General features: G+C 46.2%; 4 protein-coding genes, 1 non-coding gene and 2 pseudogenes across 5 annotated transcripts; 2 read left to right on the top strand and 5 right to left on the bottom strand.

The window, feature by feature from the left end:
* LOC136517822 (uncharacterized) overlaps positions 1-2,833 on the bottom strand; it is a 4,198-nt pseudogene extending 1,365 nt beyond the window's left edge.
* An 18,687-nt stretch (positions 2,834-21,520) lies between these two features.
* On the bottom strand, positions 21,521-23,150 carry LOC136517762 (annexin D4-like). The gene is given in 4 exon segments (XM_066511405.1): positions 21,521-22,315; positions 22,401-22,775; positions 22,777-22,805; positions 22,901-23,150. Coding segments are annotated over 4 exon segments (972 nt in total). The 5' UTR covers positions 22,941-23,150; the 3' UTR covers positions 21,521-21,787.
* A 2,891-nt stretch (positions 23,151-26,041) lies between these two features.
* On the top strand, positions 26,042-26,114 carry TRNAR-CCU (transfer RNA arginine (anticodon CCU)). Its single transcript has one exon. It is a non-coding gene; the product is annotated as a tRNA-Arg (tRNA).
* A 1,013-nt stretch (positions 26,115-27,127) lies between these two features.
* Positions 27,128-29,102, top strand: LOC136517434 (annexin-like protein RJ4; annotated as a pseudogene).
* Positions 29,103-29,134: 32 nt separating this feature from the next.
* LOC136517436 (mitochondrial fission 1 protein A-like) lies at positions 29,135-32,111 on the bottom strand. Its single transcript, XM_066510993.1, has 5 exons — positions 31,909-32,111; positions 31,073-31,202; positions 30,811-30,932; positions 29,560-29,623; positions 29,135-29,398 (listed from the first exon to the last, which is right to left on the bottom strand). Exons 1-5 carry the CDS (start codon positions 31,999-32,001, stop codon positions 29,316-29,318), a joined length of 492 nt encoding a protein of 163 aa, XP_066367090.1. The 5' UTR covers positions 32,002-32,111; the 3' UTR covers positions 29,135-29,315.
* Positions 32,112-35,661: 3,550 nt separating this feature from the next.
* LOC136518011 (adhesin AWP1-like) lies at positions 35,662-37,279 on the bottom strand. Its single transcript, XM_066511663.1, has one exon. The coding sequence runs from the start codon at positions 36,736-36,738 to the stop codon at positions 36,121-36,123; it is 618 nt and encodes a 205-aa protein (XP_066367760.1). The 5' UTR covers positions 36,739-37,279; the 3' UTR covers positions 35,662-36,120.
* A 21,839-nt stretch (positions 37,280-59,118) lies between these two features.
* On the bottom strand, positions 59,119-61,598 carry LOC136518629 (ABC transporter G family member 23-like). Its single transcript, XM_066512304.1, has one exon. It carries the CDS (start codon positions 61,437-61,439, stop codon positions 59,340-59,342), a length of 2,100 nt encoding a protein of 699 aa, XP_066368401.1. The 5' UTR covers positions 61,440-61,598; the 3' UTR covers positions 59,119-59,339.
* Between the last annotated feature and the right edge of the window lie 10,149 nt (positions 61,599-71,747).

The raw sequence follows: 71,747 nt of genomic DNA, 5'->3' as shown, positions 1-71,747 counted from the left end.
GCAATTCTAAAGAATATAAAGTTTGGTTGGTTGTGTTTATTAAATATTGTGAAATTTGGTTAACTAAATTAGCATAAGCAAAGAGGCTCAGTTGTAGATTTAAACTAAACCTAGACCTCATCAAACTAAAAATTTCGAAACCACTATTTAAGCAACAGAGCAAACAAACTAAAAACAGCAACTCCTTGGATTCAAGCAACAATCAAACAGATCTGCAGAATCAAAACCTAGACTAAAAGCTATTAGTAGTAAGCATAGAACTTCTTTTTGTTTGGAAAACCCAAATCTAAGGAACAAAACTGCTATGTAAAAGCAAAGTATTAACAGGTTCGTAAACACAAAACAAAGACATTAAAAGCATTTTGTTTGTTCAAAATATAACACAGCCTACCAAAGCCACTGCAAGGTACATTAACATATCAAATGTAGGTATCCTTCTAATAGGTGCCTAGAAAATACATTAGATCATTGGATGACATATTGGCTCCTACTACACAAAGATCTGTCACCACATTTATGTAGCCAGTAGATCATAACCATCAGAATGAAGGGAATATGCCAGCGCCTTCCACTGCAGTCTGCAACCAGTTTACACACCCAGGACACAAACACATAAAAAATTGATCTCTATTTGATCAAGGAACTTCACATAAACAAGTGACATGAACATGTAAGCCAAGGAATGTCTCAGCAAGAAATCAACGAGGAACACTGGCATCAAGAACAAGGAGTTGGCATAGATGGGGCCCCATGCTTGTCGTGGAGTTCTACAGGATGTGAAGTTTCAATTGTAGTATTCCTTTGTGTTAACACTCAGGTTTAGTATCTAGACACATAAGGTATAATATATAACCCATAAAAGGCTCAATTGCACAAGTGCAAGTTGCAACAAAGCCTGAAGTACATGAAACTCAAAATTTGTGAAGTTAAGTTGACAACTGAGAAATGAAATAACCAAAGCAGTTCCTTAAATTCACAACAACAACAACAACAACAACAACAACATAGCCTTTCAGTCCCAAGCAAGTTGGGGTAGGCTAAGTTCCTTAAATTCACACATAATAACAATTATTACCAGCAATTCAAAAGGAAGTCAATGTGGAGTGTCGAATAATACTGCGATGTCCAACACAAACTTCTAATTTGGTACCTAAGTATATAGAACTTATTGAGAAATTAGTTTGTACCAAATATAGGTATATACCACATCCTACAGCTACCGGAGGGAGCACAATTCACCAAACTGATGACCATCAAGCTTTCTACAACTATGTGCTAATTTCCATGTTCTAAAATTTTGTGAGTGAGAGTAATAACTGTATAACAAATCCAAAAAGAAAAGGACATGCTCCCTCTACTTCTACAAGATGCTATGACAAAATATGCATGCATCAGAGCATACAGACAATCATAAAGAAGAATAATTAAAGGAGCATTTGATCAAGCAAAACTTCTTATAAACGAAGGTATGGAAATCACCAGAAAGTCAGTTTCTTGGAGTGAGGAACTCAGGCGGCCAGGACAAGGTGTAGGCATAGATAGGGTCTCCATGCTCCTTGCCATCTTTCGTCACCAAGCGCTCCAGCTTGCCGGTGTCCAGATGGAACGAGTAGCGCCCATATCCCTATGTACTGATGAACACCTTTCCGGTGCAAGCGTAGTCCATGTCGCTGAGCCAGGTGCAAATCATCCGCATCATTTTGTCCTTGGGTAGCTCCGGCACGGTGTCGAGCAGTTTGGTCATGCAAATCTCCCTCTCCAGCAACCACCCCCTGTCGCTCCACCTGGCCTCTCCACGCACCCAGGTCTCTGCAGCTCTTCGTGCACGATCGATGCCATGCACAGACGGCCGTCCTCCGGCGTCTCTCCGATGCGGTACTTTTTGAAGTGATCTCCCAGGACGGCAGGTACGGGCATGAACGAGAAGTCCAGCGTGCAAGGATCCAGCTGGAGTAAGCGGCTGGAGTTGCAGATGTGCCAGTGGATGTTCCCCCAGCGGCTTGCACGCAGCGGGCCTCGAACCACCACGGGTCGAAGTCCACGACGATCCCCTCGGCCCTCGGCAACGCGCGCCAGGTGAAGTTGCCTTCGCGGACGGACGCGACCCAGGCGCGCGGGAGGTCGCCGTCGACGGTGAGACAGACGGCGTCGGAGGTGAGCCTGCTAGGGTGCGCGCGCGCGAGAACGGCGACGCCGATGACGCACCTGTCGCGGCGCCAGCGATCGTTAGGCTCAGGCAGCGCGTCGCACGGTGGCGGCGGGAGCAGGACGCGGCGGCGCGACGCCGGGTCGACGGCGAGGATGCGGGGCAGGAGCGACTTGGGGCGCGAATGGAGGAGGAGGAGGACGAGGCCGAGGTGGACGTCCTGGATGGAGAGGCTGCTGGCAGCGCCCGAGGTGAGGTCGAGGGAGAGGTGCGGGGAGGAGGCGTCGAGCGGGAGAAAGACGGCGGGGTGGTGGGTCTTGTCCGACGTCGGCATGGGGGGCGGCTTGGAGGGGCCCTTGGGGTGGAAGAAGTAGCCGAGGAGGGGCGGGTGGCGGCGCGGCGCCAGCGGTGGCAGGCGAGCGCCGCGCGGAGGAGGTTGGCGGGGGTGAGGTGGAGGAGGATGGCCTGGAGGTCGAGGTCCGTGAGGTCGGCGACCGTCGTCGTCGTCTTCACCATCGCCACCGGCGCAGGCTCCAACGCCGGGGGGCGAGGGAAAGCGGCAGCGGAGGACGCTAGGGTTTGGTCCTCGCGGCCTCTGCAGCTGCTTTGGGGCGCCATGAGTGATGAGACGAGATACCGAGGGTCCGACCGAGACGAGGCAAAGTAGGAGTGGAGAAGCAGCGACAGAACGACAGCTGGAGGTCACTCACACCGGCTGACCGGCCGCGCTCTTTCCGTATGTTGGCTTCAGGCTTTCAGGGGTCCAGAGCCTACCAGGCTTTTTGAATTTTGATTGACCGAGAGCCCAGACAGAACCAGGAGGCTTCTCCCTAACGACGATCTCATAAAAACTGTACTTCGAAAATATGCTAAATTATTTGGTTTTGCAAATATTACTTCCTCGGCCCGGGCAAGAATACAACTTTAAGGTCTAGTTTTTGTCCAACAAAAAATGCTATTCTAGCCATTTTACAGGTGTGCAAGGTGGGTTCTATTGTACCACCCATTCCTATTCATTAAGGAGCCTTTTACCTATGTGCCATTATAAAAAATTGAAATTACATGTGTACCATTGAAATTTTCAAAAGTTCTTCTGTACCCTTGCACGAAATTTCTTTTCCTTACATGCCACTTTCGTCTATTTTGCCGGTAACAACAGCTAACGGCCAACCGAAAAGACGATTTTGCCCTCAGTGGTAGAATGCATCAAAATTTTGATTTTCCCCTTGTGCCACTGTAACCGTCTGTGTTGCAAAAAAACTTCACTTTTTTCTCTATACCACTATAAAAAATTCACTGTAATAACTTGTATATGTGCACATAAAAATTCTAATAAATACAGTAAATTTGCGATACATCCAAAAAAATTGACAATTGCGACAGCCAAAATAAGTATTTAAATTAAGTACATTCAGACATAAAAGAGGCCCAAATTTATCATCGATATGCATTTTTCATTTTAGCAAAACTAGATTTCCATTTTTCAACAAAACTGGATTTTCCATTTTAGCATTTTTCTACGCTTTGCTATGGATTTTCTAAATTTCAGCCGATTATTATATGTAATAAATAAAAGAAAAAGAAAAACCAGAAACATGCACTTTGCACTAGGCACCGTGGACCTTTCACTAATCAACCCGTAGTCAACTAGCATTGTTCACACCTGTTCATACGAGTCACGAGTTTCGCATCTGGACCCAGCTAAAGTTTCTATTTCTTTTCCCACTCCCTCTTTCTTTCCGTCTTGGAAGCAACTGCACATCAGAAATAAAGAATTATTACACTCCCCCCCTGATTTGAAAATTTAACGTCTAGGTGCAATAGAAGAGGAACCTTTTGAAGCAGTTGGAGCTTGCCTGATGCAGCAACAAGTGAAAGAAAATCATCTTCTGGTCTGCTCGGTTGGCATCCTGCGGGCGCTGCGCCTCACCACGGACCTTAAAACACAGAGACAGACGCATCAAGTTTCAACGCTCCCGGGAGCTCTGTTCAAACGGATCAAAAATTCAAAGCATAAAGCTGTAAACACAGAAACCTTGAGGAAGAAAGAAGTGCAGGGAAATTTGGGTATCGAAGAAAACCGGGGCCATGGAACACTTGGCAGAAATCTACAGCTTGGGGGGTCAAAATTCCGGATCAGATGCACTTGCTTTTGCCGATTTTAATTAAAAAATATTGTATACTATAGTACAAAATTCCGTGAGAAACTATGGGCTCCAACAACATTTGGCCGCAGTAAAAAGAGCGCAGAAAAAGACGAGCGGAATTAATTAAGAGCCACCAGAAGATGATTTTCTTTCACTTGTTGCTGCATCAGGCAAGCTCCAACGGCTTCAAAAGGTTCCTCTTCTATTGCACCTAGACGTTAAATTTTCAAATCAGGGGGGAGAGGGGGGAGTGTAATAATTCTTTATTTCTGATGTGCAGTTGCTTCCTAAGACTGAAAGAAAGAGGGAGTGGGAAAAGAAATAGAAACCTTAGCTGGGTCCAGATGCGAAACTCGTGACTCGTATGAACAGGTGTGAACAATGCTAGTTGACTATGGGTTGATTAGTGAAAGGTCCACGGTGCCTAGTGCAAAGTGCATGTTTCTGGTTTTTCTTTTTCTTTTATTTATTACATATAATAATCGGCTGAAATTTAGAAAATCCATAGCAAAGCGTAGAAAAATGCTAAAATGGAAAAAATCCAGTTTTGTTGAAAAATGGAAATCTAGTTTTGCTAAAATGAAAAATGCATATCGATGATAAATTTGGACCTCTTTTATGTCTGAATGTACTTAATTTAAATACTTATTTTGGCTGTCGCAATTGTCAAATTTTTGGATGTATCGCAAATTTACTGTATTTATTAGAATTTTTATGTGCACATATACAAGTTATTACAGTGAATTTTTTATAGTGGTATAGAGGAAAAAGTGAAGTTTTTTTTCAACACAGACGGTTACAGTGGCACCAGGGGAAAAATCAAAATTTTGATGCATTCTACCACTAAGGGCAAAATCGTCTTTTCGGTTGGCCGTTAGCTGTTGTTACCGGCAAAATAGACGGAAGTGGCATGTAGGGAAAAAGAAATTTCGTGCAAGGGTACATGAGAACTTTTGAAAATTTCAATGGTACACAGGTAATTTCAATCTTTTATAATGGCACACAGGTAAAAGGCTCTTCATTAAGCCGGGGTAAAATACCCGATACTCATTTCTCGAACCCGAAATACTCGAACCCGTATCCAAAATACCCGAACCCGCATTACCCGATCTAGAATTCGAATACTGATTCTTATTACGCGATATTATTTCGGGTAATACCTTGCGGTACCCGAAGTCCTGAGTCCCCACTCGCCAGACACCAGAGGCGCGCCCGAGCCCAACAGCCAACAGGCCAACATCCTCGGATCCCCAGCAGCCCGCAACCGCGACCCCACTCCCTCACCCTGTCTCGCTCCCTCAATCCCTCATCCTGTCTCAGACTCTCCCGAAAACCTAGCCGCCGCCTCCAGGTTCCATCGCTCCAGTCCACCGAAGTAGCGTCGGCGTGGGGTCGTCAAGGAATCGCGCCGCCCATGGACGGCGCCCTCACCCCACGTGTCTGCTGTAACAGAACCGACCAATTATACGAAATTAAGTAAGAAAATCATCCGCCAGAGTAGACGATTTAGCAAACTTAAGCCCGTATAACCCGGTAGTCCGTGAAATCACGAAGGATTTCAAACCAACTTCCATTCCAGCCAAGATCGTAATAAGTTTAGCGGTCACCATCACATATTATATAAAAGTTCGCATTCTCAGATACATCAGAGTTTCAACATAGTTATTACAAAACCAGTTCGAATAAAAGTAGCGGAAGTCATTTGTTCAAACCACACACACTCACGCGGAGTTCAAATATAGTGCCAGCGAATGATCATCTCCAACAAAAGCATCAGACGAGACGTAAGGAATGACCATGCACATGGTCCTAAGCATCACCCATCGCAGGATAAAGGCAGTTGATACAGTAGCCGTAATACATCTGCCCATCTGCAACAAGTGGGAATAAAACCCTGAGTACGAGAAGGTACTCAGCTAGACTTACCCGACATAACCGAAAATAAATGACACCAAGGATTATGAAGGGCTTTATAGTAGGGTAGCTGACTCATTTGCAAAAGAAGCATTTTTAGCCTTTCAAGAACCTTCCTAAAAGTATTATTGTCAATTTAATTATTATTAACCTGTCGACTAGATTTGCACCTATACTAGAGTAAACATGTGATTAAGCAGATAATGATAACCAATGATCATTAAACAACTTCCAAACTGTCATATTCATTATAACTATCCAAGTGTTCCATAAACATTTACTACGATGAAGTAACTCAAGTAAAGTGCTCACTATCCAGGAGCGATGGCGATTCGAATCGATTCCTAACCAGCTGGTGATTTATTTCTTACACAAACCTCACTCACCCGCTAAAGTGAGATATTGATCACCGAGTCAACTTTCTAGGAATCTCGAGTTTGCCAGGAACCACATGTACCCGGGGGCGACCGACTGCACTTTGGTCTTATCATCCTGCCCCCGTGTCCTACCACACCTGCTCCGGCACAGTGCGTTGCGGGCAATCTACTCGGCCCGAAAAATCTCCCAGCTTCGCGGTCGGAAGGTACTTTATCCGGCCAGCTAAATGTAAGGCATACGTTCAACATGACTCGAGGCCCAACAACGGTCGGTCCTTAATCGACACAGACGGAAACACTACAGTCCAAAACTCTGCAAGTCTCCGTCCGGTCTCAACTTCATTTAACACTTAGTTATACCATGACTTCATAGTCATCCAAGCAGATCTAGGTAACCACCTATAGCTCGCAGGTGACAGGAAATCACCCGACTTCTACCGGTCTAAGCCAGCTAAGCATTGACTCGCCTGTGGATACCAGGGTAACAAGGATATAGTATAACAAAGGTAAACAAGGTATAATGCAGCAACGGTTGCAAACAACTCCTGAACGTAATGCATCAATTAAAGTAAAGCATTTAATTAAATAATTGCAAACCGGGAGAAAAATGCTCCGGGGCTTGCCTCTCTCGAAGGAGCTCGGACGGTGATCGGGGCACTCCGGAAGTTCCTCAACGTCCTCCTCGTCGGCTTCGGGCACTTCCTGCGGCTCCACCTCGAACTGCTCCTTGGGCTCCTCGGGTATGACGACTGGGTTCTCGGTTTGCGATCCTGTATGATGCAATGTGCGTAAGTGCTTATGCAATCGGTGCATCGGATGAGATGATTACAATGGATATGTTGGAATGCAAGGTAGTCAACATCATCCAAGAAATATACTACAAGCACATGTCATCTACTGCATTCTCTTCTACTCCTAATATGCTAAATCAACACATCTTATTAATTGCTTCAAAGATACACCAAAGCTTTACTAATTTCTTAATCACACAAAAAGCAACACTTAATTAAACCTTACTTAATAATAGGTTTGAATAGCAACCTCTACTTTATTGCTTAGAAAATTCTTAGAAAATTACCATAGCACAGTACTACCCTAAGTAGTCTACTATCAGATTTTCATGGTATTTGAATGAGTGGATTAGCCTACACAAAAATAACAAGCTATGGCATGATTATGAACATGAAAATACTTTGTACTGTGAAAAGTGTCAAACAACAGAGTTAGCATTTTTCCTATGATCTTCATAGCATACAATCACTGTACAAAAATTATCACATGCCTATTTTATACAAATTTTGCTCTCTAGCAAAAATAACAAAAATCAACCATTAAAGGTACTTGAACTACACCTCAAAATTTTCCCACAGCTCATGCATGAAACATATTTTTCCTAGGAAGTACATTACATAAGAAGATTAACAAATTTGGAATCATATTTTTCTGAAGCCTATAGATTTTTCTACACATTTTTCAAATTATCAGCAATATACATGATTAAATAAAGTTCTACAGAAAAGTATCTCAAAAATGACATGCAATAATTTTCCCAAGTAGATCTGGTGATAAGGAACCTAGCAAAATTTGTTTCAACAAATTTGGAGCCAAAATGAGTACACAAACATTTTCCAAAGTTTTTAACAAAAATCTGAAAAAAACATCTTTTAAATCCTTTTAAAAGTCAGCCGACAAAAATACTGGGTGCACCCGGTGCTGTGCACCCAGATCCGATCCAGGGCGCTGATGAGCGGGCCCCCACGGTCAACGGCCCCCACCTATCGGTCAGACCGAGACAGGGGCGGCGCTGACCAGCCAGCTCTCGCCGACGGCGAGCTAGCCAACGGTGTGGTCACCACCAGTAGCTCACCCGCGACGAGGCAAACACGGTGCACCAAGAGAAGGCACAGGAGGAGCTCGGGATAGGGCTTGACGGCGCGCATGGCAGAGCGGCGGCGCTGCTCCTGACGGCCGGCCATCTCCGGCCGGGAAGGGGCGCGAAAGGTGGTGCGGGAGCTTCACCGAGCTCGTGCGGTGGTCGTGCGCGCGAAAAGGTAGCTAGAAGAAGGACGGAGGGTGAGTTCCACGGAGCGGAGTGCTCCGGTGAGCTCGGCCACAACTCCGGCGAGAGATTCCCAGGGAGAGGGAGCTTCTCACGGCTTACCGAGGCGAGCACAAGGTGCACGATGATGAGTCAGAGATGCGGGCGAGATGGAGGGTTCAATGGCGAGCTAGGACGGCCGGGCGAGCGAGCTCCGACGAGGCGTGGCGCGCGGTGGCTATGGCGGGCGCGCGGTGAGAGGCAGAGAGGCAGCATGGGAGAGAAGTGAGGAGCACTAGAATGCGGTGGGCGCGTGGGGATTCAAGTCATGGCCAGCAGTGCCAGGACGGCCGCGGCGCGTGGCCGCGCGGTCAGGAGCCCGGCGACGGGTGGCGCCACGCGGCGGTCGGCTTCTACCAGCATCAGGACGCAGGCGTGCGAGTGCGGGCGAGTGGGAGGCGCGGCGTGGGCCTGGGCCGGCGAGGCGGTTGCTGGGCCAGGGCGAAGCGCTGCGGGAGCAAAGGCACGGCGCGGAGGCAGGCCGGGCCGCCTGTGCGGCTGGGCCGAAAGCGAGGCGGCGGCCCGCGAATGAGAAAAACCCTTTTTCATTTATATTTTCAAGAAATTTTTAAATGCCAGCTTTCAAATATTATTTTGAGCAAGAAAATGACATCTTTTGAAAATGTACCAAAAATGAAAGTTGCTTAGAATTAAATCCTCTACAACTTTGCTTTTAAGACCAAAGCCAAATTCTTTCTAGATTTTGAATTGTAAATTCAAAGTCCAAGTTTAACTCAAAATCCTAATTTTTGGGAATTTATTTTTGAAGCCAATTTTCGAATTAATTTGAATACAACCTTGCTCCAAAAATTTGAACTAAACAATCCTAGATGATTTACAATAGTAGCCAACCATGTTTTACTAACCTAGCAAGCAAAATCAGGGCAAAATAAGTCTAACAAAGGTATGCAACATTCAGGTTTCACAACGTGTTTCAAATGTTTCGAAGCAGTGTTTCAATTGTTATTTACATGATTAGGCATGTGTGATTAGAATGCTTGATGATGCATGATATGCATGATTTGCAGTGACTAAATGCAGGCATAACACTGGGGTGTTACAGCCCTCCCCCCTTATAAAAATCTCGTCCCGAGATTTGGGTTACGAACCATTTGTTATAAAAATCTTCATAAGCTTTTTGTAGATACTCTCCCGTTTCCCAAGTTGCATCTCCCTCATCATGATGATCCCATTGTATCTTGTATGTTTTCACCACACTATTATGAGTAGAATGTTCCTTAGTGTCTAACACCTGGACTGGTTGCTCACGATACACCAAATCTGATTTGAGTTGGATACCTCGAGGTTCTATTCTTTCCTCCGGAACACGCAAACATTTCTTGAGATGTGATACATGGAAAACTGGGAAAACGGTACTCATTGTCTCAGGTAACTCTAACTTGTAGGCTACCGGACCTCTTTGTTCCAAGATCTTGTATGGTCCTACGAATCTCGCGGCAAGCTTTCTTCGGACTCCAAACCTTTTCTTCTTCATTGGCGTGACTTTCAGATAAACATAGTCACCAACTTCAAACACAAGGGGTCTCCTTCTTTTGTCTGCATAGCTTTTCTGACATGATTGGGCAGCTTTCATATTCTGCTGAATAATATGAACTTTCTTCTCGGCTTCTTCTACAAAGTCAATGCCATAATACCTTCTATCACCAGGCTCGACCCAATTTAATGGTGTTCTACATTTTCTGCCATATAAAGCTTCGAAGGGAGCCATCTTGATGCTTTCTTGATAACTATTATTATAAGAAAACTCAGCTAACGGTAACCATGACTACCATGATCCCTTAGAAGACAATACACAGGCTCTTAACATATCCTCCAAAACAGCATTCACTCGTTCAGTCTGACCATCTGTCTGAGGATGATAAGCGGTACTGCGAATCAAACTAGTTCCTAAGCCTTTGTGTAAATGTTCCCAAAAGTGAGCTGTGAACTGTGAGCCTCTATCAGATACTATGGTCTTTGGTATACCATGCAACCTCACAATTTCTGTGATATACTTCTTGGCATATTGAGGTGGTCTATAATCTGTTTTGACAGGCAAGAAATGAGCGGTCTTGGTAAGACGATCCACAATTACCCAAATCGAATCATGTCCTTTTTAAGTAGTGGGCAAACCCATGATAAAATTCATACTTATATCGTCCCACTTCCAACTAGGGACTAATAAGGGTTGCAACATACCGGTAGGTTTCATGTGAATGGCTTTCACTCGACAATAGGTGTCACATCTGACAACATATGCTGTAATTTCTTTCTTCATTTTGGTCCACCAATAATGAGATCTTAGTTCTTGATACATCTTACTACTTCCGGGATGGATAGATAGCTTAGAAAGGTGAGCTTCATCCATGAGTTTATTCCTAAGCTCTTGATCCTTGGGAACCACAAGATGGTCGTCAAACCACAACACACCCTGTTCATCCACTTTAAAGTGTTGAGACGACTTTTCTTTTATTTTCTCTTTGATGTGGAATATTCCCTTGTCGGTTTTCTGGCCTTCTATTATCTTACTCTCCAAAGAGCAACTAATCTGAATACTATGTAACACAGCAGGATGCATTAGATCGAACCCATCTTCAAGTAATGGCTGCACATTCAAGTAGTGTGACTTTCTGCTTAAAGCATCTGCCACTACATTGGCTTTTCCAGGATGATATTGCACATTCAAGTTGTAATCCTTGATCAATTCCAACCATCTGCGCTGTCTCATGTTTAGCTCTGGTTGGGTAAAGATGTACTTAAGACTCTTGTGATCCGTGAAAATATTGCACACATTACCAAGTAGGTAATGTGTCCAAATTTTTAGGGCGTGCACAACTGCAGCAAGTTCAAGATCATGTGTTGGATAGTTGACCTTGTGCTTTCTCAATTGACGTGATGCATAAGCAATGACTCTCCTTTCTTGCATAAGAACACAGCCCAATCCAGTCTTCGATGCGTCGCAAAACACATCAAATGGTTTCTCGATATCTGGTTGTGCTAGAACAGGAGCAGTGGTCAACAGTTTCCGCAAAGTGTGGAAAGCTACTTCACACTCTTCTGTCCACACAAACTTGTGATCCTTCTATAGGAGACTCGTCATCGGTTTGGCAATCTTCGAGAAATCTGGTATAAAGCGACGGTAATAACCGGCTAATCCTAAGAAACTCCTAATCTCAGGAACTGTGGTCGGTGCTTTCCAATTCATAACTTCTTGCACCTTACTTGGATCGACTAAAACTCCATTCTCTGACAGAATGTGACCAAGGAAAGGAACTTCCTTCAACCAGAATTCGCATTTGCTAAACTTAGCATATAGTTGATGGTCCCTAAGTCTGGTCAAGACAGTTCTCAGATGCTCTTCATGATCTTTCTCATTCTCGGAGTACACCAGAATGTCATCGATGAACACTACCACAAACTTATCCAATTCTGGCATGAAAACTATACTCATCAAAAACATAAAGTATGCAGGAGCATTTGTCAAGCCAAAGGACATGACAAGATACTCATACAACCCGTATCTGGTGGAAAATGCAGTTTTTGGTATATCCTGTGGCCTAATCTTGATCTGATGATAACCGGATCTCAAATCTATTTTTGAGAACACCTTGGCCTTGGATAATTGGTTAAACAGAACATCAATATGAGGCAAGGGATACTTATTCTTTATGGTCACAGCATTGAGTGGCCTATAATCTACGCACATTCTCAACGTGCCCTCTTTCTTCTTTTTCATAAACAAAGCGGGACATCCCCATTCAGACTTGCTTGGCCGAATAAACCCCTTTTTTGATAAATCTTCTAATTGCTTCTTCAGCTCAGCTAACTCATTTGGAGGCATCCGATAGGGTCTCCTTGAAATTGGAGCTGTTCCAGGGACTAACTCAATTCCAAACTCAATCTCCCTATCCGGCGGAAGACCAGGTAGCTCATCCGGGAATACATCCGGAAATTCACACACTACCAGAATCTGATGAATAGGAATGACTGTTGTAGCACATGTAACACTTATAAGGTCTGTTCTTCGAGGCAATGGTACTTGGAAAGTACCTTCACCTAGGGGATCCTTAAGGGTAAGTACTCGACTTCTAGTATCTATGACTGCTCCCCAATCCTTCATCCAATTCATCCCTATAATGACATCCAAAACTAATCCAGGCATAACTATCAAGTTCACTCGGAACTTCCTGCTACCTAATTCAAGGGTTGCCCCTCGAACCATCCCGTTGGTCAAAACATCAGCCCCTGCTGAACTTATACGGTAACCATAACCCAATTCTGTGCATAGTTGTTCATGTTTCTGTACAAATGCTTGATTCATAAAAGAATGCGATGATCCAGAATCAAATAGAACAACTGTAGGGTTTTCGTTGATAAGAAACTTACCAGCAGTGACGGGCTCTCCCTTCGGAATTTCATCCACTATCGTACTATGCACTCTAGCATTATAAGTCTGCTGCTTCTTCTTGGGCGGATATGGACAAAACCTCGAGAAATGGCCGGGTTGATCACAGTTATAGCAGGGTCCTCTCACTGTCTCGGCAGATCCCACAGCTCCCTTGGAACTGCCTTGTGCCGTAGTTGCGGCTGCTTTGTTGGGCTATACTGCCATCTTGTACGGCTTCTGAGGTCCACGGAAATTCTGACTTCTTTGCTGAGGTGGCCGAAACCTAGCGCCAGGTGCCGATGGGCGATATGGAGGACGACCTCCCATAGGTGCTCTAGCTTGGGACGGACCACCTTCAAAGGCTCTCTTGCGTGTCTTGGCTTCATTCCTCTCCTGAACCAACTGTCCAATCATGCGGTCTACATTGTTGTTGGCTTGAGTCAACGTATGCACTCGCTGCATAGCTCTATCACCTCTCTCAACCGCCTGATCTCACTGTAAGTTCATATCAGCCAGCTGCTCCTGCAAGCTAGCTATAGCACGTGCCTGTCTCTTCTTCTACTTTCTCCCCTTGAGCTTATCCTGACCACGCAAGCCAGTCAAAGTCCAGTAGGTACTCTCGAGACCCTCATACGCTCTGATGGCGGCGAACATAGCACTCATTGCCTGGTTGTCGCTAGCCTGTCCCTCAGCTGGACCTCTGACCAATGCACTTCCCTAAGGCTGAACCCAAATGGCATCACGAGGATCATCCCTAGGAAAAGTGCCAGCTAGAGCTGCTGCAAGCTCACTGGGAAATCTGCTCATAATGTCCCTGATGACACGAAAGGCTGCTCCCTCTGCACCCTCAGCTGGAGTGCGACCCTCAAACTCCAAATGCCATCCATCCCAATATGGAGCATCACCGAGAGCAGGAACCGTGATCTCCACCACCGCGAGTCCATCCTCTGCTAACTGGCTCTCATTCCAAGAGTACACCGGCTCTTGACCCTCTGGGTACCCCACATCATGGAGCACTCTCCAAAGCAAAGTCGGCATGCCAAACTCGCTCAAGAAGGTGTCCATGGTGCGGTGCTCCCTCAGGGCCAACGGACGTCGAGGTGCTCTTCCTCCGGTGGACTTACAGGCGGTCTGCTTCGTGCGGGCCATCTGTAGCAAAAGTTCTTTCATTACCCCGGGGAAACATATTTTAGGTGATACAACTTTTATCAAAAGGAGATAATCAATTTATAAGGGGAGGAATGCATGACATGAATGAAATGCATAAGTAATATGATGTATGTACGTGCCGTACGTTCTCACAAACTTATGAAATAAATAAGTTCTAACGACGAATTCGGTGGCATACAAACGATCTCTCAAATACGTAGCTAATACGTTCTACACGATAGCGTTGTTATGTACCTGCATAAGATTCATTTCAGCCCAATTCCCAATGAATGCATAAAAGCAGTAAAGTTTTATCTACACGCTCTACACGAATCCCCAGATACGTGTACAACGGTAGTAACTACCCGAACCATCGTCCTATTGACGGCATCGCCTCAACAGACGGAAGACCCATACATGAGATACCGTTGTAAAACATGCGTAGAACATGTAATTACTCCAGCATCATATAAGCATTCACCCTAGATCGGCGGTGTATCCGATCATGCTCTCACAACTCACACTTACCGAGGCGTAGAGGCAAATGATCCATACATTACCACTCAAACAAGTGGCACTCATACAATAGCACGCCGTATGAGCGACGAAAGAAATATGATGCAAGAACCCCAGTCAGTACTTAATTAAGCCACCTAAAGTCCTTAACTGGGCATAAAGGATATGACCACTGGCACACTTTATAGTTTGGAAATCACGTTTTTCAAATGCCTTTTTTGTTTTAAATACACTTGTGAACAGTAACACGCTAAACCATGCTCTGATGCCAGCTGTAACAGAACCGACCAATTATACGAAATTAAGTAAGAAAATCATCCGCCAGAGCAGACGATTTAGCAAACTTAAGCCCGTATAACCCGGTAGTCCGTGAAATCATGAAGGATTTCAAACCAACTTCCATTCCAGCCAAGATCGTAATAAGTTTGCCAAGAACCACATGTACCCGGGGGCCGACCGACTGCACTTTGGTCTTATCATCTCGCCCCCGTGTCCTACCACACCTGCTCCGGCACAGTGCGTTACAGGCAATCTACTTGGCCCGAAAAATCTCCTAGCTTCGCGGTCGGAAGGTACTTTATCCGGCCAGCTAAATGTAAGGCATGTGTTCAACATGACTCGAGGCCCAACAACGGTCGGTCCTTAATCGACACAGACGGAAACACTACAGTCCAAAACTCTGCAAGTCTCCGTCCGGTCTCAACTTCATTTAACACTTAGTTATACCATGACTTCATAGTCATCCAAGCAGATCCAGGTAACCACCTATAGCTCGCAGGTGACAGGAAATCACCCGACTTCTACCGGTCTAAGCCAGCTAAGCATTGACTCGCCTGTGGATACCAGGGTAACAAGGATATAGTATAACAAAGGTAAACAAGGTATAATGCAGCAACGGTTGCAAACAACTCCTGAATGTAATGCATCAATTAAAGTAAAGCATTTAATTAAATAATTGCAAACCGGGAGAAAAATGCTCCAGGGCTTGCCTCTCTCGAAGGAGCTCGGACAGTGATCGGGGCACTCCAGAAGTTCCTCAACGTCCTCCTCGTCGGCTTCGGGCACTTCCTGCGGCTGCACCTCGAACTGCTCCTCGGGCTCCTCGGGTATGACGACTGGGTTCTCGGTTTGCGATCCTATATGATACAATGTGCGTAAGTGCTTATGCAATCGGTGCATCGGATGAGATGATTACAATGGATATGTTGGAATGCAAGGTAGTCAACATCATCCAAGAAATATACTACAAGCACATGTCATCTACTGCATTCTCTTCTACTCCTAATATGCTAAATCAACACATCTTATTAATTGCTTCAAAGATACACCAAAGCTTTACTAATTTCTTAATCACACAAAAAGCAACACTTAATTAAACCTTACTTAATAATAGGTTTGAATAGCAACCTCTATTTTTATTGCTTAGAAAATTCTTAGAAAATTACCATAGCACAGTACTACCCTAAGTAGTCTACTATCAGATTTTCATGGTATTTGAATGAGTGGATTAGCCTACACAAAAATAACAAGCTATGGCATGATTATGAACATGAAAATACTTTGTACTGTGAAAAGTGTCAAACAACAGAGTTAGCATTTTTCCTATGATCTTCATAGCATACAATCACTGTACAAAAATTATCACATGCCTGTTTTATACAAATTTTGCTCTCTAGCAAAAATAATAAAAATCAGTCATTAAAGGTACTTGAACTACACCTCAAAATTTTCCCATAGCTCATGCATGAAACATATTTTTCCTAGGAAGTACATTACATAAGAAGATTAACAAACTTGGAATCATATTTTTCTGAAGCCTATAGATTTTTCTACACATTTTTCAAATTATCAGCAATATACATGATTAAATAAAGTTCTACAGAAAAGTATCTCAAAAATGACATGCAATAATTTTCCCAAGTAGATCTGGTGATAAGGAACCTAGCAAAATTTATTTCAACAAATTTGGAGCCAAAATGAGTACACAAACATTTTCCAAAGTTTTTAACAAAAATCTGAAAAAAGCATCTTTTAAATCCTTTTAAAAGTCAGCCGACAAAAATACTGGGTGCACCCGGTGCTGTGCACCCAGATCCGATCCAGGGCGCTGACGAGCGGGCCCCCACGGTCAACGGCCCCCACCTGTCGGTCAGACCGAGACAGGGGCGGCGCTGACCGGCCAGCTCTCGTCGACGGCGAGCTAGCCGGCGGTGTGGTCACCACCAGTAGCTCACCCGCGACGAGGCAAACACGGTGCACCAAGAGAAGGCACAGGAGGAGCTCGGGATAGGGCTCGACGGCGCGCATGGCGGAGCAGCGGCGCTGCTCCCGACGGTCGGCCATCTCCGGCCGAGAAGGGGCGCGAAAGGTGGTGCGGGAGCTTCACCGAGCTCGTGCGGTGGTCGTGCACGCGAAAAGGTAGCTAGAAGAAGGACGGAGGGCGAGGTCCACGGAGCGGAGCGCTCCGGTGAGCTCGGCCACAACTCCGGCGAGAGATTCCTAGGGAGAGGGAGCTTCTCACGGCTTACCGAGGCGAGCACGAGGTGCACGATGATGAGTCAGAGATGCGGGCGACATGGAGGGTTCAATGGCGAGCTAGGACGGCCGGGCGAGCGAGCTCCAGCGAGGCGCGGCGCGCGGTGGCTATGGCGGGCGCGCGGTGAGAGGCAGAGAGGCAGCGCGGGAGAGGAGAAGTGAGGAGCGCTGGAATGCGGTGGGCGCGTGGGGATTCAAGTCATGGCCAGCAGTGCCAGGATGGCCACGGCGCGTGGCCGCGCGGTCAGGAGCCCGGCGACGGGTGGCGCCACGCGGCGGTCGGCTTCTACCGGCGTCAGGACGCAGGCGCGCGAGTGCGGGCGAGCGGGAGGCGCGGCGTGGGCCTGGGCCGGCGAGGCGGTTGCTAGGCCAGGGCGAAGCGCTGCGGGAGCAAAGGCGCGGCGCGGAGGCAGGCCGGGCCGCCTGTGCGGCTGGGCTGAAAGCGAGGCGGCGGCCCGCGAATGAGAAAAACCCTTTTTCATTTATATTTTCAAGAAATTTTTAAATGCCAGCTTTCAAATATTATTTTGAGCAAGAAAATGACATCTTTTGAAAATGTACCAAAAATGAAAGTTGCTTAGAATTAAATCCTCTACAACTTTGCTTTTAAGTCCAAAGCCAAATTCTTTCTAGATTTTGAATTGTAAATTCAAAGTCCATGTTTAACTCAAAATCCTAATTTTTGGGAATTTATTTTTGAAGCCAATTTTCGAATTAATTTGAATACAACCTTGCTCCAAAAATTTGAACTAAACAATTCTAGATGATTTACAATAGTAGCCAACCATGTTTTACTAACCTAGCAAGCAAAATCAGGGCAAAACAAGTCTAACAAAGGTATGCAACATTCAGGTTTCACAACGTGTTTCAAATGTTTTGAAGCAGTGTTTCAATTGTTATTTACATGATTAGGCATGTGTGATTAGAATGCTTGATGATGCATGATATGCATGATTTGCAGTGACTAAATGCAGGCATAACACCGGGGTGTTACATCTGCCGCCCTCTGCCCCTCTCTCACTTCGTCTTCGACGAGCGCTAGGTGGTCAGACCACCGCGCGCCGCCCTCTGCCCCTCTCTCACTCCGTCTCCGACGCGCGGGCGCCCGCCGAGAGTGGCCAGCCGCACCCGCCGAGAGCGACCTCCTGCCGCCCCATGCGGCCGAGCCCCGCCCGATGCCTCGACACATGAGAAAGCTACGTGTGCTTCTGCGTCCCCAGCGTCTGAATCTCGAGTAGATTGGGTATACCCGAACCTGAACCCGAAATATCGGGTAGTGTTTTTTCGGGTTGAATATCGGGTATCGATTCCTATTACCCGAATTTCAGAATACCCGAACTACTCGATCCGAAAATTTCAGCTTACCTGAATGCCTAGGCTTACTATTCATGGTACTATTCTACCTTGGCCCTGTTCTGCAGCACTGCTTCGGCAGTATTTTTTAGGTTTTTTCTCACAACAAATTAGCATAAGCCAAATTTCAGTGAAACGAACGGTTGAAGTGCACGTAGTGAATCAGTGAGGACAAGATGACAGTTAGAAGGGTATGTGTATTTTAACATCCACACTAAATTTACATTGGGTTCCAGCAGTTGCATCCTGGGAGTATTTAGTTTTCTCAAAAGTTATAGTCTATTATACTCAGTACCAATTGCTCCACCTATTCATTTAACTTTGCAAAAATATTGCGGAGCCGAGCACTCGAGGTTGTTTCATTGGACATTTTCACCAAAAATAGACAGAGGAGCAATAATAGACTTTGGTTAGTCACAGTTGTTCACTTGTGTCCACGTTCCCTGTTTTTTCACCTAACTGACTGAAAATCTTGTAAGAACTTAGCTACGTGTTATTGCAGAGGCCGAAAACTTTTTCCATTATCTAAAATACTTAGCTATGCTCGGTTTATCGTGTATCTGACAGTGCCTTAACTCTTACTAAATCCGTTCCAAAATATAAGATGTTTTGACTTTTCTAGATACATTGCTTTTACTATGTATCTAGATATATTATGTGCATAGCAAATGCAATGTATCTAGAAAAAACAAAACGTCTTATAATTTAGAACGGAGGGAGTACTAAATTAAATGTTTACTGGGAAAAAACTGGTGAAAAATACCTGAAACTGAATGGACTTATCTAAATGTAACAAAAATGAACAGGTACATAAATGTGCAGCAGACAATAAATAGATTGGTTTGAGAGAAAAAAAAAACCCTAAAAGGAGATAGGAACCCTACTGAATGGACTGAATTTGAATATAAAAGGATTGGTTTTTTTTATTTTAGCGTTGAATGTGAATGGACTGAATCTGTCTGGAAAAGAAGGCTCGGTAGGAAAATCTGGTTAAAAACAGCTGCGTAGAAAAATGGCAAGGACAACAACATCACCGGAGGGAAATCAGATCAGACAGAGATATTTGGGGGCGATTCAGATGTGAAGAGCAAACATGCTTTGACTGAGAACGAGACACATAAACTGGGATGAGAATGAGATTGAGATGTTCTTAGACAATGGAATAATCACTCCACCATGACAGGAATGAGCTTACGAAACAAACTGGCTCCAAACTCAATTCCGAAAATAAAAGAACATCTATAGAACGTGAAAAAACATATTGCCGCATTTTTCCAACTTGCAGCAAGCCTCTAACACCGCATTCTCCAATAGGATGAGATTGAGATGTAGATCAACAAAAACTTGGTAGTCGTCGGCCTCCAGTGCAAGAAGAAAGGGTTGGGGAAGGGGAAGCCAGAAGGCAGTGTCGGGTGGGTCTACGAGGGTGCGGGTAGCAAGGAGAGAGAAAAAACGGCTTCACTAGCGTCTGAACGTCTGGACGAACGCGCGCGTCCGGATGCCCACACAGCCCGCTCCAGTTCGCCATCGCCCCTCCCTCGTTCGGATTTGCCCCGCCCTACGCGCACACTCCACCCCTGTATCTGCGCCCACCAGTTATTGCCCGGACTCACTCTTCTCTCTCCGCGCGGGCGGCACTCGAGAGTCGGGACCCGGTGTGCCCCCGACCGGAGCACCCATTTGCCCGCCCCCAGCGCCCCCGTATGCACCCCTTTGGCGCGCCGAGCACACCGTCCTCCTGCCCCCCGGCTCGCCCCCAGCCAAACAACATAAAACACTTGCAACATGAAAAAAATTAAATGCAACATCATTCTGAAAACAGATGAAACACTTGTACATGCACTTGCAACATGTGTGTGAAACATATGAAACATAAAAAAAATAGCACTTGCAGCTTGCAACATGAAACCACTTGCTACAACATAAGACTGAAACAACTGAAATATTTTAGAACATACTGTTGCAACATATGCGTGAAAAATATGCAACATCCATATCAAAAAACGATTGCAACATATGTTTAGAAACAGATGAAACATTTTGAACAAACGCTTGCAACATGCATCTGAAAACACTTGCAACATCCCCTGATCTACGTTTGCAACATCAAAATGGAACAATTGCAACATACATCTGAAACGTCTGAAACAATTGAAACATACATATGCAACATAGGGGAGAGGAAGGCCGGGGCCGGTCGATTCCAGCACCGGGGTCGGAGCCGACAGGGAGCGGCGATGCGCGACCGCCACCGCCACTAGTAGCGGGCTTGGCTCGGCCGAGCGGGCGCACTAGCACCAGCACCACAAGCACCGGGCTTGGCTCGGCCGGGCGGGCGACGCGCGCGACGGATGGAGCGAGCACCACCAGCACCAGTGCGTGCGACAGGAGGGGCGAGAAGCGCTCGCGATGGGGCGAGCGAGCGCGCGCCGATGGGGCGTGCAGCAGCGAGGCAGAGTGGCATCCACATTCAGGACGGGGCGGACGGAGTGGCAGCGGCACGGCGATATGGTGGAGTGGAGGGAGCGGAAGGGATAAGAAGGTTGTTTCTTTTTTGTTAGAACGGTTAGGGGCGAGGGCGAGTGGATGAGCGGTCGTTAGACTGCGTTGCGGTCCACCCTCAGCGACCGGGCGGGAGGATACCCTGTACCCAGCGTTACCGGGAAAAAAAGGAGCGTTGCAATTGCAAATCCCACACGCCGGCACTCAAGGAATGCGGGGCAACAGGATACATAGTGTGTATGGGAATCGGGAAAGGCAAGGAAATCAGACGTGAGTTGACCAGCCCGAATCACAAAGCAAATCCGGGCGGATGAGATAGTATATGGGGCCAAATTATTGCCACAATTGTCCATTAGGAATTTCTTCAGAGACACCACAACACGGAATGGAGTCAATGCCTCATCGAGTGGAAACTGCAATTTTTGTTTTTTTTTCCCGCGAACGTGCGGTAATAAAGAAACTCTTGCACATCTTATTGGACCTGATGACTCATCAGCTGCAAATGTTACAGTCCCGCTCGACAACAGAACAAAGTTCGTTGGTACACAATGCACAGACGACACCACGAAGACGAAACAAAACACACCACACGCACACATGAAGGGAGGGAAAAAAATTGCTCCATCGAGCTCAGCAGCAGGCAGCAGCTAGCGCTCACATTGATCATTTGCCGGCGCCCAAGGAGAGCAGCGCGTCCCTGTAGTGCCCGTGCGCCTTGGCCGCGATGGCGTCCTCCAGCTTGGCCCCGAACTGCTGGTGGTAGGCGGCTCTGATGTCGTCCATGTCGTGGTCCGACCGCGTCACGGCCACCCTCGTCAGGGCCTCCTTCGCGTGGTGGTCCGCGCCGTCCCTCAGCGCGCCCTCGATCACCTGGCTGAAGTACTTGGCCGGCGCGGCGAGGCACAGCACGGTCTCCAGCAGGGTCTCCTCCCCGCTGCTCTGGCTCAGGTCCTCCTCCACGTGCCTGCCGTGCATCTCCTTGTAGTACTTGAAGGTCTCCACGAGGTGGGGCTTGCTCCTGGTGGTCAGGATCCGGACCACCTCGTCGTTCTCCACCAGCTTCTTCCCGGAGCCGCCGCCGGCATCCGCGCTCTTCACGGCGGCGCCCAGCGCCTTGGCCTCCGCCTTCGCCACCTCCTCGTTCACCCGCGGACCCTCGTACCGGTATGCGGTCACCAGCCCGACCAGCAGCTGCACGCATGCAAACATTGAGCTTTGTTACCCGAGCATCATCATCAGAAGCGGCGGTGCTCATCAGTCAGTCATCAGTGCTCACGCTGCAGTAGGGCTTGTCCCTGGCGCGGTACGCGACGTCCTCCTCGAGGGAGTGGTGGAAGAGCGCCTGGTACGCCCGGCGCGCGCCCAGCAGCTCGTCGGCGGACCGCGTGCAGGCCACCTCCACGACGATGGCGGCCGGGTGCTGCTGGTGGAGGACGTGGTGCGCCAGCCGGGCGTCGCGCTCCCACGGGTGCATCGCCCACAGCACCATCAGGTTCTTGAACCGCGCGAACTCGGCGGTCAGGTGCAGCATGTACTCCTCCTCGCACCGGTCGATCTCGCCGTGGCTCTTGAAGAAGCCCGGGAAGCCCTTGCGGAACCCGGACCGCTTCTCGGGCTGCTTGCGCCACCGCGCCAGCGCCGACACCATCGTCGGCCTCATCCACGCCGAGCCCGCCAAGGCCTTCACACACAAATAACAAATTCATTCTGAGAAACGACGGCGACAAAAGGAAAGGAAAGGATCATCCAAGTATTTTTCAGTTCAGTGATGCCAACCTGAGAAGGCCCTGTTCAGCTGCTGAACTTCGTCGGCCATTGCCTGAATCTCCAACAAAACCGGAGCAGAGGAGACGATGAGTGATGAGGAACAGAGGATTGCTGTGTGCTCTGGTTTGGTTCTCGAGTTCTTGTGGATGATCTTTATACTGCAATGCAAATCGTGTGTTTTCGAAGACAATTATACAAGGGCAATGCTGGCAATTCGATATGTCTGCTTTCACATATACGTATATAATCTCTGCAGCCAATTATGAAAGGGCCGTCAATAGTTTACACATGTGTAGGTATGTGCTTAAGCGTTAATCTAGCTCTAGTGTGTCCCCGTTGAAAATGAAAAGGGGCAGAAAAAATAAACTAATTGACAGCAAGGGCGGAGCTAGAGCTAATTTGAGGGGGGTGTGCTTGCCTTGTGGACGAGTAAACTTTTTATCACGAATATAGTGAAAAATTGAACATTATCACTGTTTTTTTGTTTTTCAATTCTCTGTATAGATCCGCCCATGATTGACAGCTCAAGGACTGATCGACGGGTTGGTGTGCGCCATCCAAATCGTCGTGCAACACGGGGAGCCGTTGGGGAGGTGTGACTGTGCGAGATGAGGACTGCAATAATGCACAGACAGTATAGCTGATCTCCATTGTTTATTACAGGCTCAGGAAGTCACCGACTCACAGTCTTGCTGAATTCTTAAGGTTTAGCAAAGTTTTAGCACAAAAATTACTGCATTTATCTTCAAACGCTCCAGCTTGCCGCTTGGAATTATAAGGTTTGGTGTTTGCTACTCCATGATGATTTTAGTGCGCTGCCCCTATAAAATGTTTTATATCAACAACATGTATCGTCCACCTAACATTTTCAGCTAAGTAATGCTAAGAGAATTCAATATACGATAAAGTTAAATATAAGGTAAAGATAAGCAATAGCAAGAAGAAATGCGTTAAATGAAAAAACCTGTAGCAGATCTAAACCACATGAAAGGCCCCATCTACCTAATCATGAATATGCAGGAGCACATCACATGAGCAGGCCAGGTATGTCTCCAAACACTCTGAAATTGTACAAATCATTGGTGAGAAATATCTCTCACTTTCAGTTTTAGGTGTTCAGTCCCATCGTTATCATGGTCCATTGCATGCAATTGTTTTGATCCTTATGTCACCATTCTAATCGATTGGGAACATTAGGATATCTGATGCACTGGATAACTCTACTTCCTATCTCATTTTGAATACAAATAGAGCTCCCTTCTATGAAGAAGCCGGAACTATTTTAAAAGGAAGGATATATATAATAAGTTGGCTGATTTTAAAAACTACAGGAGATTTTATGTGGACTGAACCCTGACATGAGAAATTATGATCCAAGTATTACTTTATTTTCGTCAAAGAATGAGCAAAGGCTAATAAATTGCTAATGCAAGCAGTACAGACCACAGTCCAGCTTGTCATCCTTATCATCGCCAACAGCTAGCATGGCAGCAGCATTACTTATTGCCATCTAATCATGGTTGGTTTGCGTCGCGTTCACGTAGTTAGGGCATATGCTCCTCAAATATGATCACAGGATGTGTTGTTTTGCGAAGAAATTTGAGAAGAGCCGCGAAACAACTCCTGTTTGTAGCGTCTGTTACAAGGTAAATGACCAGCAACAGCAACTCCATTGTGCCTTGTGCGGTGCCTTGTTGTCTCTGGCTCATTGAAGCCAAATCATGCAGCAGATTTTATCAATGCCGTATCACAAATCGCCATTCCATGTCAGCAATAATGGCTATGCTGGCCTGTGCTACAAGATTTAGATGAAAAGGAATTTCAGAGAAACAAAATCATGCCCACAGCCTGTTTATGTGGTCTTGATCGCTCACATTATTATTACTGACGTGTTTGAAAGCAAAGGTGTGAAAAGAGACACTCTTGTCAGAAGCTTCTAGCATGCTCATCAGAACTACAAAGACCACATTTCGCCAACGTGAGAAACATGCAGTACTGTCACGAATAAGCAAGCACCCATCGTCACGTACAATAACTGGGGCCAACAATGTCTCCCCTTCAAATGATCAAATCGTGGGCAAATGAGTTCATTAGCCATCGAGGTTGGGTAGGTCACCCTCTCAAATCTCAATCATGGAGGAGGGCAATGGCCGCACGGGGAAGGACTATACGATTTGTGACATGCGAACGAACAGATCACCACCAATAATTTCAGAGAAAAAAAAAGAAAAAAAACTGAGCTGTTGATCTGTTTGCACAAGAAAACATTGGCCATTAGCCACATAGCTTGGCTTGTGCATTTTGCTAATGACTAGTGGTTGCCTAGTTGCCCGCTTATCAGTTTGCTGTGTGTTGGCGACCAGATTATTCAACTCTGTCTGCAACTTTTTGAGTTGAAAACCATTAGCCAGATGCTTGTGATCCGCAAGAACATTATAATATTTTGGAGATGGTGAGCAGATGGTCTATTGTCAACTCCAGTATCGCCAACTGTATCAGTATGATTGATAATTTTTTTTAATATGGTTTCTCAAACACTTGTGTGAGAACTATTGGAGAAAACAAGACAGATGAAGCTGTCTAATTGCTTTGGCGCTAAGATTTTGGTTGTTGCGTTGCATGCGGTCCCTATTGAAAAAGAACTTTGAAAGTGACTCAAGTGACAGGGAAAGAGGACTAATAAACAAGTGTGTGCGTTTCACATGCAGAGCAAAAAATATGATGTGCTGAAGGAGCAGCGGTGTGAAACATGCAAGCCAGCGGACAGATGTTGGAAATGGTTATTAATATTGTTTGTTCTCTAGCCCATGATATTCCTTCTTGTATTCCATAAGCTAAAAGGTTAAATGCATATCTTTACACGATGAGCTTTCCTCCGCTTTTATTGAAATCCTGTTTTACCTTTTAAGTCCCTTTAATTTTGATGACAAAACCTTATGGGCTAAGCAACGATCTAGGTTTTCGAAGTTTTCACCATTTCCCTTTTGTTATTAGACATCATTTTCTGCATTCCCTGTCCTGCTTAGCAAGGAAGGTAAGTTTTCTTTTCTCTCTGAGCAGACAAATAGTTTATTAGTAGACTCTACTCAAACAACACACCTTTTGCTCAGTGCAAATGTATAACAAACTGTCAGACCTCGCTCAAACAAGGCGCCTGTAGCTCAGTGGATAGAGCGTCTGTTTCCTAAGCAGAAGGCCGTAGGTTCGACCCCTACCTGGCGCGTTTCCTTGCAGTTCAAACATCCAACGGTTGACATTTTGATGCAGCTAGTTTGTATTTTTTTTTCTCGCGTTATAAAATTTTGATGCGTTTATTTTTACCTTTTTTTTAAATTTTCCTTGCAGTTCAAAGATCCAATGGTTGAAATTTTGATGCAGCTAGTTTGTATTTTTTTTTCTCTCGTTATAAAATTCTGATGCAGTTCAAACAGCCAATGGTTGCTGGATTATTATTCTAATATGGTTCAATAGCCTTATAAGATTTGGGAGCAGGCCTGGCTCAGGAGGGGGTGAAAGGTGGCTTCGGATTAAAAAACTGAGCTAAAAAAAACAAGGTGAAAATTAATTGGCTTTTAGAGCAGGGCAAGAACACCATTCTCCAAAACAAAGGTGGGCCTAAAATTTGAAGAACATGTATTCAACTTAATTTTTTAACATGTATAATTGGTTGTACTTTTAAAACACTACTGATCAGCAAAATAATGGGAATTTGATGAATCCCTGCTTTAGACCTTGTTTGATTAATGATGAATAAATGAATTAAAGAAAAATAAAAAAATATGATACTTACCCTTGACCATATCCTAATCATCTCGAATTTCACTGATGGTTTATTAAGTATGTTTGACTTGATAAAGTTTGCTTAAATTTAAAATATTACAAACTTTAGTTATAAAATTCTTTTAAAATGTTGTCTGAATATTTAATATCAAAATGGAGGTTGAATTCATAGAACGTCCAAAAACATAGGTGTAAATTCACATGAGAAAACTAGTCTTTTTTAGTTGAACTTACCATGCCAACTCCTCTAAATCAAATAGCGGTAAACTATGCCTTGGCTTTGAAAAAGTAGGGGCACTAAAAATTTGATGCAGTTCGTTTATCTATTTTTAATTCTGTTTGGGTTATAAAATTCGGATGCAGTTCAAACAACCAACGGTTGGTGGATTATTATATTCTAATATGGTCAAATAGGATTGAGCAAGTGTGAATAACATGTCCGGCAACGACAAGCTTTATTATAGTTATAGGCATACATATTTGATATTAGCAAAAATAATTACTATAACTGCAAACCCCTAAAAACATCCCTGGACTGAGCTGTACGGGTACACAGCGAGCCCCACTAGCCAAGGCTGTCGATCTCAATTTGGATCACATTATTCTCGTAGTAGCAATTAGCCTAAAAATGAATCGAAACAACATCATCGTCAACCACGTCAGGGAACACACACCATGAAAAATTGGCAGAGCTCAATCCTAGGTGGTGGAGCTTTGGGGGTCTCTGGGCGTGTGCCATGTGTTGCTGGTGCTGCTGCCTGGAGTGTATCCAAAACATCCCTCCCCTCAACCTCCTCTTCATCCACTTCTCCGACCCAAGCTCTCCCAGGTGAAGCAGGAGTAGCACCTGCCTCCATGGCCTCCATCTCGGTCCCTTCCGCAACCGAAGACGCCGAGAACATTAGGAAAGCAGTGCAAGGTATTTCGAGCTGTAAACAGTGAATTGTGCAATGCTGTATCGTCTCCCTTGTTTTGTTGCTGTTTCGAGAAATTGGAATTGGAATGTTCTAGTCTTTGAGAATTGGGAGGTTACTGTTGATTCCCTGATCAAGAACAGTGCTGCCTCCTGACATGGAAAATAATAATCCTCTCATGGACTCACTCAACTTGGGACAGGATGGGGCACGGACGAGAAGGCGCTGATCGAGATACTGGGCCACCGGACGGCGGCGCAGCGCGCGGAGATTCGCCGTGGCCTACGAGGGCCTCTACAACGAATCCCTCCTCGACAGGCTCCACTCCGAGCTCTCCGGCGACTTCCGGGTAATTCCAAGGTTTCGTGCGTCGATCGATTCCGATAGCTTGGATTGCCGACCCGACCTGACTGACAGTTCCTGCCTCCTCGCCGGCACGGCGGCGTTACTCCTGGTCCTGGCAGAGCGCGATGATGCTGTGGACGGCGGACCCGGCGGCGCGTGACGCCAAGCTCGCCCACAAGGCCATGAAGAAGAACGGCGAGCGTTACGTGTGGGTGCTCATCGAGGTCGCCTGCGCGTCGACGCCGGACCACCTCGTCGCCGTCAGGAAGGCCTACCGCGAGGCCTACTCCGCCTCCCTGGAGGAGGACGTCGCCGCGTGCCCGCTCTACAAGGACCCGCTCCTCAAGCAGGCGAGGCCGCCGGCTCGGTTCCTGCCATCGTGTGCAGTCAGATCCTGACGTTTCTTGGCCGGACGGTCGCTCACCTCAGCCGGGTGTCTGTCTGTCTTGCAGTTCTTGGTGCGGCTGGTGAAGCTCGTACCGGTACTCCGGCGAGCTCGTCGATGACGAGCTGGCGAGGGCGGAGGTCGCGGAGCTGCACTGATGCGGTGGTGGCCAGAAAGCAGCCGCTGCACGGCGACGTCGTGCGCATCGTCAGCTCCAGGAGCAAGCCGCAGCTGAAGGCGACGTTCGAGCGGTACAGGCAGGACCATGGCAAGGCCATCGACGAGGTGCTCGAGGAAGAACGCCGCAGCGACCAGCTCGCGGCGGTGCTCAAGACAGCGGTGTGGTGCTTGACGTCGCCGGAGAAGCACTTCGCGGAGGTAACCCATCCATCCTTCAGTTCAGTTCAGTAGCAATCCGTTAATTTCTGATGGCCTTCTTGTTGTTCCATTCCAAGGTGATCCGGAGCTCCATCGTCGGGCTCGGTACGGACGAGGAGTCCCTGACGAGGGCGATAGTCTCGCGCGCCGAGATCGACATGAAGAAGGTGAAGGAGGAGTACAAGGCCAGGTACCACAAGACGGTGACCAGCGACGTCACCGGCGACACGTCCGGATACTACAATGGCATCTTGCTCACTCTAGTCGTGCCTGAGTGAATCACCATGGATGGATGATGGATCTATGTAAAGGTCGGAGAGATTGTTTGCGACTTGTAGCTTACTTGTTCTTGTTTGATTGAACAAAATTCCTACAGAACTGCTGAGTGAAATGGTGATATTTGTGGTGATCCGTTTGGTGATAATAATAAAACGCCAGATCGATGGGAAAACCAATTAACAAAAGCTATGATGTCTCAAGAGTATTATCATCCAAGCACTTTTTGTACACATAAACGCTGTTGCGATTCGACTGTAATATCACGACCAAGGTAACAACAGAAGAGATGGAATTACAGACGGGACCTCTCCTAGTTCAAATGAGGTGATCCAATCTATTCGCCTCACTTCTTCCTGGCAAGAGCAGCTATTCCACCAACCAGAAGTCCCACGGCAGCTGTCGCGATTCCTATTCCAATCACACCATCTGCGAGTAGAAGAATTTGGTTTGGTTATCTAGATAACTTTAGCTCTACACAGCACTTCCTGAACATGGCCCCGATAAGTACATTGAAATGATGAAAGCATTTGGGTTGCAAAGAATCCAATGCAAATGTGACCAAGCTTTAGCTGATTACGTTATCTCACCTTTGGCAATTTTATCTTCTATTGCCTTCTTCAGAGACATGGCCTGCCTCCAGTCAGGTTGAATCTACAGGACAGAAATCATGTGACTTAGATATTAGCATATCAATGCAACAATATCCTTGAGAAATTGAGATTTTTTAATCTACAGGAAAGAAATCATGTAAGTTCGATCTTAGAATATCAAGGCAACAATATCCTTGAGAAATTGGGAATTTTAAAATCTTAAGGATTCAGTGGTCTTGCAAAATAAACAGATCCTATCACATAGGCCAGAGCGATCTTCTGACAAGAATCCTAAACAATTTCAGCTAAGCTAGCTTCCAGTACATACCACATACCCAGTACACATGTAAGTTAGGAAAGAAAACCAAATTAACTCCACAAAGGGAATTCCAAAGAAAAGGAAAGAACCAACAAATCCATGTTCAATAAACCACTTGTTTCTGAATACGCAGTACATGTAACATGTGAACACTATTACTTTCTTTCTGTTGTTCCAAAGCATAAATGCCAAATTGGGAACAGATTCTATCATAGAAAAAAATGGGGGGTTTCATGCAATAGTAGACAAGGGCAACAGCCTAACAGGTCATCAGCCTCCAAACAGTCATAAGCTTCAATTCATGATCTTAGGCCTTCAATTCATGATTCTTAGGACCGCTCTAGCTAGTCCAGGGAAGGAATTAATAGAACACATCAGAGAACCTATTGAAGTCAACTGCTTCACAACATAACTGTATATAAGAACACAAAATTGTTAAAAGTACAGCTGCTGATGAATGTTTGAGCAGTCGAACTGCTAAAACAGAAAGAGTGTTGGCCCCAAGATAAGGCACAATAGGATGGTAGGTAGCCAGCTACTAATAATAAAAAATAATAATGCCTGTTTAAGAATTATAAACTGATACTTCAGATGAAAAAAAACAGTTCAGTTAAAAAATGGATCAAACGAATTTTTAGTGAAATTTAGTCATCATGATGTTATATGGCAAAGAAATAGTTCCAGTTCCAGTATCAATTCAATACAAATATTGGTTGCCAATGTCACATGGGCTCAGCACAAACATACATGTTGGGTCAATTGCAGTTTACTAGTAGAAAGGAACATAGAGTTTGGTTGCAGAGTAATGGCACAGAAATTGCATCATATCCTGGCAACATTCCATTTTGGCTGTACAGATATTGATAAGATATCAAGAAATCATAAATCATATATAGCATTCTAGAAGCTAAATGATCCTGGAGTCATACCTCCAAACAACGATCTGCAAGTTGCCTGCTTTTTGAGTAGTCGCCAATCCTGTAGAGGCCAACTGCCAACAAGTACATCTTTTCCTTAGTCTCCAGAGGACTGCCAGAATTATCCAAAGAAGCTGTAGAACCAAATGGGCCTGATCAAAACAGGTCCGAGAATAGCCTATGGCCAAAGGAAATATAATCAACAAAATCTAATCACTTGGTTGCAAGAAGCAATCAGGCAAGTGCTAGTTTTGCGCAAAACAAGATATCAGACCTTGAAGCATGCTGATTCCACGGTTTACATCATCCGTCTGCTTGGAGTGCACAAGGGCCCATGATAACCTCATAAGGCTAGAATTCCTCTGTTCATCATTTGCAGCATCGGCAAGCTCTCTTTCAATGCCCTAATGACAAACAAAACCACAAGCCCTCAGCTCAATTCTGAGTTTCCACATATTACCAGAACCTCAGGAAACAGATACAATAGCAACAACGTGAAGAGCAGTATAAAAATATATTCAACGACATCAACTAGCAACAAGATCAACGCTGAAAGTTCGTGTTGGCAAATTATGCTAACAAAATTCTTGACCCAATTGTAAGTATTGCAAATATAGTCATCTATACTCTCCAACCAAAATAAGCAGGAGGGCATTCAGCTTGGTTAGTCTATGCCACAGACACAGCATGACACATGACTGCAACAAGCCGTTCAAAATAAAGTGCCAACATGACCAACACACAGCCATGGTGCTGAATGGGTAGGCTGCCAATGCTATGACCTAAACTGAAGTACTGAAACCCTTACCACCCCCGTTTACCAAGCAATTCTAACAGGGCATCAGAAAGGACACATTACAGAAACAATTATGTGCTCGCATGCAAAAGTCATCACGCCCTTGAACCCCCCAATACAGCAACTGCTGGCGATGATCCCCATCTGACTCCTCCCATCCCCCTTTCCGTGCTATACCTAACCTCCGAATGCTTTCGGTTGCAAGTACACGATTTAACCCTAGTCCCCACCGAGCTGGCGGGATACCGCAACAAAACCTCAAAATCTGCAAGGATTCGGACGGCAACGGAGGGGAAAGTTCCCAGAGCGCTCACGGCGATGAGGTCGCGGTCGCACCAGGGGATGTGGTCGCCTCCGCTGAAGAAATTGCCCACGGACTCGAAGAAGCGTTCCATCTTGGCCTCCATCGATCTGTTGTCTGCGGGGGCGATCGGGATCCGAGGAGGTGGCGGAGCAGGGGAGGGCTATTCCAGGCTTCCGTGTGCAGGGGTGTGGAACCGCAGAAGGGAAATGGGGGTGGGGGGGTGGGTGGGGGGGGGGGGGGGGGGGCGGTGATTGGAGAAGCGCTAGATCGTTGCGCATGCCACGAGGGGAAATGGGGATTCTAAGCCGTGTTTTTGTCACTGATATGTGGGACCCTCGTCTCTAGGGCTCACATGTCAGTGAAATGCGACGGTTGGACTGCTTCCGTGTCTTCAGCGCTAAGAAAGAAGGTTAGAAGAGAGGCGAACGACGGCCGTCCTCTCTCTCTCTCCCTCTGCCCATACCGCCGAGGACTGGCCCAATCAAATCTACTCACTCTGTGTCTCTGCGTTATAAGGCATTTTGCATTTTCTATATATTATTTTTAGACATGATGCATACTAAAACATATATATCTAGAATAGTTAAAATGTCTTATAATTTAAATGAAGAGAGTAGATGTTTTCTATGTTTCTTAATTAATGTGCCAACTAAGAAAAAAAATAATGTGGCATTGCAATTAAAGAAGAGAGATGATGAAATAGTTTATTCGATAAGAAACCATGTCCACACGGAAACCAAGATATGAAGAGATGTAGTTGGTAGGAGAGAAAACATGTGGAGTGTCTACATGATTTGACAAGTGTAAGAATTACCTCATAGTTTCTAGATTAGGACTGTCCTGAGAATATCTTCGCGTCTGGTAGTTCCATCCTCTTTGTCAGATGTCACACCTTTCAGTCGACTAATACCTATTTTTGGAACAGACTGTGAGTATGGTGTTTGTTTGGTTACTAAATGGAATTTGTATTGTATATTCCGATAAGGGAACCTAGATTGAATGGAATTGTATTTAGGTTTGATATTTAACCAGTTAAAAATTAGCCAAATTAGCCCCACTGTTTGCCCCTCCCTGAATCCGCCCAAAGAATCCCAGAAGTACACACTAATATATAATCAGATGCACAGATGAAGGGGAAAAAATCTTGTAGATTGTTCAATCAGTTGCTCGGTCGGAGGATGAGAGTAGCCTGATTCAACGATAAACAACTCAAAAGTCAAAATAGGCGCAATATTGGACGCATGTGACAGTGACAGTGACTGACCCAATAGGACTGAGTGAAGTGGTGGGTCTAGAGTCTAAACTGAACACATACTTCTGATGTATCTATAGCTCATGCGAGTGGATTGAAGGAGAAGACGCGGCAAACATACCGGCATGGTGATGCAAGCAGTGGAGCGTGGACCTTGCTGGCAGTTGCGGTGCGGCCGTGCGGTCACCGGCGCCGCACGCAAAATTCCACATGATTTTTAGGCACGGCGTAGGATACCAGGATCCGGTGTCAATTTGACCATTAAACATGTCCAGATCGTGCTCAGATTTGGAGCTAGCTGCTTCCACGACAATTAAAGGTCGGTTCTGTTGAGCAATGCGATGTGAAAAAAGCTATCGTGAGCCATGTAAAAGCTACTGTAGAAATTGTAAGTTGTTTGGTTAGAACAACTATAAAATATACTCTCTCTCTATATCTCTTTTGAATTAGTCGTGAAAAACTCTCTATTTTTACTTATTTAAAAAAGCAGGAAGCCAAAACACAGAGTTCAAGCTGGTGCTGCGAAAATTGTTATTTTTACTCATTTTAAAAAGCAAAAAGCCAAAACACAGAGTTCAAGCTGGTGCTAAAAATTGTATAGCGTGAAAGCTGTGACTTCTAAAGTAACAACTTCAGGTTTGATTGATGTTCTGCATTTTAGCAGTTGAAGCACTTTCTAGGAGCATGTGACCGGAAGGGTCTGTCAACCTGTTCGCTTGTTGGTTTCAGGCAGCCCAAATCAGTCAGCCAACAGTGTTTTCCTCTCACAATAAACCAGTACCAGCCAGCCCAAACCAACCCAGAAACCAACCAGCGAACAGGCCGTGTGTCCAAATCCTCACTGGCATGATTGTTATGGTCTGATGACGTGGATGGGTGCCGCCATCGAAACCCATTTGGCCAGGCCAGCTGGCAGTATCCGCAGTCGCTGGCTGATCGCGATGTTTCCCTGATCTTCTTTGCTTTCCTTGTGACCCGGAAAAATTCCCTTTCGTCGTGTCCAAATCTATGCGCATTGGCTGGCCGTGGCCCATGCGGGATCGGGCGGACGACGGCTTTTCCTTGATCGCATGTTCATGGACCGATGGTCGATGGACGTGGAGCAACAATCCATCGTCGCCTTCCCCTTAAAAAAGAAAAACATTGTATCAAACACTCTAGATTCATTCTCACATTCGTCCTTCCATCCTTTTGAGCTCCAATTTGAATTCTTAAGTACACAACTCAAGTACGCAACATGATCCATTGTCAAAACCAAGTGGGCAAGTGGGTGGGTGACTTCCCTGCTTCATTGAAGCAATTCAACGCGTGCGAAATGTTCACTTCATTGCGGTGTCCGTAAAGCTCTGACCTGTGAGCCAGTGCCCTCCATTGGCACCACACCTGCAAGCCGTGGGATTTTTAACTTTTTGTCAACCTTACGGATGACACTTGTCATTTTTATACGCTCTCCTATGCAATTGTCATCGCAAACAGTGAACCTCCTATGTTTTTATCATTTTTGCTGACATGGACGTCCAGGTGGGCACGCCAGCGTAGCAGTGAGGCTGAGAAGGCCTACAAAGCATGCGAAATGACCTATTTACCCCTGTTGCTTCTCTCCCTCTCCCCGCTGACGCGTGGGCCCCACACGTTAGCTTTGTCTTCAACCTCCAGCCACGGATGGGAGCCTGACACCTCCAGTTTCATCTCACACTTCCAGCACCTGGATGGGAGCCAGGCACCTCTAGCTTCGTCATCCCTCCATGGCTGCCGAGCAGCCGAGGACGACAAGCAAGGCACCGCGCACGAAGTCGATGGAGTTCTTGCGGCAAAGAGGGGTTGGTGGCATCCAACCACGGTAGAAGCGAGGCTCTCCGGCGGAGTGCTTCGGTTGAGGTGGAAGACGCCACTGTGGCCATGGATTGGTGCTGAGATGTGGATAGGCGGCCGCGACGGGTCCTTGCGGCGCCAACGAAGGAGACGGGGAGGCGAGAGCTGCTGTGTATGCGGAGATCGGTGAGCTCGACCTCGGGACGACAATGGCGGCGACGATGGTGGTTCACGGCGATGGTGCGGGGGTTGCCGAACGATGAGTAGCGGGGTGAAGTCGTCATGCCACTGCGAACTCGCAGAGCCCGTTGGGAGTAGCAGAGACGGCTGGATGGGGGGAGATCGATGGTGACGATGGGCTCCAGTCATGGTCGCAGCTCCGTGCAAGCTCCAGTCTTCTACCCCGCCTCCGTGGAAGCTGCAAACAGCAGCAAGCGCAGGGAGCTTTTATGAGGCAGCAGCTCTGTAGCAGCACGCCCTAGGTGCCAGCGCGTCGCTGCTCCTCCCTCCGCCGCCAGAGCCCGCTCGCCATCGGGTCGCTCGGCTTCGGGTGATGGCCGGAGGTTGAAGACAAAGTTGATCAGTGGGGCCCACGCGTCAGTGAGTAGAGGGAGAGAAGCAACACGAATAAATAGGTCATTCGCATGCTCTGTAGACCTTTAGATTCACCGCGCTGGCGTGCCCACCTCACGCACCATGTCAGAAAAATAACAAAAATATAGTAATCGAAGGATTGTTGTGCGTGAGGATGACAAAAGGTTAAAAATCCCGCAAGCTGGAGCTGGTCCTGCCCATATCCATGGCAGAAGCAATCATGCGTGCGGTCAAATGATCTGCCGGACAGAGTGTCTTTGAGTCTGGAAACAAACGCAAATGGCTATGGGACAAGGCGCCCGCCCATCATCACTCAGTTCATTTGCTCCCAACCACGGCAAGTACATGTACAGATTTACGGGCAAGGAAGCAATGGAAGAAGAAAGCAAGGAATCAAGAATCCGATCGAAGCTCCACCGGTGGCGGCGGGGGCGGAACGAAAGTGTCCTCTTTCATCATCATCATGAGTAAAAAATGTGTATCGCAATGTGGGTGGGGAGAATGCGGATGAGTAGCTGGCTGGCAGCCTGGCATGGCACCTAACCGAAGTAGTCGTTGGGCCTGCTACGACGACTCGTAGGCGGCGGCGGCGGGGAGGACGTCGGCGTGCGGGTTGCAGTCGGCGGAGAAGAAATCGTTCTGCTCGAGGAGGGACCGGACGCCGGCGTCCTCCTTGCCGGTGGCGCTCGGGTTGGGCTCCAGCGAGCAGTCGCCGCCCGGGCACACGCAGCACCACGCCGCCGGCGCTGCCGTGGCGGTGCCCGTGCCAGGCTCGGGACCATCGCCGGCGCCGGCGGCAGCATCTCGATCGGCGGCCGGTGCTCTCTCCCGCCGGCTCCACCTCCTCTCGGCCCTCCGCCCGCCGGAGGCAGCGGCCTCCTGAACCACCGAGACGCCGCCGCCCCAGCAGGAGGGCAGCCCGCCCCGGATCGTCCTGGCCACCGCCTCGCGCCTCCCCTGCTGCTTCTTGCGCCGCGCTTGCCTCTGCTGCCCTCGCCCTTGCGCCTCCCCTTCCTCCTCCTCCGCTCCTCTGCCGGACGACGACGACGACGAAGAAGAAGAAGAAGACGCGGCGGCCGCGCCGGGAGAGGCGGACGCGCCGGGCTGCCTCCACCGCCGGAGCGCGTCTCCACCTCCACCCCCGCCCCCACCATTGGGCCGGCTCTCCCCGCCCGCATACATGCAACCGCCAGGAAACCGTCGGTGCGCGCGGCCGCCACCGACGACGGCTCCCCCCTCCCCGGCCTTGCCGCGGTGGATCGATTGATCGATCAATCAATCGGCCGATCAACAACCGCGGCTCGCTGGTGGCCCAATCCCGCGGCGCCGGCGACGGAAGCGCTTCTGGCTGCGATTGACGGCGCGGGTGGTTTTGGTGGGGATTGGAAGGGGGGTGGGGACGGAGGCGGGGGCGATGGCGAGAAGAGCAACGCACCAAATCCGATTGCGCTATTATTGGGCGAGCGCAGCTTGCAGTTGCTCACGCCTTGGCAAGGCGGCAGCTTCGCTTTCGCTGTCGCTCGCGAGTGTGCAGGGCGAGGGCGGAGGAGGCTGAGGAGGAAACCACTCGATTTTTGCCTCGTCAAGAATGATGCGGCGGCTGCGAAAGGAATGCATCGTCGGCACAGGTAATGGAGGAAGGCATATGCAAGAGGAGAGAAAACAATACGTAATCTGGGGGCCGATTTTATATCAATTTAATCGTGCTGGTGATCTGATCTGGCGAGGTTCCAGTTGGATTCGCGCGGCGGTGTCTAATACGCGACGCGACACGTTCCTAGTTGTGATCGAGATGACATTGGAGCCGTGATGCTTGGCAGGCTTCGCTGTTGTGTTTTTACATGACTGCCAAGTGTAGTGTCTGCTCTTGGTTTCACGGATGTGTCTGGGATTCACAGCCAACTGTCTAAAAGTTAAGCTTTCTTTCTCGTGGTAAACAAAGCAGAGATGCTCCATTTCATGGTTGCGGTCGTTTGGCAGCCTTGACTTTGCGAAGTGCTTCGGCTACCTGTAACATTTAGATTGACCACGATTTTAGCAAGCACATACGAGTAAATTACATGAAGAACCCTGTTTTATCCGTGTTCACTTCATACCCTTGAACTTTGATTTTATTTAGTTTGTAACTTATTATAACCCCTGCTTCTTGACACCGGATCATTATTTGCATTTATTTACATCCTTCGTTCTAAAGTAACTGTGCATCTCGTTTATCAAAAATCAAACTTTTCTAAATTTAACTTACTTTCTAGAGAAAAATATTAATGTTTCCATCTCTAAATAAATTTATTATAAAAATTAATCTATTCATACCTATTATGTATTGTAAATACTAATACTTTTTGTTGTACACTTTATTAAACTTAAAAGACTTTGATTTATTCAAAGGTGAGACGTAGTTATTTTGGGACGATGTGAGTACTTGTAGAGCAACTCCTAGATTGAGGAAAACAACCATTTTTTCATAAAAACTGTCATGTGAGGGAATGGGATGAAAAAACCAGCTCCAACAGATCTTCTTTCTCATTTCTTTTCCATTTTTTTTTGTAATTGAGAAAACCAGGCCCTCAATCCCTCAAACAAAAGGAACAACCCGTCCATTTTCTCAATTCCCTTTCTTTGCTTTCCCTTTCACTAACAACACGGCAGTCGACGTGCATAGGATGGTCGCTGCATAAATTACCATCGGGCTACGCATGCTTGCATTGGTTAGATAGTGTGGGTGTAGTTCCACATTGCGGTGATCAAGTCAACAAGCTCACAGAGTCACGGTACCTTTGAGATTCACTTGCGAGCATCGAGCAATACTGAATGAACACATCAAAGTTATATGCCCCTCAATAGGAAGGAAGACGGTGCATCAAAATTGTGAGCTACACACATATTTCAAAAAATGAAGCTAAGGAGAACGATCTCAAGAAGTCCATTGAACCAGTCACATTGTTGCTCTGAATGAATTACTAGGTGCTAAATTGAACAAGTGGAGAAGAGAAGATGTTCAAGTTAGGTAGTTGTGCTTGTCATGGCTTTTTGTTTGGTCTTGTACATGTTATCTCTACTCACGATCCTTTTACTCAACCTTCAATTATTTGTTGTGGGGAAAGAGCGAGAACGACACAAAGAGATAGTGACAAGGGACCATGAGGGAGATTTACACACCATAATATAATCTGCATTAGATGTACCATGGCTTATCACGATTAAGAAAATCATCAATTAATCCTCGAGTTTGCATACAATACAAATGATAATTGGTTAGTAACAAAAGGTGACTTGTATTACAATTATCTTTTCATGAAAAATGGAGTAAATTTAGCAACTTAGTTAGTAAAAAAACAAAAATAAGGTAAATATCAATATAGGATATAAGAGGATGATTGATCTATCTATTAAACATGTTTAAAGAAGTTAGACCAAGAGTACGCTTGTAAGGATCATCTGATCCTCGGACAAAAATGGATCACCCTATTGGTAATGTCTTGAGAGGGGATGTAATTAGGACTTCCTACAAGACTACTACTAGGCTAATTGCTCCATAAACAACACATAATAAATATATCTTAAATTCTATCTAAATACGCTCTAGGGTTATCTAATACTTCTATTCTACCTCTAAAATGATGTACCTAATAAGTTCCAATCCTAGCAATCAGACATCCCAAATCTAGGAAAGTAAAGACATAGTGAAAGTATCTAGGCCCCTAGCTGGGTTTCGGTGATTAATGACAATACGAGATTACTATGACTAGCATGTGTTTTGTAGAAACAATTAAGTTAGGTCATGGTAATGGAAATTGATTGGGCAATCATGGTTGTCATGTCCCTACGATGGAAATCATTTCGGTTTTCAAAGGATGGACGACAAGGTTAAGGATAGACTAGTTCTAAGTGTTGTTTGGTGTTGAAGAGACACTTAGAGTAATTTATGCCTTTGTTTTTTTCCTTTGGCCGTACTATTAAGGTGGGTATGAACTAGTAGCTTGACCTAAGTGAGTCTAGTGGGTTAGGTGTGGTGCACACTTATCAAATCTAGCACTAGATAGCTCAAAAGTAGCCCTAAGATTAATTGGAGCAAACTTCATTCACATATGATTTCAAGTTGGAAGTGAATGGAGGGTCAAATGACTGACCGGACGCTGGTCTAGTAGTGACCGGACGTTGAAGGGAGAGTCTGGTCAGTTCACTTGATCAACTGGAGCCATCTAGTTACGACCGGACGCTGAGTGAAATGTGACCGGACGCTGGGTTTTTGCGTCCGATCAACTCCAGAGAGGTTCCAGAGAGGGAGTTTCTAGATCGGACGTGTCCGGTCAGTGCTGACCGGACGCTAGTCAGGATCCGGTTACTGATCGGACGCTGAGCAGTAAAGTAATCGGACTCTGGGTGCCAGCGTTCGGTCGACATTAGTAAGGTTCCAGAGAGCAGTTTTTGTGACCGGACGCTGGTTAGAGTCCCGTCACAACTTAACGGCTCTGTGGCAGGGATAACTGACCGAAGCATCCGATCACCTTGACCGGAGCATCCGATCACCCCACATAATGCTGACTCAACCTCCTAACGGTTCGTTTTGAATGAGGGGGTATAAATACTTCCTCTATTCATCCAAGGGAGGTCTCTTGCCCATTTGTTCAGCTGAAAAACACCCTTGAGAGTGCTAAGGAGAGCAAGAGTCTAGTGAGGTGATTGAGATTTGAGAATCCAAGATTAAGGCCTCATTAGTGCAAGGAGAGTAGTAAGTGTGCATCCACCCTTCTCATTAGGCTTGTTGTGGTCAAGTGAGAGTTCGTGCTTGTTACTCTTGGTGATCGCCATCGTCTAGATGGCTTGGTGGTGATTGGGAGTTTGGTAATCATTCGGCGGAGCTTGTGGATGACCCAACTCAAGTTGTGAGCGGTTGTGGGCGATTCACCACGATGGAGTATCAAAGAATTAGCGCGTAGAGAGCACTTGATCCTTGAGCGGATCAAGGGGGAGCTACACCCTTGCGCGGGTGCTCCAACGAGGACTCCTGGGAGTGGCGACTCTCCGATACCTCGGCAAAACATTGCCGCGTTCCTGCTCCTCTCTTTACTTTGAGCATTTACATTTGAGTAATTCAATTCTTATCTTTACATTCTTAGAATTGTCATGCTAGAGTAGGATTGAAATTTAGGGTGCTAAACTTTTGTGCGGCAGATCAATAGAATCATATTCTAGGCACAAGGGGTGAAGTGGGCTAAGTGTAGGGTTTAATTATTGCAAAGAATTTTAGAATTAGACCAATTCACCTCCCCTCTTGGGCATCTTGATCCTTTCAATTGGTATCGGAGCCTTGTGCTCACGTATTTAGGCTTAACCGCCTAGAGAAAGATGTCCCATGGGGATGGACCTCCTCCTATCTTTGAGGGAGTTAATTTTCCTTATTGGAAAATCCGCATGGAGGCTTACTTAGAAGCTCTAGATGTTAGAATTCTTAGAGCCGCCTCTCAAGGTTCTCCAAAATCTAAGGACCCAGCACATCTTCAAGGCTATGAGGTCAATTATGAGAAATAGAATGTAAAGGCTAGAAACACCATCTTTAGAGCCCTTTGCAAAGATGTGTTTAATCGTGTGCGGAACCACAGAGACGCCCATGCACTATGGTCAAACATTTGTGCGCTCCATGAGGGAACAAAGAGTGAGCGTGAGGAACGCTATCATCTTGTTATGAAAAAGCTAAATTCATTTGAGAAGCTTTCGAAAGAAAGTGCTAATGAAATGTACTCACGCTTGAATGTTCTTGTAGAGGAAGTCAATGGGCTTGGACTCACACAAATGCAACCATCCGATGTTGTAAAAAACATCTTGAGTGTCCTCCTCATTGACAAATATAGGCATATTATGACCGTGCTTCATCAAGGTGATCTTTCCACTGCTACACCAACTCAAATATTGAGAAAGATTAACGCACATGAGATGTATATGCACATCACACCACAAGATGGCTCTTCTTCCACCAAGAAAAAAGACTTGGCATTCAAGGCTAGTCAAGAGAAGGGCAAAGCAAGAATTGAATATGAGAGCTCAAGTGATGATGAAATTGATGATGAAAGCATTGCTCTCATGATGAGAAGAACCACCAAGATGCTTAAGAAGCTCAACAAGAACGGTGTCAAATTTAATGTCAAGAAGAAGTTCTTCACTAGCAATAGGAGGAAGTCAATCTAGGAGATAGATTGCTATAATTGTGGAGAACTTGGTCATCTAGCTCATCAATGCCCCAAGCCAAAGAAAGACAAATATAAGAAGAAGAATAAGGGCAAGAAAGATGACTCAAGTGATGAAGATGAAGATGAGAAGAAAAGCAAGCCATACAAGAAGAAGGATGGCAAGAAGAAGGATTTCCACAAGAAGAAGAAAAATGGCAAGGCATACATCGTCGGTGATTGGCTCATGGACATTGATTCATCAAGTTGCTCATCCGATGATGATTGTGAGAATGAGAAGGTGGCCGCTATAGTGATTGACTCTTCATCATCTTCACCGACACCACCGCCATCATCCTCTACACACCTATGCCTTATGGCCAAGGGTGAACAAAAGGTACAAAGTGATGATGAGAATAGTGGTAATGATCATGCTAGCGATGATGATAGTGATAGTGATGATGAATTTGAATCACCTTCCTATGATGATCTTATCAAGTTGCTCAATCAATATACTAAAATCATTAGAAAGACAAGAGCTAAAAATGAAAAGCTAGAACTTAAGAATGATTCACTTTTAGCTAAATGTGACAGTGTAAAAAGCTAGTGTTGAGCTTAGAGAAGCAAATACAGCTATGTCATCCAAACTCAAGGAGCTCAAATCTTCTAAGAAAGAGCTTAAAGAAAAATATGATAAACTTGAGGGGATACATAGTGAGCTCATCACTAGCTACAATATGCTAAAAGAAGAATATACAAATCTCAAGATCAATCATGATAATCTTGTTGTTTCTCATGAGCTATTATCCAATGAGCCACATGATGCTACTAACCATGTTGTTAAGATTGATAGAGCTACTAAAAGATCCTAATATGGCTAGAGGGGGGGGGGTGAATAGCCTATTTAAAATCTACAAATCAACTAGAGCATTTTGATTAGTATAACAAATAGCGAAATGTAAACTTGCTCTAGCTCTACAAGGGTTGCAAGCCACCTATCCAATAATTCTAGTTGTTATGATCACTAGGCACACAATCCACTAGGTCACTACTCACTAAGAGCTCACATAATTGCTACACTATAGAGCTCCACTAGATGAACTTAATCCACAAAGCAAGCTCTCAATTCTAGCTACACTAAAGAGCTTGATATAGCTAGTTTGCGGGAATGTAAATGAGTAAGTGAGGTGATTATATCGCCACGTAGATGAGTGAACCAATCACAAGATGAATACTTTATCAATCACCGGAAGAATACCAAAGGGCAAGAGACAACCAATTTTCTCCTGAGGTTCACGTGCTTGCCAACACGCTATGTCCCCGTTGTGTCGACCAACACTTGGTGGTTCGGCGGCTAAGAGGTGTTGCACGAACCTCATCCACACAATTGGACACCATAAGAACCTACCCACAAGTGAGGTAACTCAATGACATGAGCAATCCACTAGAGTTACCTTTTGGCGCTCTGCCGGGAAAGGTACAAATCCCCTCACAATCACCAGAGATGGCCACGAACAATCACCAACTCGTGCCAATCCTCCTCCGTTGCTCCAAGCCATCTAGGTGGTGGCAACCACCAAGAGCAACAAGCAAATCCTGCAGCAAAAACACGAACACCAAGTGCCTCTAGATGCAATCACACAAGCAATGCACTTGGATTCTCTCCCAATCTCACAAAGATGATGAATCAATGATGGAGATGAGTGGGAAGGTTTTGGCTAAGCTCACAAGGTTGTTAAGTCAATGCAAATGGCCAAGAGAGTGAGCTTGAGCCGGCCATGGGGCTTAAATAGAAGCCCCCATGAAATAGAGCCATTGTACCCCTTCACTACGCACAACACGGGGTGACCGGACGCTCCTATCAAATCGACCGGACGTTGGACCTCTGTGTCCGATCACACAATGCGTGCCACGTGTCCCCTCTCTTCAAAAGTTGATCGCCCAATCTCAATGGTCAAGTGATGACTAGACGCAGCAGCTCAAAGTGACCGGACGCTGAACCCCAGCGTCCGGTCATTTCCAGTAAGCATCTAGAGATGACTTTTTACAACCGGACACGTCTGGTCATGCTCGATCAGACACACCCAGCGTCCGGTCACACGGCAACTCCCTTGTGCACTGTCACATCAGTAGGACCGGATGCAACCTTTCAGCGTCTGATCACTATGTGACCCAGCGTCCGGTTAGAGACCGACACCAGTGTCTTCATGTTTCACCTGACCGAACGCGCCGGTCCTACCGAGACCAGCATCCGGTCACTTATAGTGACCTTCGTCTTTTCTGTCTAGGGCACCAGTGGCACCGTCGGACTGTCCACACTCTACGGGCGAACACTCCACTGGTGAAGTTCCTAACCCTTGCTCAAATGTGCCAACCACCAAGTGTATCACCTTGTGCACATGTGTTAGCATATTTTCACAAATGTTTTCAAGGGTGTTAGCACTCCACAAGATCCTAAATGTATATGCAATGAGTTAGAGCATCTAGTGGCACTTTGATAACTGCATTTTGATATGAGTTTCACCCCTCTTAATAGTACGACTATCGAACCTAAATGTGATCACACTCTCTAAGTGTATTGATCACCAAAACAAAATAGCTCCTACTATTTATACCTTTGCCTTGAGCCTTTTGTTTTTCTCTTTCTTCTTTTCAAGTCCAAGTGCTTGATCATCATCATGGCATCACCATCATCATGTTATGATCTTCATTTTCTTCACCACTTGGAATGTGCTACCTATCTCATAATCACTTTGATAAACTAGGTTAGCACTTAGGGTTTCATCAATTAACCAAAACCAAACTAGAGCTTTCAGCTACATCATGTGATGATTTGATCATTGAGAGCATTGAGCAAGGTTCTAGTAGCAAAGGCAAGCAAGCGGTTGAGTCCGACAACTATGATGAGTATGTCAATATCAAGAATGAGAATGAGAAGCTCAAGAAAGATCTTGAAAAGCTATCAACCACCAACACTATTGTGATAGAGAACCTTGACCATGATAGTGATCTAGCTCTTGAGAATGAGAAGCTTAAGGAAGAGAACAAGAGACTCAAGAAGGAGAAAAATCATGATGAGCTCAAAGAAGAGAATAAGAAGCTCAAGTTAGAGAAAGAACATCTCAAGACTAGGTTGAGCAAATTCACAAGAGGTCAACATCTTTAAAGTGAGCTACTCATAAACACCATCATGAAGATGGATAGAAGTGGCATTGGATACTTGGCACATCAAGAGAAGAAGGCTCAAGCTCAACACCACCAACAACACAAGTTAGAGCCAAAGCCAAAGAGGTGTTTTGAGTGTGGATAAGAAGATCACTTTGCCCATGAGTATCAAACTCCACCACCACAACCCTTGCCCAAGCATGCTAGATCTTTTGCTTTCAATGCTCATTACATGCTTGGAAAGGATTCTAGTGGTAAAATGAAAGTCATGTTCTTAGGACCTCCCAACAAGAATAGGCCTAAAAAAATTTAGGTTACAAAGTCACTTGTTGAGAAAGTCAAGGGCCCTCAACAAGTTTGGGTCCCTAAACAAGCTTGATCTCTTGTGTGTAGGTGAACTACAAGACCAGTGGAAGTCATTGGGTAATTGATAGTGGTTGCACTTAACATATGACCGGTGATCCTCGTATGTTCACCTCACTAGATGAAGAAGTTGATGGCCAAGAAAGGATAACATTTGGTGATAATTCAAAGGGCAAAGTTAAAGGATTGGGCAAAGTGGCAATATCAAATGATCATTCAATCTCAAATGTGCTATATGTTGCTTCATTGAGCTTCAACTTGCTATCCGTTGGACAATTGTGTGATCTTGGCTTTCAATGCTTGTTTACCGAGAAGGAAGTGGTTGTATCTAAGAAAAATGACGATCAAGTTATATTCAAGGGATTTAGATGCAACAACCTATATCTAGTGGATTTCACCTCCGAAGATACTAACTTGAAGACATGCCTATTCACCAAAACATCTCTTGGGTGGCTATGTCATAGAAGACTTGCTCATGTTGGGATGAGCTCACTCAAGAAGCTTATAAAGAATGAATTGGTGAGAGAGTTGAAGGATGTGAAATTTGAGAAGGACAAGCTTTGTAGTGCATGTCAAGCCGGCTGTAACACCCTAAAATTTGCCTCTTTTGAAAATAGGATTAAAATGATTTAATTCTGTATTTTTATGCTCATGAAATATAGGAAAATAATTTTTTTTAAAATTCATCATAAGGTTTAGCAACATGTTTGTGCATACATGCCCTTGCATTTGATTTATTTAGTTGAGTGGGTTTGATTCAAATTGAAAACATTCAAAATGCTTTTGGAAAAAAATTAGGAGTGGCTTTGAAGTAGAAGAAAATAAGAAAAATAAAGAATTAAAAAAGGTAAAATTTATTTTTGGAGAACTTACCAAAATTTCTCAATTTTATTTGAATTAAAAAGTGTATTTCAAATCATATTCGAATTTGATTTGGTTTGCATTTGGATTTGAATTTGGAAACAAAATGGAAAAGATTTGAAAAAAAAGAAAACAATTTCTTCCTCTCTCCCTCTTCCCTTTCGGCCTACTAGCCCAGCACCGGCCTGCTCTTTCCCCTCTGCACGGCCCAGCTCCCTCCTTTCCCCGCATCGGCCCAGCTGCCGAGCTGGCCCATCTCCCGCTCCCTCTCTGTCGGCCCAGGCCGAAGCCACGCAAACGCGCCCTCCCCTCTCCTTTGTAAAGGCTCACTGATAGCCCGACCCACGCCCTGTGTCGCTGACGTTGCGGCCCCGCCTGTTAGCTCCATCTCCTCCCCCTACCTTGTGAGCAACTTGGACTCCGCCGTTGCGCCAAGTCTCCATGTCCGCCCTGTCTCCTTGGTACCGTGCGCAACAAGTCTGCCGGGTCTCTTAAATAGCGAGCCGCTTACCCCGCGCCCTATCTCGCATCACCCGTGAGCACGCGGTCTTGCCTTCGAGCCGCAGCCACCGAAGGAGATCCGTCGTTGCCCCGTTCGTCGCTCCGCCGCTCCACTGCTTCCGCGAACGCATCCCCAAGCTTCACCTGGAGGTAAGCAAACCGTAGGAGCATCGTACGCCTACCCCCTCAGTCTCTATCTCTTTCTCTGACTCACCAAAGTCTTGCCGGCGAGCTCTAGCCGCCAATTCTGGTATGGCGTCGCCACCATGATGTCGCTACCCCCTCTGATCACTCTAATGAGTTCGAAATCAACTACTCTAGCTCCCCATACTACTATTGTGTCGAACCATGGTTTAAATCACTGAATTCGTCAACTCTGGTTAGTTCTCTGTTTTGCCGGCCATGGCGCCGCCACCATCCCTGTTCACACTGGCGGCTAGCTCTCTCTCTCTCCCTTGCTTTTGTTTTCGGCCGTCCATCTTGAGATCTGTGGCTCTGATTAGAAGGTACCGTTTCGCAGGAGATTTTGCTAAAGAGCCCCTTTACTTTTCTGATTTCGAACCCACAGACCCTAGCGCCTTTCCTTGACTTCGTTTTCTTGTTTTGAAAGCATAGTATCTTCGGTTTAGATCCAAAATATGCTTTCACTTATTTACAGATTTGCCACTGATTTTGTTTTAGCCATAACTTCTTCGTTTTAACTCTGATTTGACCCGTTCAACTTGCGTTAGGTCCGTAATTTCATAATCTACATGTTTATACTACTGATAGAGGTGTTTTCAAATTTTGAAATTCGTGATTAGATTTAATCTATTATTTTATTAAAGGGAATCTTGTTTATTTCGTATCTTTTGTGTTTTAGATCCATTTTGACCCATTCAAGTTGCGTTAGATTCATATCAATGAGATCTACGCGTTAGTAACAGTGTTTATCATGTTACTATTTCTAAAATTTCATGGTTTAAATCATATCTTGCTTAATAATCTGCAATTGGATTTTATAAATAAAATATGATTTGTTTTACTTTAGTTTTATAATTCAAATCTAAATTTGATTTAATTCAATTCATATAAGCTTTTATATAGTTAAAATAAATGGAGCCTATAGTTTTATTTTCCGCGTATTAAGCAGATCTGTCGGTAAATGTATATTTTTCACCGTAGCTCCGATTAGAGTGCTTTTCGCCTCTGTGTGTTCGTAGCGAGACGTAGATTCGTTTTACAAACTTTTCATCTTGATTTTATGTTTGGTGTACTATTCTAATTTAGATCTATTGTTTGCTTCGTGTATGATTGTATGGATGCTTGTGTGGTGCTTTACGATTTTGTCCAGTCGGTGAGATATACGTGGTGATCAAGAAGAGAAAGAAGAACGTTGAAGATTAAAGCTTATCGAAGGATCGGTGTTTTAAGACAAGTATAGCATGGGATCTTCCTTGTTACCTATTCACCTTTAATTATTTAATTCATACTGCATGTGTCTACCTTGACCTCCATTAAGGAATTCCTAGTACTTTGTTACCCTATACCTTGATACCTTTGGGATACTACATTGGGTAGTATGATGCTAGTGCTCAATTAAATACCATGATCTTGTAACTTGACTAATGGTATATGCAATAAACATTAAAAGATGCTTTTTAGCAACATGGAACAAGGGGGCTAGAGCATTGGGCTATTTTATGGTGCTCTAGATTCCTCTCCCTAAGGACTATCTGTAAGTGATCATCCGAGACTTAGAGTACAGCTATGAGGGCTACATGGCTCTGGCTTTATCTTAGTATGAGGACCTTTTCTAGCTTGTTAGTGGTTACCTTTATTGGCGTAAGAATGGCTTAACGAATTGGGTATAGGACAGCCTCTACTCTTATGTGTATAGCCATGATGGAATTATGCCATTCGACAGGGGGTTCCTACATCTGTTTGCCAAGTGAATCTAATGGCCCTAACTTGTTAGACGAACCTTTGAAAGGCTTCATAGTGAACCCTGCTGACCTTCCTTGGAAGTGGGTCAAGAGATTAGCTACCTCGGGTGAAAGGGTAAATCATGACTTATAGTGAAAGTGTACAACCTCTGCAGAGTGTAAAACTGGTATATCAGCCGTGCTCATGGTCACGAGCGGCCTTGGAACCCTTATGGAATAGATGATGAACACTGATGATACTAATGATAAAGATGCTCACTAATGATTACTGTTTATGCTATTCATTATTCATGTTTACCTGATCATGTGTTTATATGGGCTTGTGATAATCTTGATGCTACTCAATTGCTAAAATCATGACTCACTAAAAGCTAATCGCAGTTAAACTAGTGTCAGCCTTTTAAGCCTCATGAACCCCATGTTATATTTGTTGAGTACGACATGTACTTACGCTTGCTTTACTTTTCAAATATTTGGATGAAAATCCCGGATGGGTACTAGATTGCTAGAGTTTGGAGGAATTAGGCTTGTGATCAACCAGTCAGTTGTCCCTGTGGATTTGGTGTCTTTGCCTGAAGATTGGAGTTGTCTTTCTGCTGCCTATACTCTGAGGTTATATTCTTTATACTAATATGTTATGTATTTAAGCATTGTCTATTGATATTACCTTTATTTGTAGCTATATGTGAGATTTGACTTTCTGGGCTCACATATGGTGTGTATCTGGTTTTGTTCTTAAATCCGGGTAAGCAAGTTGCAAACACTCATCCTATAAAAGCTTTTATGTCAACAATAAGAGTGCTAGAGCTCCTTCACATGGACTTATTTGGACCAACAACTTACAAGAGTTTGGGAGGAAATCTTTATTGTCTTATGATTATTGATGACTACTCTAGATATACATGGGTGTTCTTCCTTCATGACAAGATCGAGGTTGCTTCATGTTTCAAGAAGTTTGCCAAGAGAGCACAAAATGAGTTTGAAGTAAAGCTCAAGAAGATAAGAAGTGATAATGGAAAAGAGTTTGACAACACAAACATTGAAGCTTATTATGATGAAGTTAGAATCAAGCATGAGGTCTCCGCAACATATACTCCTCAACAAAATGGTGTAGTTAAGAGAAAGAACCGGACACTTATCATACTTGCAAGAACAATGCTTGATGAGTACAACACACCTGAAGCTCTATGGGCGGAAGCTATCAACACCGCATGTTATGCATCCAACCGCCTATTCCTTCAAAAGTTTCTTGGTAAGACACCTTATGAGTTGCTCAATGGGAAGAAGCCGAACGTCTCATTCTTCTAGGTGTTTGGTTGCAAATGCTACATCTACAAGAAGCGGCAACACCTAGGGAAGTTTCAAAGACATTGTGATATTAGTTTTCTTGTTGGTTACTCATCAAAGTCCAAAACATATAGAGTATTTAATCATGTCACCGGCTTGGTTGAAGAAACATATGATGTGGAATTTGATGAATCTAACGGCTCCCAAGGAGCACATGAGAATCTTGATGATGTAGGTGATGAACCATTGAGGGAGGCTATGAAGAACATTCCAGTTGGAGACATCAAGCCTAAAGATGATGAAGATGATGTACAAGTGATCGATCCAACTTTTTCATCAAATGTGCCACAAGATGGTGATAAAGATGAGAGAGTAGAAAATAAAGATACTCATGTCTGTCATGATCAAATGGTGGCACAAACTCAAGATATTGATGCTCCACAACCTCTCCCTCAAGTGGTTGATAGAAGAAATTCACCTCTACTACAAGCTCATCCACAAGATCTCATCATAGGGAGCCCTTCAAAGGGTGTAATGACTCTATCTCAAAAACTTACTTAATTTATTGAACATCACTCTTTTGTCTCTTGTGTTGAACCTAAGAATATAGAAGAAGCTCTTCAAGATTCGGATTGGATCAATGCCATGCATGAAGAGTTGAACAACTTTACTCTCAATGAAGTTTGGACTCTTGAAGAGAGACCACAAGGTGCAAGAGTTATTGGAACAAAGTGGGTGTTCCGCAACAAGCAAGATGATCAAGGCGTTGTAGTGAGGAACAAGGCAAGACTAGTTGCAAAGGGGTTCTCTCAAGTTGAAGGGTTGGATTTTGGAGAGACCTTTGCACCTGTTGCAAGATTTGAAGCCATTCGTATCCTCTTTGCATATGCATCCCATCATGAAATGAAATTATATCAAATGGATGTTAAAAGTGCATTTTTAAATGGCTTCATAAATGAACTAGTCTATGTTGATCAACCTCCTGGGTTTGAAGACCCTAGATATCCTAATCATGTTTATAGGTTGTTCAAGGCACTATATGGACTTAAGCAAGCCCCAAGAGCTTGATATGAACGCCTTTGGGATTTTCTCATTAGGAAGGTCGACACCACACTATTCGCCAAGAAGCTTGATGGAGAAATCTTCATTTGTCAAGTATATGTTGATGATATCATCTTTGGATCATCAAATGAAGATTATTGCAAAGAGTTTGGTGAATTGATGTCGAAGGAGTTCGAGATGTCTATGATTGGAGAGCTTACATTGTTTTTTGGTTTTCAAGTCAAGCAAATGAGAGAAGAGATTTTCATATCTCAAGAAAAGTATACCAAGGATCTTCTCAAGAGGTTCAATATAGATGAATGTAAGCCAATCAAGACACCAATGCCATCTAATGGACATCTCGACCTAGATGAGGAAGGTATAACGGTTGATCAAACTCTCTACCGCTCTATGATTGGTAGCTTGTTATATTTAATCGCATCTAGGCCTGACATCATGTTTAGTGTGTGTAGGTGTGCTAGATTTCAAGCTAATCCTAAGGAAGCTCATTTAGTAGCCGTTAAAAGAATCCTTAGGTACCTTAAGCACAAACTAAGCATTGGTCTTTGGTATCCCAAAGGAGCTAGATTTCAATTAGTTGGCTATTTCGATTAGGATTATGTCGGTTGCAAAGTTGATAGGAAAAGCACATCCGGAGGGTACCATTTGCTTGGTAGATCACTTGTGTCTTGGTCCTCCAAGAAGCAAAATAGTGTGGCTTTGTCCACCGCCGAAGCGGAATACATTGCCGCGGGTGCTTGTTGCGCATAAATACTTTACATGAAGCAAACTTTACTAGACTATGGTGTAGTTCTAGAAAAGATACCTCTTTTGTGTGACAATGAGAGTGCGGTAAAACTTGCTAATAATCCGGTTCAACACTCTTGTACCTAGCACATAGGCCATCACTTTCTTAGAGATCATGTTGCTAAAAATGATATATCACTAGAAGGTGTAAGGACCGAGGATCAATTGGCAGATATCTTCACTAAACCGCTAGATGAGGTGACTTTTTGTCGGTTGAGGAATGAGCTCAATGTACTTGATTTTAGTAAATTCACTAGAAAATGAGCTTGTGTTGTCCCTTGCATTGTATTGCAATATACTACATGCTTACTTTTTGATAATGCATTTAGGGTTTGTCTAACATGGTTAAGATAACCATCGAAAAGCGTGTGAAGAAGCTTAACCTTAGATCAAACTTGACAAGCAACTAGAAATACTTTCAAGTATTGCATTGCATATGCATGTGTGTTGTTTTGTCGTTTCCTTTCGATTACCCTTTTATTGCCTATTTTCTTAAAAGATTATAGCCTAAGGCAAAATACTTTGAAAAATTTGAGAATTTGAGAGAGTTCACTCACATCAGTCCCAATTGGTGTTTATTTGGGTCTTATTGAAGTTGGGACTTGATTGGGAATAGACAGCGTAAAGGAACTTTGAAGATTTGCTGAAAAAGGGCGACTGGACGCTACACTAGACTCTAGATTCCAGCATCCGTTCAGTTCATAGGAGGTGAACAGAAGCACAAAGGAGTGACCGAACGCTGAAACAGTACTCTTCCTGCATCCGGTATGATGGTGATCCTGCATCTGGTCAAGCGAAGAAGATGAATACAGGATCGACCGGACTCTGTTTGCGTCTGATCAAGAGTAACCAGACGCGTCCGGTCATGACTTGAGGGGATTTGGACCTCTCTGTAGTCGACTGGACTCTAGGTGGCAGTGTCTGGCCATTGCCACCGGAGCGTCAGGTCAGTAGAAAACATATGGATTCCGATCTCTTCTCATTTCCTTTTCTAATCCAACTCTAGGGGGCACCATAAAATCCTACGGTGAGCCACATCGCGCCTTGACCTAATCCCACAACTACCCGCGCTGACTTCACCATCGCAGCCAAGCCACGCATCCGCCACCGCACAGAGCCCTAGTTGCACCTCCACTGCTCGCCTCATGCCTGTGCCCATGCCCGTGCCCTAGCCACGTAGCAGCGCCGCCTCTCCCACACCACATTGCTCTATCATGTCCTACATCCATGTTGTCCTGCCCACACTGTAGTAGCGCCGCCTCGCTCGATCGTGCCACCCAGATCTAATGCGACTACCTGCCAGTGTCGCCTGCCCGCTCTGCCTGCTAGCACCACCAGCGCTGCCACCATCATGCTCCACACCAAAGCCCTAACTGCCTCCAGTGTCGCGTCATCACGCTCGTTCGCACGTCACCCGAATCCTAACCCTAGCCATCGCCGACCCGGTGGTTCCCCACGATTCGTTCATCTGCTGTTTGGTCATCGATTCGCCGGTTTGTCAGGTAGCAAGCCCTCGCTTCTAATTTCATATCTACTGCTTGCTTCTTAGGGTTTCGTATCTCTAGATGTATATTGTAATTATTCATATATCCAATCTATTCTATCATGTAACGAGTCGGTGCTTTTGTGGTACTCTTTGTAGTTGTCAGTGAACTCAGGGCCAAGCCTGTGAGTACGGATCGAGGCCAAGCCTCATGAGTGTCAGTGACAGTTGATTCTTGTCTATGACAGCAGTCCGTTTCAGCTCTAGCAATGGCACGTGTTAGAGGTGGTCCAGGTGATGAGGATCCGAGGCCTCCGCCTCGCTTGACTGCTTAGGAGAAAGGCAAGGCCAAGAAGACTACGGCGAAGAAACAAAAGCTCATCGATGTAGAGGATGAGAGAGCAGCAACAGTAGTAGCAGTAGATGAGCATGCAGAGAGAGGAGGGGCTTGGAGTGGTGTTCACATTGCAGATCAGCTTTCACCTACACAGAGGGGCACCGTCGAGAGGGTTGAGTGTCTTCATGGTAGTCCAGCTAGGACTGTCATGCTTGGTGGAAGGCGTGTTGCTATAGATGAGAGTCAACCTCAGGGGGAGACTATTGAGCAGCAGACATAGCTAGCAGAGCAGTCAGAGGGTACCCAACCGATAGTGCAAACTCAAGAAGCAGAGCAGACCGAGAAGACAGAGCAGGCACCTCAGCCACAGTTATGATGCTCTGGTCATACTCATGCTTAGGTGACACCGAGGCCTGAGACACAGAGGAGGGGTTCTCGTTCGCCTCCTAGACTATAGGGTCCGCCCCTAGTGACTCACCTTGACTTGAGGGTAGCCACAGCCAAGCAGGTGCAGCAACTCAGGTTCATCCAGTTCGAGGACTGGTTTTCACCGAGGCAGGATGAGCGTGCTTTAGAGCACTTCTATACACCACTGTAGGAGGATTTCTATCAGGCATATCTTAACAGTGGAGTTGCATTCAGATCTCAGAGAGTGTGTTCTATTGAGGCACTTGTAGCAGCAGTTGGCAAGCAGATTCGTCCCCACCTATCTTATCTACTAGGGTTGATTGATCTACTTGGATGGACTGGCCGATATGTTCTATCATGGGTCCGTGAGTTCTACTCTTCACTTTGGATTGACCCGGGGCATAGGTTCATACACTTCGCATTCAGAGGCCATGACTATAGGCTACAGAGCTTGAGGGTCAGAGAGATTCTTAGGATACTAGAGTCACCCATCTGCCTTCACATGGTTTGCTATGGTTAGATTGAGCCTCCCAAACGCCCTCATGACGGTCTTGTGCCTCCCATAGATCTGGTCCGACCATGCTTCACAAAGCCTTTCGGCGAGGGGTCGAGCAGGACACCTAGAGATCTTACTCCTACAGCGAGGCTGCTTGATGCTATCATGAGGAGGACTTTGCTCTCGAGGATGGGTTATCATGAGGGATTGACTTGCATCCAATTGTGGCTAGTGAACTCTCTGATACAACAGATAATATTTGATATTTGGGATGCCATTCTTTCAGAGATAGAGGACACTCTTGCAGAGGGGTTTAGAGGTCATAGACAGCTGCCTTATGCTCACTGGATCATATTCTTGATTCGCAAGGCAGTTATAGTGAAGTCCCCAAAGATGATGGCTGAGTACACTAGAGCTACTACAGAGTTTCCACCATACAACATGACCTAGATGTTGCATCACAGCAGTGCGAGGACACCTAGCCAGCCGCGCCATCGCTTAGAGGTGCCAGAGTCTGCAATCCAGCAGGATGAGATTATCAGGGGCGTTGCAGTGATAGAGGAGGAGCAGCTAGATGCTCAGTAGGAGGGTATGGTCGAGAGTGACCCCAGTGATAGTTCTATGATGATTATCAGGCTATCCCTCAGATGCCTCCTCGATGACATGACAATGAGGACGGTGGCTCTAGCTTAGCTCCACCATAGCCACCATAGACAGACCCTGCTCTCCTTGCTATTCTTGAGCGGATGAGGCAGGATCAGGCTCGCCAGGCCTAGGAGACCATAGCTGCACTTGCACAGGTGCAGGCCAGTCAGGATGAGTTCTAGAGATAGTAGTAGGCCATACAATAATAGCAGTAGGCCATATAGCAGCAGCAGCTCCTGATGCAGCAGTAGTTACTTGGATTTATGCAGCATATTGTCACTGCTATTGGAGTTGCTCCGCCACCATCTACACCTCAGCTCGACCAGCCTGCCACCACTTCAGTGACTCCATCTATATAGCCTAGTGGGCTTTAGAGCCAGGGACAGCTAGCTACACAGTTTGCTTCATTAATAGAGTAGGTGTCCTAGTGGTTTGCTTCGCTAGTGATAGTCCAGGGTCCACAATTCACACCTATAGTTACGTGCTTCACACCGACTCAGAGTTCCTCGGTGCTTGTGACTGACACCCCAGTTTACAGGAGCCTTGGTGCGACATTTAGCAAGCTTATAGGGTAGCCTACATCGCTAGAGGTACGTGTCCCTGCTCCTTCCATAGTTGCTCCTATTACTAGGACTACAGAGACGCTCCCATCATCTGTTGCATCATCAGAGCCACCTGCTTCAGTGATATTTGCAGTCATAGGCCGCACTAGTCCTAGAGCAGACCCAGACCGCTTCAGCTTCACTTTCAGCGACAGAGGGTCAGACAGCTCAGAGCTCTGGATCAGAGGATGATGCAACATAGTTTTAGACCGCTCACTGCACCTCAGCACCCGACTCGTCTGCTCCTGCCCCACCGACAGACTCTTAGGTTTTGGTGCTTGACGCCAAAGGGGGAGAGGGATCGAGTATGTTAGATCTAGGGGGAGCGATATATTTAGGGGGAGCTTATTTATTACTTTTGGCTTTTTATGTGTGATACATTACTATGCATTCATGTTTACTTTCATGCATTGAACTACATACGTGTGATTGTGATACTTACGTGATATGTGTGATATTTATGTGATATGTGACATGTGTGCTCTCTACTTTGAATTATTCATATGTCATGTCACTTGGTTATGCTCATTTGCTTTGCTTCCGCGTTTTACTCTGATTCAAATGAGCTTTATTTCTTGCACTCATGCTTATTTCATATCTATTGAGTACACAATGTTGGCTTAGGTCATATAAGCATGTCTAACTTCTTTGCTCTTATTGTCGAATGCTTATATGAACCAAGCATGTTGAAAACCTCATCTCTTTCACATACTCAAGGTTGTATTGTCATCAATCACCAAAAATGGGAAGATTGAAAGCATCTAGGCCCCTAGTTGGGTTTCAGTGATTAATGACAATACGAGATTACTATGACTAAGGTGTGTTTTGCATAAGCAATTAAGTTAGGTCATGGTAATGGAAATTGATTGGGCAATCATGGTTGTCATGCCCCTACGATGGAAATCGTTTCTATTTTCAAAGGATGGACGACAAGGTTAATGATGGACTAGTTCTAAGTGTCGTTTGGTGTTGAAGAGACAGTTAGAGTAGTTTAAGACTTTGTTTTTCCCTTAGCCGTACTATTAAGGGGGGTATGAACTAATAGCTTGATCTAAGTGAGTCTAGTGGGTTAGGTGTGGTGCACACTTATCAAATCTAGCAGTAGGCAGCTCAGGAGTAGCCATAAGATCAATTGGAGCAAACTTCATTCACATATGATTTTGAGTTGGAAGTGAATGGAGGGTCAAATGACTGACCGGACGCTGGTCTGGTAGTGATCGGACGCTGAAGGGAGAGTTCAGTCAGTTCATTTGATCAACTGGATCCGTCTAGTTGTGACCGGATGCTGAGTGAAATGTGACCGGACGCTGGGTTCCTGCGTCCGGTCAACTTCAGAGAGGTTCTAGAGAGGGAGTTTTCTGATCGGACGCGTCCGATCAGTGCTGACCGGACGCTGGTCAGGATTCGGTTACTGATCGAACGATGAACAGCAAAGTGACCGGACTCTGGGTGCCAGCGTCTGGTCGACATCAGTAAGGTTCCAGAGAGCAATTTCGTGTCCGAACGCTGGTCAGAGTCTGGTCATAACTTATCGGCTCTGTGGCGGGGATAACTGACCGGAGAATCCGGTCACCTTGATCGGAGCGTCCGGTTACCCCGCAGAATGCTGACTCAACCTCCTAACCGTTTGTTTTGAATGAGGGAGTATAAATACTTTCTCTATTCATCCAAGGGAGGTCTCTTGCTCATTTGTTCAGCTGAGAAACACCCTTGAGAGTGCTAAGGAGAGCAAGAGCCTAGTGAGATGATTGAGATTTGAGAATCCAAGATTAAGGCCTCATTAGTGCAAGGAGAGTAGCAAGTGTGCATCCATCCTTCTCATTAGGCTTGTTGTGGTCAAGTGAGAGTTCGTGCTTGTTACTCTTGGTGATCACCATCACCTAGATGGCTTGGTAGTGATTGGGAGTTTGGTAATCATCCAATGGAGCTTGTGGATGATCCAACTCAAGTTGTGAGCGGTTGTGGGCGATTCACCATGACGGAGTGTCAAAGAATCAGTCCGTAGAGAGCACTTGATCCTTGCGTGGATCAAGGGGGAGCTACACCCTTGCGCGGGTGCTCCAACGAGGACCAGTGAGGAGTGACGACTTTTCGATACCTCGGCAAAACATCGCCGCGTTCCTTCTCTCTTTAGTTTGAGCATTTACATTTGAGCAATTCAATTCTTGTCTTTACATTCTTAGAATTGCCATGATAGAGTAGGATTGGAATTTAGGGTGGTAAACTTTTATGCGGTAGATCAATAGAATCACATTCTAGGCACAAGAGGTGAAGTGGGCTATGTGTAGAGTTTAATTATTGCAAAGAATTTTAGAATTAGTCCAATTCACCTCATCTCTTGGACATCTTGATCATTTCACATAGGAAAATTACAAACAAGTATAAATCTAAAAAAACATAAGTGTAAAATAAATAAACAAAAAGCCATCTCCATACTAAGGGATCATTCCCGTGATTTTTGGTGGATTGAATCATACTCGTAGTCTATGCTGAAGCACTCACCTAGGGTTACTCTCCCCGTTAGCAGCACTATTGTAGAATCGCTTGAGCCACCCTATGCACCAAGATAGATCTCATGCTAGCTAAGCTACCTACAAAAATGAAGCCTTTTTTTAACCTTTCACATAACCTCATTCACATGACGGCAAATTTGTTGCTACTCATTCCCAAAATGAAAAACAAAAATGTTACCTTCATATGTTACTTTCTCTATTATAAATTATAAGCTGTTCTAACTTTTTTAGGTACAAAGCTTTTACTATGTACCTAGATATACATCATGTATCTAGAAAATACAAAACGACTTATAATTTAAAATTATGAGATATTCTTTATGCAGTACTCTCTCTGTCCACAAAAGAATACAATTCTCGCTTCTCGAGAAGTCAATCAATTTGAACTTTAACAAAAATTATATAAAAAATACTAACATTCCTGATACAAAATTAGTATCATTAGATTAGTCATAGAATATATTTTCATAAGAAATTTATTTGGAGACATAAATGTTAATACTATTTGCTATAAACTTGGTCAAACTTGAGCTACTTTGATCGGCACGAATCTCATAATTACATTCTTTTCTGGACGGAGGGAGTACTGCTCACACACTTTGTTCGTTGGGCCAGCCCAGCCCAACAATAGGTTATTTTATTAATACTTTGTGTTTACTTTGTCAAGTCTTAGGGCCGAGCTCGCGGGAAGGGGATCCAACATTTTCAGTTTGTGTGAAAAGAAAAAAAAAACAAGTGGCTGGTGCACTTTGTTGTTGGAGATGGTTCACCAAGCACTTCCACAGTCCACACGCCAAATACTCTGTCCGGTTGCTGAATGTTTGTTGATCATGTCCTTTACAATGAACAGAGTCATGCTCCAGATTTACACCAAAGGTTGATGATGAGCCAAGATTGAGCAATTTGTCATTGAAAGAACTGTGATTGATTGCCGAAAATATATTCAGATTCCACATAGCACGCCACAGGTTAACATCACTTTACTTACTCAACACCATCCCCCAAAAATAGCCAAAAACATTTAAAATAAAGGAATACAAGATACTAATACAATAATTACATGAACCAATAATTTAATCAACTAATAACTCTCTTCATCTCCAAACAGAAGACAATGCATGCTGAAACACAGAGCTCTTCGCCTGAATCAAACTAATAACCCTGGTCCTTGAAGAGATCACACAGTCACAGGGTGGTCTTGGAGGCCCTCCTGACGAGCACAGCCCAGCACATGAGCCTGTAGAGCAGGAAGAACCCCAGCATGACCGCGACGTTGACCCACTTCATCCCCTCGTCGATGCCCCTGTCCCTGAGCACGTCGGCTCCGGTCCTCAAGCACACGCCGCCGGACATGGCGCCATTGTTTCCCCCCATCCACGCCACGCACCTGCCCCTTGCGCTGCCCCCGTACTCGTTGATGAGCAGCAGGTCCAGCGGGTACCTGTACATGGACACGTAGTACATGAACGCCCAGTACCTCGGGATGCTGTCCTTGGGGATGAAGTAGCCGGAGAAGAGGAAGAAGACGCCCAGGAACACGCAGATGAGGGCGTTCCCGATCACGAAGTCCGGCGACACGGCGCTGAGGAAGAGCACGAGGGAGCTGGCCATCAGCACGATGAGCCAGACGGCGAGGACGAAGAAGGCGAAGGCGGCGAGCGGCGTGGCGCGGAGCCCCGCGAGCCAGTAGAGGGGCGCCGAGAAGAGGAGCGACACGGCGAGAAGGCACGGCGCGAAGACGAGCGCGTTGGCCACCACGTACGAGGAGAGGCGGTACGCGCGCCTGGAGGCCTCCCGCATCAGCACGCGGCGCTCGTGGAGGAGGATGGGCAGCGCCTCCACGGTGGACGAGAGGAGGAAGCTGAGGGTGAAGGCGAAGAGCCCCAGCCGGAGCGCCACGCCGTCGGGGCTGTCCGGGCTGAGCCGGAAGTAGACGCTGCCGAGGCCGAGGCCGCCCACCACGGCCTGCGCGGCGCGCGCCGCGAACAGCTCCCGCGTCCGGTACATGGTGCGCCAGCAGCGCACGGTCAGCGCCGCCACCTCCGTGAAGCGGCTGCAGTAGCCCTGATCCGGGACGTCGAGGTGTCGTCCACTGATCACAAGGCGGGTCACCTCATCCTCGTCGTCGGCATGGTGATCACCGTGCACGGCGATCCTGGAGCGGTCCTCCGCCTCGAGCTGGCTGGTGACCTCCATCTCCATGGCGAGCTCCAGCGGGTTCAGCTGCATGGGGATCTTGTGGCCCAGCCGCGCCTGCGCGTCCTCCAGCGACTTGAGCGTGCCGAAGTGCGCGACGGCGCCGCGGGAGAGCAGAAGCAGCGAGGAGATGTAGTGCAGCATGCGGTAGCTGGGCTGGTGGATGCTGAGCACCACCACCTGGCGGCGCGCGCGGGACACGTCGTGCAGCAGCTGCAGCACGTCCAGGGCGGAGCGGCTGTCCAGCCCCGACGTGGGCTCGTCCAGCAGCAGCACCGGCGGGTCGTGCACGATGTCCACCGCGATGGACACCCGCTTCCGCTCGCCTCCGGACACCCCGCGGGCGGCCGACAGACCGCAGCCGCCGCCGCCGCCGCCGACGTAGCTGTCGGCGACCTCGGACAGGCCGAGCTCCTGCATGAGCGCGTCCACGCGCTCGCGGCGCTCCCCGGCTGTCGCGGCGGCGCGGAGCCTGAACCGGGCGGCGAAGAGGATGGTCTCGCGGACCGTGAGGAGCGGGAGCAGGTTGTCGTCCTGCGTGACGAACCCGCAGAGCCGCCGCAGCTGCGCGCGGGAGGTGACGGCGTGGCCGTTGAGCGACACCGTGCCGGGCTTGGCGATCTCGGAGCCCGTGCCGCGGCCCGACAGGATGCGGAGCAGCGTCGACTTGCCGGCGCCGCTGGGGCCCACGACGGCGAGGATGTTGGAGCTGGAGGCGATGAAGGACACGGACTTGAGCAGGCCCGCCGCGCCGGCGGCATCGCGGGCCGGCGAAGCGGAGGAGGAGGAGGACAGGAACGACGGCAGGAGGTTGGCGGCGGCGCGGCGGCGAGGGGCGGGGCATGAGAGGTTGTTGACGGCAAAGGTGTAGTGGGGCGGGGACGGGTGGGAGAAGGAGGAGGAGGGCGAGGCCGAGCCTGGCGGCGACGAGGAGGACGTCGACGTCGACATGAGCAGCGCCGGGTCCAGCTCCGAAGACAGGTCCTGATCCATGGCTATCTGTGCAGCCCTGAGCTGATGATGAGTAGTGGACGAGGATGGCGCGAAGCGGCTCAGCAGATATAGCTCGCAGATTTCGTCGTCTTCCATTTGCAAATCCGATCCAGCTCGCTTACTTGAACGTGTTACGCACCCATGCACGCACGCTTCATCACGCCACGGCACACCACCACTAGCTAGCTTGCCAATGGCGGTCTTCTAGATCTTCAAACTTTCCAGCATGCAACGCAGAACAAAGAGACAGAGAGGGGGGAGCGCGCTCTGCTTAAGCTTGTTTGGATGATTTGATCTGGGTGAGCAAATGGGAGAAGAAAACCTGTGCGGGTCGGCCCAGGTGGGCACTTGTACCAAGAGGAGTATAACGGCCATTTCACAGCGTGTCGTGGCAGCTGCACCTAAGCACCCTATCGTCCAGTTCGCTTGGCTTATAAGCTATATTTCTTTTATCAATAAATAATATTTTTCTTTTACAATAAATTAGTTAATAATATTTTTAGTCATGACTTCTGGCAACAGGGCAGGCTTGAACCGGTCGAACGCCGTCCGCGGGGCCTGCGTTTCGTGGCGTGTGGTTGGGGTCTTGTCTCGCTGTGCCGACCGAACCGTAATAGTAAAAGCAAGTTTCTGATCGACAAAGACCGCGTTTAGCTTCAGTTTAATTTTCAGGCAACTTGGTGCTAGTTGTTAGCACATGAACGTATCGCAGGCTCGCAGCCATTTGTGCAAAAGTCGCAAAGACGTTCCTTGTAGCGCTATACGAAATCGAGACCGCTCGTGTTTCGTGTTTGTTGGGACAAACCAACGGAGTCGCCCTGAAGAGACCTCAGGACAAGTGCACAATGGTTGCCTTATTACCATAACTAGAACAGTTGATCCATTGCGTGCATGATACCAGCACCCGAATAACTCTCTGTACCCGAGGGGAAGCCTACGCACCCGAGCAGAGCATAAGGGCACGTACAGCGGTCGTCCTTTCTCCGTCTGTATCTTGACAAGTTTACAAAAATCCCCTCCGTTCTGCTTGGAGACGGTCTCCCCGTCGTCTCGTGAAGCGACGATGAAGGCCCGTGCTCCGACGCCCAATCGACAGGGTCAGCTGCGCTGTACGACCTCGCCCCCTCGAGTCGACGGCGTGCTCGGATCCCACGCGGGCGCTCGTGGTCTCGTTTGCTCCTTCGTCAAGTCCGCAGAGACACGAAGATGCCGCGACACCGCTCCTTCGCATCAGTCCGCACCCGCAACGCCTTTTCCCGCAACCTCGCCGGAGCTGCCGCCCGCCTCGCCTTGGCTCCCTACCTCTCCGTGCAGTAATCGACGCCGAGACACCCCGCATCGGAATCGCGGTGAGCTCCTCCGTATTTTCCACCCCTTCTCACCAGCCCCGCGCCCTGTAGCTCAAGTTCTGAGCAGCGCCGGCGAGCAAGCCATGGCACCGTGAGCTCCTCCGCATGGAACAAGCAGCCGTCCGTGCCGAACTTTCTCTTATTAGCTAGTTGACATCATCTCCGACGTCATGCTTGCATTATGGCCGTTTTTCTTTACAAAAACAAATCTAAAAATACACTCCAAATACACCTTTGTCATGGACACGGTTCATGGTGCACCGCTCTCACATCTCCTCCCCGGTCTACAGTTCATGGACCGAGTGCACAGCATAGTGCATGCTAATTTACAATATAGCCGCTTTTCTTATATCAAATTAAATCACTGTTGCATCATCCTAGAAGCTTGGATGTGGTCTGAAAACTGAAGCCAAATATGCTATCTGAAAACTGAAGTTTGGGAAATTTTGCTACGTACTGAATATTACTGTTTCATATCAGTCTAAAAACAAGCCACTGCTGTTCATTCAATCAATAAAAGGGGAAGCTCCTTCGGTACACTGTAACGTAAACGGAACACAATATGACATGAGTTACTATCTTGCCCATAAAATATATCAAAGCTCGGCCAACACAAAGGAAACTCAAGAAGGATCTAATCGAGCACATATAGCAACACTATGAAAACAAAGAAAATTAGACAAAAGGCGTTGCAACTTGTCGTTGAAATATAATTATTATATTGATGGTTTTTAAAAATATTGTAATCATGTTGCTCTTATTTATCCTTGATACATTTTCTATCAAATAGCCACATAATGGTATACAAAAAATTATTTATAGTTGATCCTAACTACATGCAAAGCATTAAATAGTTTAGAGACCAATCCCTGTCTGTGGGTTGTATGACCTGTCTTTATACCTGTCTGTATGATAGATTCGAGGCGCTTAGAGACGAACACCTGTCTATGGGTTGTACATGCCCTAAGGAGGGCATCGACACTCGAGGCTGTTGCATTCAAAACCTCGGCACCCGAGAAACGTTCATTGGGACTTACAGTACCCGAGGATTATAGGGGTTTACGGCATCCGAGGAAGAGGCTGCTTACTAGCTTAGCTTGTCAAGTCCTACGGAGGCTACTGTCGAATATATGGGTCTGCAGTACCCGTATATTTGACCACGTCCATCTATTAGGCCAAAAGCCACGGCGAAGGAGGCCCATGAGGGCTAGACGAGTCCACCGACTTGGGGATCAAGATACATGGAGGACATCCGGAAGCCACGACGATATAACGTGGATCAATCTATTACGCATTCCATGTAACAAACTAGGAATCTAATCTGTTAGTCGATCACCCTCATCGTAATCCTACTACCTCAGGCTATATAAGGAGGAGTAGGGCCCTCACGATCGGGATCGATCCCATTCATTCTCATTCTCCCCATCTACTTCATAACTAGGAGCAACAGAGCCCTGTAACTGAGCATAAGAATACAAGAAGAGCAGTATCACCCTAACTGTAATAGGGCACCCCACGTGTCTGAACCAGTATAAATCTTATGTCTCGTGTGCTACCATCTGATTCATCTTACGTGAGTAGCTGCTAGGTATTGCCGGAGTTAATTCTTCCGACATTGGGAGTTTTCCCAATTTTTCCTCAAACTGATAGATCTAAGTGCTCGTGAGGAATATGCCCAAACCACTTAGTAAAAATGTTGCTCAGAGATCTTAGCATGAATCCATATAATCAAAACACCCTCAAACCCGCAGGAAATCAAAATCCATCAAAAGGGCAAAGAGAGGGAGACCGGGAAGAAAAAACTCAAAACCAAGTCATACGCGAATCAAAGACTCAGATCTCAGAGGAATGGTTTCTTTATTCTCTGAACTATCCAGGTCTAATTCTTTACCGAGGAAAGATTAAAACTCAGATAGTGTATTAGTATCCCGCACTAAGGATCTCAACAGTAGAAACTAGAGATTAGGAAACCTAGAGACCGACTCTAGAAATGAAAACTAAAGCGATAGCTGGTTGGGGGCATCCTCTACCTTATTTGTAGAGATATTACACATTTCCAACAATGCCCTTAGATATTTTGCTGAACCACTTAATCCAAGGGGCATAATGATCCAACTTGAGATAGAAGCATCTGACGGCCACGCACTCTTCGTGACTTTGCTTCGCCTCGACCCGAACATCGCGATGATGCCACGTGCTTCCCCCTGTTTCTGTCGGAACTCCAATCGGGTTTTGAGGCCCAAACCCAAAAACCGTCCAGCCGATGGTTGTGAGGCCCAAACCACCAAACATGCCTGGAGAAGCGTATCTTCTACTCCTCCTCCACTCTCTCGACACGTGTCACTGCCGTCCTCGACCACCCGATCACCAAGTCCTCCAGCGCCTCCAATTGACTTGGTCAACCACCATCTTGACTTGGTCAACAAAGTCAACTCCTCATGTGCTCTTGCTTTTTATGTCCCCAACTGTTAGCCACCAGCCCACCATGATCAGTATTCTGGCCATCTTGGTCCCTCGGTCCAAGCCTCACATCCATCCTTCACCACTCCATGTCCATCGGCATGACACGTCTCAACTTTACCTTCTCCATGTCCGTCGATCGTCTCCGTGCTCCATACTTGCAGATCAACACACGCACTCACACAATGTTCGCAATAGTGTCCATCAAAATGCATTCTTCAACACTAAATATGTGGTCTCCTTCTCATTCAAACACTATGCACCTTGTCCTATCGGTGGGCAAGTGTGTTTGTCTCTTGACGCTAAAGGTAAGAATACTACCAATGGTAACAATGACACTAGTGAAGTGTTTCAACTAGAGCATCCACCTTTAGCATCAAATAGAGGAACACACTTGCATACAAAAAAGTATAGGCGAGAGTGGTTGAGAGAGATAGGGGGTTAAAATAAGATATTGTGAAAAGTGAACTAGAGTATATTTTTTTACAAATTTTCTAGTTGGAGTAAGTATCCCAGGAGAAGAAGTATGCATGGCCAAAATGTGAGCAAATGTGTGCCACTATTTAATTTTCCTTTAGTTGTGGTTCGTGCTTAATGTGTTTGGTTGTGTTTGTTCCTTTAGGATTAAGGTACAAGTACTATAATTATATGAAACTATAGATGGGAAGTGTTGAGATCAAAGAAGGAGCACCATGTGCAAAAATGTGGAAAAACACTTCTACAAGGAGAATATTAAGTTTGAAAAGGGTTCTATTTTAATTTCCCATCGATTTTGTCTTATTCATATTGTGTTTCTCTTCAGCTTTTATGTTATGAATACTATAATAGGTTGCAATAACATCTAGTGTTCAGGTCAAAGTCAACACATCAAGCATTAAAATTAGGAACACACATGGAGAAGAGTAAGTGGGAATCCGAGATTGATATGAAGAAAAATATATGTTAAAATAAAATAAAATATGTACTTTGCTGTTACAAAAATGTGCCTAAACTAGGTGTAAACAACATTCATCATTCAAACATATGGGTGGGTCCCCATCACATTTGGCATTTATAAACTTTGTTGTTTTTTATTTGTGTTCGTGTTCTCAAAATGAATGGTAGAAATACTGCCAAAGAAACTAGACTTGACATGTGTTTCATTAAGAGCATCCACCTTTAATGTTAGATAGTCGAATGCACATGAAGAAACAAAGGGTGAGAGGGTAATGGAAATGACTTGTAAGAAAGGACTTTTTAACTATAGTAAAATTAATAGTTAGTAAGTTTTGCAAGATCAAAGTGTATGGTGTCCATCGAAATGCATCCTTCAACACCAAATATGTGGTAAGTGTTTCAACTAGAACATCCACCTTTATCGTCAAATAGAGGAACATAGTTGCATACGGAAAAGTGTAGGCGAGGGTGCTAGACAGAGAGAGAGGGTTAAAATATGATATTGTAAAGAGTGAACTAGAATATATTTTTCCACAAATTTTCTAGTTGGAGTAAGTATCCTAGGAGAAGAAGTATGCATGGCCAAAATGCCAGCAAATGTGTGCCACTACTTTGATTTCCATTTTGTTGTGGTCCATGCTTAATGTGTTTGTTCCTATAGAGTTAAGGTACAAGTATTGTAATTGTATGAAACTATAGATGGGAAGTGTTAAGATCAAAGAAGGAACACCATGTGCAAAGATGTGGAAAAAACACTTCCACAAGGAGAAGAGTAAGTTAGAAAATGGTTCTATTTTAATTTCCCATCGGTTTGTCTTATTAATAATGTGTTTCTCTTTAGCTGTTATGTTATGAACACTATAATAGGTGGCAACAACATCTAGTAAGTGTTCAGGTTAAAGACGACACACCAAGCATTAAAATGAGGAACACACATGGAGAAGAGTAAGTGCGAGAATGATATGAAGAAAAATATCTTGTGCCTGGACCTTAGCTGGCATCGTTAGCCGGGCAGGAGCCAAGGGCCGGGCCTGAAGGTGCCGTAGATCAGGGAACCCAAGGCTCGGGGAAGGCCCCGAGCCCTAGGCCGAAGCTGCAGTCAAGTCAGGCTTGGCCGGGTCTCTTTGCCGGAGGGTGCGTGCGAGCGTGCCCGATGGGCATAGCCCCCGAGCCCCTAGGCGATCATGAAGGGGTCAGTCGAGGGGTTTTCTTTGTTTGGGAACCATTAGACCCGAGGCTTAACATACCTATATGTTAGGATCATGTCAGGAGTCCCCAAGCCCTTCATGGCCTCACCTGGCGTGATGGCGATGAAGGGCTAAATTTGATCTTCTGGTGACTGAACCCTCCTTGGCGGGGATGACTTTCACTGGCGAGAGCGCTGTGCCCTGCTTGGGGCCTTCTTTCTCCAGTGTGATGGATGGTGCTCGGCTATCAAGGATGAGCAAAGATGATGCTGATCCCTTTGTGCGTCCATGTCGCATGGGTCTTCGACTTGAGCGAGAGCTCCACGGACTCGTCTAGGCGCCCTCCTTTCTGACTGGAGCCTGCCATGGTGTCGGTGTTTCAAACCACCGGCTAGTAAATTTGTATCTACGTGTCTGCCCTAGATGGTGTGCTCAGAGGATATAAGGAGTTATACTGGTTCGGGTAGAATGTCCCTACGTCCAGTCTGCTACGGCTCGTGTTACCGACACTAGGTTGTAGTAGAGGTTACAAACGAGCGAGAGAGAGAAGGTCCTAAGTCTCTGGTGAAAAGATCGAATGGAGTTTGGTCTTGTTGAGCTTGTCAGCTGTGTGTTCATGCCCTCATGGGGTGTCCTGCTTCCCCTTTTATAGGTGAAGGGGAAGGCGCAGGTTATAGAGAGAGAAAAGACAAAAAAGGAGAAAAGCAAGGGAGCAGACGTCCTCTAGGGCCGCCGTGTCCATCTTCTCTTTCATGCAGGTCTAGCTGACGCTATAGATGGTGAAGGGGATGGCTCCACGTCAAGCTCCTGTTCTCCACTAGTGCCATGCCTCGATGTCATCAGCTAGTCATGGCATCCCATCCTACCTCGATGGATGGCGTGGTGAACCGATGTGCCTGCCAGTGGCCGTATGGGGATTAGGCAGCACAACGACCATGCACCCTGTCACTATTGGTGATGCGAACCCCTGGGCATGGCTTATTGTGGCCACGGGTCACATCGACACATGCCCGCTTCCCTCTCGATGTTAGAAGTTTAACCCTAGGGTCGTTCCCTTAGACCCGTAGTGGTTGGAGGCGGTTTGGATCCCCATTGGGAGAGACGGAACCCGTGCCCAAGGGTTCTGGTGAGACGGAGCCCGCGCCTGAGGTGTCGAGCGAGATAGAGCTCATGCCCTCAGGGTCGGGCATGATGGCTCCCATAACCTCAGGGTCAGGTGACACAAGGCCCGTGCCCTAGGAGTCGGGCGAGGCAGAAACCGTCCCTTCGGGGTCGGATGAGACTGAAATACATCCTTGATTATCTAGGTGAGTTGTCATCCACTGTCCTCCGATCCCTTCTTTGGGTATCCCTAATACTGATACCCGATAGTGGCCCCCAAGCCTATGGAGGAGTATGATACTCCTTCGTAGGCTTTTTTAGATGGAGGGACTTCGAGGGCTTCAATCTTCTGCTACCCGCGGGATGCCCTGGTGGGTTGCGTTTCCCTTCTATTGTGATCAGACTCCTTGGGAACTTGTAGCTGTAGGATTCGTGGGCTAGAAAAGACTTCTCTTGACTCTGATCCCTCCCTAGGATCTAATCGATCCGCCATCGTCATGCGATCGCGTATTCAGTCTCCTTATGAGTCCAACTTCCCTTGAGCCCCTACACGTAGCTGGGGTCCGGTCGAGGGGTCAGCTCAACTTGTGATCGTCCTACCTCAAATGTTTTTTTGAAAAAATGGAGGGGCTAAGCCGTGCCATGTTTTCCTCAGTGGACGAATCATGGTGATCGGTGAGTTGTTAATGGGCTAGTTCGAGTGGGGCCCTGGCTTCCCATTCGTGGGGGTTTGGCATGGGTCAGTTGGTGACCGACTCTAGATTCTTGGCAGCCAATCCATATAGTTCTTGGGTCCGTTCGACCGGTCCCAAGGGCTCATTGCCTTTCTTTGAGGAAAAACCATGGACTGTGAACCGACCAAGACTCGAACGTGGGCTGGGATACCTGTGGCACTTGTGCACCTAGGTGCTAGCCACTAGTGGGCCCATCCCTTTCCACCCTTCACTCTAAAGGCACCCTAGAGCGGTTGTGAACCCATCGGTGGGCCAACCTTCAAACTCCTAGGCCTGAATGGGCCATGGGAGCATTTTTAGCTCCATATCCCTCCTTACCTATGGCGGTTCTCTACCATAAAATGGGGCGAACTATCATTCGACGCGTCCTTCGAGGGAGCAGCCATAGGTGGCATGCACATGTTTCTTGGAGAGGCGATGTGACAATGCACGGTGGGTGCGTAGATCTAGGCAGATGGTTCGCCCCTCACTCCACCTTTCCTTATAAATAATGGCCTTTCCCTTCATCTTTTGATACGCCTAATCATAGCCTCGCCTTCTCTGCTTCTCCGCCGCCAGCGTTCAGATCTACTGCCTTCACTCTTCCTCCACCAGCATAGCTCTTGTTCTTTCGCCCTTGCCTCCCATGGAGACGTGGTATCGCTCTGACATCACCCACATGAGCATAGGGGGCCTTGTCAAGCATGGTCTTCTCTGTGGGAGGACCGGCACAGCGGAGTGGCTTGTGCCCGATTGCGAGGATGCGCCGACGCAACCCGATGGCTACGTCATGTCCTTTGCGCCCTTCCACGAGCATGGACTCACGATTCCTCCCCATCTGTTCTTTCGAGGACTACTGCACCACTACAAGATTGATCTGTAACATCTGAACCCCAATGGGATCTAGCACATCGTGACCTTCATCGTGATGTGCAAGGGTTACCTAGGGATCGAACCCCACTTCGAACTATGGAGGTACTTCTTCTCCATTTCCCTGCTTAAGAAGAGGGATAGAGATAGGGACCTGCCAGTGCTGATGGGCTGCGTGGGCATCGACCTCTAGGGCAGTGGTCCACTAAGTACATGACCTATCATCTATCGAGGTGCAACAAGGGGTGGCATGTGCAGTGGTTCTATGTGAAGAACAACGCCACCGCCCCCTTACCGGACTTCACCAGATGCCTCATCGAAGAGGCACCGTAGGTGTGGTCGTGGAGACCTCCCGAGAAGGAAAAGAAGAGGATGCACGATATCCTTGATGCCATCGTGTTCTTGAAGTGCCTATAGTTGTCCAACGGGCTGGCCTAGCCTGGCCCGGCTTGGGCCAAGCACGACCCATAGGGGGTCGGGCCAGCATGGCACGCCATGCCTCTCATGCCATGCCCCTTCGGGTCTCGTGCCTAGCCTTCGGCCCAAGCACGACCCTACGAGCCAAATTCCATGTTGTGCCGCCCTGGTAAGCACAGCCAAATCCGTGGGCCGTGCCAGCCCACAGCCCGGTGCCATTAAAACACCTCAAACTGTTTCTCTCATCCAACACTTCTCCATTTTCATAATTCATTCACATTTCAGTATTTCACATTCACAAGTAATAAATTGATCACAGTCATAGATTCTCAATTCTAACAAAAGCTACCAAATGAGATAAGAGAATTAAAATAACTGAGCTGTTTGTGCAATGCTGCCTTGTTAAAAACCTTTCTAGGTAAAACTCACCCTTGTGAGAAACCCTAGAAATGGAAAAAGAGTGCAGCACAACTCTTAATAAGTCTTCCATCATTGTTCAAAGGTCCCAAGTCACACAGTCATAGTAATAGATGACAGATGCAAAATGGAGATAATAGATTAACAGAGCACTCTCTCCTCTCTCAACACTAATTACCAGCAGCCCTAGATGTACCAACCCCAGCCCTAGATGAACCAGTAGTACCAACAGCCCCATCTGCATCTTCATCGAGGTATAGATTCTTGAAGGAGTCCTCCAGCTCTTGGTTGTCAACAACATGTTGTAATCTGCTTTCTCCTAACTCCTAATCCTTTATGCAGGCCAGCATCTCCACAGTTTTAGGCAAGAGGCAGCGTCGCCGCTCTTCAGTTATCCTTCCTATCAAGCTAAAACATCATTTCGAAGAGACAGTAGAAACAGGAATAGACATAATATCTCTAGTCATTATAGATAGGATTGAATATGTTAGTTTGTGGTCATGCCACCAAAGAAGTAAATCAAAATCATCCTCATATGCAGTGACATTGTCACTGTCTAGATAAACTGAGAGCTCATTAGCAGTAGAAGCAGATGAAGATAAAGTGGGGGCACAGGCACGGGAAGGACCAATAATAGATCCAGGGCCTCTAAAGATTCTTCCCCATGCCTATTTTCTCTTACCTATATGGATTATGGGCTATGCAACCCTTTGACTCCTAGCTGCACCAAACTTTCTCTCATATTTGTTAAATAACTTGTAAATTTCAGTTTTCACATCAGTATAATATGAAGTATAATCACAACTAGTGCTCTCTTTAAGTAATTCCAGGACTCTAAATAAACCTCTCATCTTAGCTCTAGGATCAAAAATGAATGCAAATGAATATAATAGAGGTATATGTTGCTAGTATTTAAGGAATTTAAGCTTCATAGGATATACAACAACAATTAGA

This window comes from Miscanthus floridulus, chromosome 17, assembly GCF_019320115.1.
Source record: "Miscanthus floridulus cultivar M001 chromosome 17, ASM1932011v1, whole genome shotgun sequence".
Taxonomy (NCBI): Eukaryota; Viridiplantae; Streptophyta; class Magnoliopsida; order Poales; family Poaceae; genus Miscanthus; species Miscanthus floridulus.
Note: the sequence above shows the minus strand (reverse complement) of the source record. Positions and strands in the feature narration are given on the sequence as shown.

Bases quoted from the DNA above. Each gene is read 5' to 3' on its own strand.
- LOC136518629 (XM_066512304.1), bottom strand. From the start codon at position 61,439: ATGGAAGACGACGAAATCTGCGAGCTATATCTGCTGAGCCGCTTCGCG.
- LOC136518011 (XM_066511663.1), bottom strand. From the start codon at position 36,738: ATGTATGCGGGCGGGGAGAGCCGGCCCAATGGTGGGGGCGGGGGTGGA.
- LOC136517436 (XM_066510993.1), bottom strand. From the start codon at position 32,001: ATGGAGGCCAAGATGGAACGCTTCTTCGAGTCCGTGGGCAATTTCTTC. The intron at 30,933-31,072 runs GTCTGATATCTT...TTGGTTCTACAG, and splicing joins TGGAATCAGCATGCTTCAAG to CTTCTTTGGATAATTCTGGC. The intron at 29,624-30,810 runs GTATGACTCCAG...TCTGTCCTGTAG, and splicing joins TTGCAGATCGTTGTTTGGAG to ATTCAACCTGACTGGAGGCA.